The sequence below is a fragment of the Oncorhynchus mykiss genome, chromosome 16, assembly GCF_013265735.2.
Source record: "Oncorhynchus mykiss isolate Arlee chromosome 16, USDA_OmykA_1.1, whole genome shotgun sequence".
Lineage (NCBI taxonomy): Eukaryota > Metazoa > Chordata > Actinopteri > Salmoniformes > Salmonidae > Oncorhynchus > Oncorhynchus mykiss.
The window spans coordinates 42669500-42741588 of record NC_048580.1 but is presented as its reverse complement, the minus strand read 5'-3'; the positions used below and the strand labels follow the sequence as shown (position 1 = coordinate 42741588).

Sequence of the window (72089 nt, the reverse complement as noted above, 5' to 3'; positions counted from 1 at the left end):
AACGGATTTAAACATATCCGGATGTATTTTAGCACGTGACAGGTTTTGAGTGAATTCCAGGTCACTTGAATGCCCGTAAAACATGATATGGAAAGGCTATGATAACATGATATGATACAACATCCTTACCCAGTTACAGGGACTTTACAGTTGTCGACCTCTGAGGTAAAACCTCTAGAATATAATGAGAAGTTAACCCTTCACACTCTGCAGGCCTATTCTCTGAATGGAAGCGACCAGCTAACCAGGGGGTGGCTGCTAACACAATTGCTTAGCGCCATAAATGTTTTACACAGAGTCATTTGGAGTGAGGATCATTTCGGCCAAGGTGACATTAGCCATAATCTACTGCTGCATGTCTCATGGTTGCTAAGCTCTGGTGTCATCTATACACCTTATATGGTAAGGGATGATCTAGGTTGGGGAACCTTGTCTAGGGAATAACACCACCAAATATCAACACTAGGTAATTTGCCATGTATAATTTTCATTTTTGAGCAAAAATGATCAAAAATCTAACTGCTAACCTATTTGCACTTCTTCACACAGATGGTGACAGAATTCCTAATTTCATTCAAATTTCTTCAGCCTGTCAATTTTCAAAGGGGAAGCAGGATAGAAAAGAATCAGCAGAACATCCCATATCTTTGAATGGAGAGCAGCAGATGTGGCTGTGAATAACAAGAAAAGGACTATTAGACCTCCCCACGTCTGACCATTGTTCACCTCCGCCAAGGAGGCCGTTTATAGGGTTGCTATGACAACAATAAGACACTTTTATCCATTTCCCCATGCAGTGCGCATGTAAATTTCAGATCAGAACATAGCTGGTATTGTTGACAGAGGATGGAAACCAAACACAAACAATGCCAAAGTAAGCCTAGTAAAGACGTTTGCATATATCCTACTATGCAATGGCAGAATGGCTAGATATTTACACATATTAACAATTTATCATAACTATTCTAACATTTCAGAGAATGTAGCCTTTGCATAAAGATTCCATGAAATATTAAACCTCAAAGAAATATAAAATAATAAAATGGTTTACTAGTTTCGAAAGTGTGCTTTTATAAAATAACTCCATGATAAAACAAAGGTTAAATGAATATGCCACACAATACAAATGAAATGTATTGTGTGGCAGTTGCCCACATTTGATTTCTATTGAATCCTTTCACGAAGTTGAAGCCCTGGTTCGAATCCAGGCTGTATCACATCCGACTGTGATTGGGAGTCCCATAGAGCGGCGCACTACTGGCCCAGCGTCGTCCAGGTTTGATCGGGATAGGCGTTATTGTAAATAAGAATGCTGGAGGGTCATGTCAGGATGAGCCTGCAGGAACAGTACCACATGAGGGAGGAGGATGTCTTCCCTGTAACACACAGTGTTGAGAATGCCAGCAATGACAACAAGCTCAGTCTGATGATGCTGTGGCACACCGCACCAGACCATGACGGACCCTCCATCTCCAAATCGATCCCACTCCAGAGTACAGGCCTCGGTGTAACGCTCCTTCCTTCACCGATAAACGCGAATCAGACCATCACCCCTGGTGAGACAAAACCGCGACTCATCAGTGAAGAGCAGTGACGGTGGGTTTGTGCCCATAGGCGACGTTGTTGCCGGTGATGTCTGGTGAGGACCTGCCTTACAACAGGCTTACAAGCCCTCAGTCCAGCCTCTCTCAGCCTATTGCGGACAGTCTGAGCACTGATGGAGGGATTGTGCCTTCCTGCTGTAACTCGGGCAGCTGTTGTTGCCATCCTGTACCTGTCCCACAGGTGTGATGTTTGGATGTACCGAGCCTGTGCAGGTGTTGTTACACATGGTCTGCCACTGCGAGGACGATCAGCTGTCCGTCCTGTCTCCCTGTAGGGCTGTCTTAGGCATCTCACAGTATAGACATTGCAATTTATTGCCCTTACCATATCTGCAGTCCTCATTCCTCCTTCACGTTCCCGGTGCTCAACAGGGATCTTGGGCATCTTTCTTTTGGTGTTTTTCAGAGTCAGTAGAAAGGCCTCTTTAGTGTCCTAAGTTTTCATAACTGTTACCTTAATTGCCCAACATCTGTAAGCTGTTAGTGTCTTAACGACCGTTCCACAGGTGCATGTTCATTAATTGTTTATGGTTCATTGAACAAGCATGGGAAACAGGGTTTAAACCCTTTACAATTAAGATCTGTGAAGTTATTTGGATTTTTACGAGTTATCTTTGAAAGACAGGGTCCTGAAAAAGGGACGTTTGTGAAATAAATATTTTTCTCAGAAACGTGTGCCACAATTATTGGCACCCCTAGAAATGATGTAGTATATTCCCATTATATTTTACGTTAAGTTCACCTGAGTGATTAAGTGGTAAGCCATGACTTCTTGTTTGACTGGGGTATAAATAAGAGGTGACATACAGGCCAAGTTCCCATCATCATCCATCATCCAAGGTTGTTGAGATGCACAAATAAGGACATGTCTGTAAGGAAATAGCTCAATAGTTGAAAATGCCCATTTCCACTATCAGGGCAATAATTAAGAAGTTTAAAGCAACTGGAGATGTTAACAATCGGCCTAGAAGGGGACGTGTGTCTATATTGACCCTACGCACAGTGAGGAGGATGGTTTGTGTGGCCCAAAAAATCTCAACGTTTTACAGCTGAAGAATTACAGACGATAGTTGGATCTTGGGGTCAGAAAGTTCCCAGCTCTGACCAGACGCCACATACATAACCACAAGTTGTTTAGGGGGGTTGCATTAAAAAAGCCTTCGCTGTCATCAAACAACAAACTCAAGCGCCTACAGTTTGCCAAACATTAATGGAACAGGTTCTATGGTCAGATGAGAACAAAATAGAGCTTTTTGGAAACATACACCAGAGGTGGGTTTGGCGTAGACAGAACGATAGCCACGCAGAAAAGTACCTCATCCCCACTGTGAAGTATGGTGGTGAATCTTTGATGTTGTGGGGCTGTTTTTCTTCCAAAGTCCCTGGACAACTTGTTAAGGGACATGGTATCATGAACTCCATCAAGTACCAGCAGATATTAAATCAGAACCTGATTGCCTCTGCTAGAAAGCTTAAATTGGGCCGTGGTTGGATCATCCAGAAAGACAATGATCCAAAGCACACCTCAAAATCAACACAAAAATGGTTCACTAACCACAGTATCAAGGTTTTGCCATGGCCTTCCCAGTCCCGACCTAAACCCGTTAGAAAACCTATGGGATGAGCTGAAGAGCTGAAGGATCTGGAGATATTCTGTATGGAAGAATGGTCTCAGCTCCCTTGCTGTGTGTTCTCCAACCTCAGTACACATTATAGGAGAAGACTCCAAGCTGTTATCTTGGCAAGGGGAGGTTACACAATGTATTGAATGAAGGGGTGCCAATAATTGTTTTATGGTCAGAATTTGTTTTTACTTTCAATGATTTTACTTTATTTAAAAGGTTAGATTTTTGTGAATATTTTGAATGAAAAACCAAGAGGATAAATAATAAAGCATTTTTTTTCACAGCCGTTTCGCTCATATTTACCAAGGGTGTCAATATTAGTGGAGGGCATTATACATTCAGATGTGAAACGTTTTTCTTATTAGATGTGTACATTTGTCTCATACTTCTTTGTTACAACCAGGCGTTGGAACCGGAATTATTTTCCTATCGCTTCTTGCTGAACAGAACCATCATTTTTTTTGTTTCCGTTAACTGTTCCAACCAGCAAAATAAGGTTCTGAACCGGTTCAAACCCCCTCAAAAATAACAGTTTAAATCGTTCCTTCCTGTTCCTTTTTAAACCTCTGAAATCATTACATTTAGTTTGATATTAAATTACTTCACCAATCAGTGCGGATAGAGCAGCTTGCTATGGAGCAGGCAAGCTATAGTCGTTTACATGCATTGGACAGACAAGTGTAGGGCACGAAGCGCTGGACATCTTGTTATTGCATGTATTATCTGAATTAGGCACACAGAATTATACCTACAGAGGAGGGGCTTCCATGAAGGAACTTTGAATGACTTTGAACTTCCGAGACTTGGCTTAGCGTTTCACTAGCGCTAGCTAGCTAATGTTAGCTAGATAGCAAGTTTGTGTGTGAAGAGTGGCAACAGAATTAAAATAAAAACACGTCTTACCTTTTTGCAGTTAATACATCCAATGTGAAACGTGATAACTATAGTATCCTTAACTAGCTTGAAAAAGTTACTCTAATTTAAAAAAATCTCTCCCTAATTTCTGAATCACGCTTGTAATGTCAGTAGGCTGCAGGAGCATATGCTTCGGAGGGGCAGGTTCAGGTAGCCTACACATGTACAGACATTGGCAAATATTTTTTGCTGGAAGGCAGACACTGGAATAAGTTTCTGTGTGAAAGAGCGAGGGCTTTGCATGGGCGCTTTGTTTTTTTTTGTTTTTGTGGGACTGCAAAAAAAAATGCTTCGGAGGGGCAGGTTCAGGTAGCCTACACATGTACAGACATTGGCAAATATTTTTTGCTGGAAGGCAGACACTGGAATAAGTTTCTGTGTGAAAGAGCGAGGGCTTTGCATGGGCGCTTTGTTTTTTTTTGTTTTTGTGGGACTGCAAAAAAAAATGCCTGGAACGTAAAATAGCGCTATTAACCAGTTCCCATGCTTTTAAAATAACGACTCTGTTCCAGAACATTATAAGATCACTTTTGATCCAGGTTTTGATTCTGTTCCTCGAAAATGTTTGTTATTTTCTGGTTTACAAAAGCACAAAATCTGGTGTAGCAGGTATGAAATAGGGCATGTACCTTAAAGTGCTTTGTAGCTAAAAACGATTCTGTAAAGAGTCATACAGAAAGAAAACACTGACACAATTGTAACTATAGATACTATAGGTTCTATGAGAGAAGCACAGGTGGATTTGGGGTTAGTACAAATCAATTTGGGCAATGGACCATTCCTTTTCACAATATAATTTGGTGCCTTATGGTGCTGTAACATAATGCTGTCAGAATGATTGGTTAGGAATTATAAAGGCCTATCAGTCTGACTCTGAAATTTGCTGGGATACAGTGCTTTCGGGAAAAGTATTCAGACCCCTTGAATTTTTCAACATTTTGTTACGTTGCAGAATAATTCTAAAATTGATTAAAAAAATGTTTTACTCAGCAATCTACACACAATGTCCCATAATGACAAAGCGAAAACAGGTTTAGAAATTTGCTAATTTATAAAAAGAAAAAAAAGATACCTTATTTACATAAGTATTCAGACCCTTTGCTATGAGACTCGAAATTGAGCTCCGGTGCAGCCTGTTTCCATTGATCATCCTTGAGATGTTTCTACAACTTGATTGGAGTTCACCGGTGGTAAATTCAATTGATTGGACATGATTTGGAAAGGCACACACCTGTCTATATAAGGTCCCACAGTTGATAGTGCATGTCAGAGCAAAAACCAACCATGAGCTCGAAGGAATTGTCCGCAGAGCCCTTGAGACAGGCACAGATCTTGGAACGGGTACCAAAATAATTCTACAGCATTAAAGATTCCCAATAACCCAGTGGCCTCCATCATTCTTAAATGTAAAACGTTTGGAACCAACAAGACTCTTCCTAGAGCTGGCCGTCCAGCCAAACAGAGCAAATCAGGGGAGAAGGGCCATGGTCAGGGACGTGACCAAAAACCTGATGGTCACTGTGACAGAAACATTTAGGCTTTGTCATTATGAGGTATTGTGAGTTGATTGATACAATTACATTTAATACATTTTGGATTAAGGCTGTCAAGGGGTCTGAATACCTTCCAAAGGCACTATGTCTACTAACCTACTAAAATGGTAATTTCAAACCAAACAAGCATGATTTTCCCCTCTATCGGTAACCTTGCAACTGAAAGACACAAACAGAGTCACCGCATGTTGCGTGCTCAAAAGTGAAGTAAAATACATGGAGGCATAATTGAATAACCCTATTTATTTACATAACTCTATTTTTAAAATGAGACATTTACTGCATGGCTAGAAAACAGATGAAAGAGACGATAGTTTTGTAATTTGTAGCCTGTTTACCTCATAATAAATTTTAGCCACTAAAAAGGAATATTCCCAATTTGTTTGGAGGGACTACTGAACAATGTTGACAGGTTGATTGTATTTCTTGGGGGATTGTGCATGTAAATCAGTGAATCCTGCTATGAATGTGGTCCACAAGTAATCTAGTTCTTGTATGAACAGCTGACATTTAAATAACACTTTAAAATTCCTATTTTTTATTTGCCTGATGTAAGAAAACCACCAAAGTTGACAGACACCATGTAAATAAGTATGTAAATTTCAGGGGTTGGTTCTGTAGCAACAGATGAAGGAGAGGTTTGCCTGTGCTGTAAACAATATCTGTGGTACCAAACAGTGCATCCATATTTCATCACCACACTTTCCAAAACATTGTGTTGGCGTGCCTGTGTTCAATGTTTAGTCAGCATAACACTTTACCAGAAACTAGTCACTTTACCATCTGGCTGCAATTTCTACATGTTAGCTAATCAATCAATGTGAGTGCATATACCATGTGGGAGCACTTGTGCTCATATGATTCACCTCTTATGCACCAACCAGGAAAGGCATACAAATCCATCCTCGCTAAGAACTAACTAGGAGATGCTTGATATGCTACTTTACTGATGGTCATGATAGTCTATCAGACCTGGGTTCAAGTAGTATTTGTTTTCTCTCAAATGCATTGAGCGTTAGATTGAGCCTACCTGGGAGTTACATATGGATGAGGTTTGCTTTGCACGTTTGGGACTATTCCATTGTGCCAGGCAATCTCAATCTAGCACAGCTCAAGTATTTGAAAGAAAACCAATACTATTTGAACACCATAGGTTAACTAAAGAAGGGACTCATCTCCTGCAGCCCCTCTTCCTATCCAGCAGCACCTCCCACCCAGTAAACGTTTATAGCTCTCCGGCCCCAGATTACATCTCAGATTTGAAGGATTGGCCCCCTGTTGACTCACAGCTTGATGGTGACTGCCTGGCCCTGTGTGTTTGCCGTGTCTCAATTTCTCTAGCACTTTTTTTTCTCTCAGTATCCGACACCACATCAACCAATGCCATGATAGCTACTTAGTGACAGCAAAGGACACTGGCTGCATTTCAGTGATCACTATATCAGTGATACATTTCCAAGAGCAATTAACATGTACTCTATTCTGTTTTCAAGACGAATTAAATCAGTATGCCGTTTTCAATTTCTGAATGGAAAAATGGAAAATGGATCCCATGCAGCCAGTCCATTCATGTTTTACTATTGGCTTGTAAATATAGACTCATAAATAATCTCTGGTCAATGATCGACTGGTGGTGAGAAGTGGGCACAGCAGGGTCCCTCCATACATACAGTGACTCCTTGTTCCCTCAACACTTTATTGTTTGTTGATAGAAGCAGTTGTCATAGTCGTGCAATAACAAAAGCCTGACTATTAGTGTGTTTACCTCTGGACAGGAACCCGGTGGGCAATTCTCCATTAAATTACAGCCATGTGTGGGATCCTGAGCTGATCAACCACTAAGAGAATGAATATGTATTGGGTCGTTCCACTAAAAGAGTGCCTTTTGCCCTTTCACATTTTAAAAGCCTGTTTTATTAAATGAATTGCCTTTTAATATAGACCACACGGAGAATTAAATAAATCTGTTTTCTTTTAGGTAAATAAAGACATATAAATAAATAAATAAAATAATGTTCCTCAGTGCATTCCTGGTGGCTTCAAGGAAGATTTTACCCCATTTAACCCAAAATTAAGTTAAGTTTTCACCATCATTGTAAAGCCCTAGTTATTTTGTTGGTTTGACAAAAGTCATTTCTGAATTCATAGTGTTTATTTCATGTGATTAGTGAAACATTTTACGTCTGTCCCTCATTTTAAGGTCAAGTCTGTTACGTGAACTGAACTTTCGTTTTAATATGGTGAAACAAATTCCTTAAAAAAAAAAGAACAAATCTAAAAGAAACATTGAACATCTATTAGTGAAAACAGTGTAAAAGCAGGTGAGCTGGTTCTACTCTTTGGCCACTTCCTGGTGTTGTGTGGTGGAAAACTGAGCAGGTCAAGCCTAACACGTCAACCCTGTTACCCATAGATAGACAGGCTAGAAATATTTAAACAAAAGTTTTTGTGTAGCTGGCATTCAACTGCCACTCCCTATGGCACACAACAAGCTTCCATTCCCCATGTCACAAGGGGATTCATGGCTAATTTAAAATGAAATCGTCAACCCGGTTACGGTCAACCCTGTTACTTTATTTGGCACTTTATAGGTACTTACTATATTCGTCTTTTTATTTAACCTCTTGAGATGGGAAAACGTGTTTTTATGAAGTGGCAGGCCCTTTGAAGTTGAACATGTGCTCTTTATGAAAGAATGTAAATAAAATAGGTGAAATCGAAGTTACACTTCACAAAAGGCACTGAATTGGTGGAGTGACCCTACAGTCAATTATGTCATAAAATGTGTAGTTTTGCACTGTCCACACCTACTTACAATACTCAGACAGACAACTAAAAAAGACAGAAGCCCAAGAGGTTACTGCTGAGTTGTTTGTGGAATTCCGTGGCACATAATTTCCTCCTGCAGCCCAACCCCCACCTCCCATTCAGTGGTGTGAGACAAATAAGAAGTCATCTTGTTATCTTTGAAGACTCACATCTCTATCTGAAGGCTTGTGTAAATTCCACTTCCTGTGTGGGACTCAGTTCACGTCATGTTTCACCCAGGTGTTACAACCATTTCTGCATCTATTAAGCACTTAGCTCTCTGAAACTATCCTTCCTGAGCGATGGAATACACTTCGTGTAAATGTAGAACTTTAGTCTTCAATAGTTTGAAGAAAAATACTCTTCCACTGAGAAATAACGTGGTTCTATATAACAAATTCAGACTTGATACAATTTGGAAATAATTGATGGTCACCATTGTGACAAAGCACTGGTTGTTCAAACAATACATCAACTCTGAGCTTCAACTTGTGAAACCCTCTCAAACGCCTTTACGCCTCAATGCTCTCAATCTCTATTCTAGCCTTTTGCCCAACAAAATATGTTAATACATGTGTTCATGAAAAGGGAATTGTTTCAAAGGGTGTTTTCCGATGGATATTGAAAACCACCTAACACTATAGATCGGTCGATGAAAGCCTTTGGATTGGCTGGTTGTCACTGCGTGTATAGATGGTTGCACAGTCATAGAGAATAAAAGCAAATAACCAAACAGAAACTAAAGCTATGGTGCTTTAGAAAATAACAACGCTGATGTTATGGCCTCCACTACTCAAAGTTCCACACTTCCTGTCATGGTAAAACCTTCATCTGACCCCTGTATATAAAATAAAACATCATTTAGAAGACTATCATAAAAGAAGTGCCACCAAACTCTTTTCTTTTTCACTCTCATTCGTTCTTCAACATTGCTCATTTATTTTTATTTAACCTTTATTTAACTAGTCAGTTAAGAACAAGTCAGTTAAGAACAAATTCTTATTTAAAATGACGGCCTAGGAACAGTGGGTTAACTGCCTTGTTCGGGGGCAGAAAGAACGATTTTTACCATGTCAGCTCAGGGATTCGATCTAGCAACTTTTCGGTTACTGGCCCAACACTCTAACCACTAGGCTACCTCATCAGTTTTATTGGAAATCAATTATTGCATGTAAACTGTTGCTCTCTTTTGTGTGGACTTAATGGTGTTATTTATGGTTTCTAGTGAGGATGAAGCATTTCAGAGACAGCCAAAGAAAAGACAAAAAGAGAGGAGAAAATAATACAAATTAGATCTGGGGACACACAGAAAATCTGAAGTCGGTGATTGAGTACCTAAGTAACCGTTAAAAGCTCCCAAGGAAGACTGCCTGTGTAGTTTCCGGCTCAGCTCAAGGAAATAAATAATAACTCTTGTGAAATGGTCAGAGGACCCTGGTAACTATGGATGTCTTAGTATTTCATACAAGGTCAGTCCTCAAGAGGATGCCCTTTTCTTCATGTTTTTTGAACAATAATACATTGCCATTTGGCTGGTAACTTTCTGCAATCAATCACTCATCAAAGTATGTGATTGGAGTGCAGGAACTATGGACACAAAGAGACAACTCATTTAAAGCAACTCATAAAGAAGGCTCCTAGATGGACATTTTGATTATAAAATGGGATTTCTGAAATACCACAGATACCACCACCATTGTGACTCTTGTTAGAATTCTATGTCGTTTAAAAAGTATTGGGCAGAAGTATTGTGCTTCAAGTAAACACGTTTCATTGTAAAACAAAACGAAGATAAATTCCAAGCCATGCGTTGTTTCCTAACATTAGGGAACTTAAGAGGACACATTATGTGCTTGGTTCACCTCTTAATGAAACAGTTTACAGTAACACAAATATAATGTGGTCTTAGAATGATCGGTAAAGTCATTTCAGTAGATGTATTTATTTTTTACTCATTATTTTGTATATCCTAATCCAGTGTTTCCGAAATGGGGGAGACCCCTAAGGGCACGTTCTGGTTTAGCCCATTGCACTAAATAACTGATTCAAATAATGAACTCATCCTCAAGATTTGATTATTTGAATCAGCTGTGTAGTGCTTGGGCAAAAAACAAAACAAAAAAACACCCCATGGGGTCCCCATGACCAAATTTGGGAAATGCTCTCCTAATCAAATAAGTACATCAAATATTGAGCTAAAAGAGATCATTACTTTTCTCTCATGGTGTTGATTCTTCTGGGTCCTACAGTTGATTGCGAAACAATTCAAGACTATCATTAGAGAGAAATGTAAATGTCATTCCTCAGCGATGCATTGATATTGACAAGGTCATGCTGGCACTGATCAAATGTTAGATTTATTTGTTCCCTGCAGCGTATGTATTCTTTCTGCTTGGCACATTAACCAGGGTTCAACAAAGTTTTTTACACCTACAGTATGATTACCACTAGGCTTTGATTTTTTTTTAGAAATCCACCATAACAAAAATATATAAATTAAAATGTAAAGTTATACATCCTGTCTTTCCTTACTTTTCCTATAGGTCAACCCACCTGGGAAGCTTGTATTCAATTGCTAACCATCTACCATCTGTTTTAACCCGAACTGCTTTCATCTGTTTTCGGTCTTTTCCTCTTTATGTCTCTTCATCAGTCTATATGAGAGTTTAAGGTTGCCTTCATTCAAATGAAAGCCTACCCGCCATCCTGGTTGTGGGGAGTATCATGCTGATGTGAAATATCTCAACCTTTCCAGACTGCTCCACCGCCTTTCTTGTTTTACTAAGAGTCCTAAAAAAAAAAAGTAATGTTCAATTTACAATTCCTTTCCAAGTGTTAGACCGTTATCGTTTGTCCACTATGAGCCAGTGTAGCTGTTGGTTGCTTAGTTGCTGAATGCCTGGTTAAAAGTACAAGGATATTTTAGAATATCTCTCCATCGCTCACATGTAAGAAGAGTAGCATTCAAAGCTTTTGACTAATGTATGATTTAAAAAACAACAACATTTAGACAATTTATTTTACTAGGCAAGTCAGTTAAGAACAAATTCTTATTTTCAATGACGGCTTAGAGGCAGAACAACAGATTTGTACCTTATCAGCTTGGGGATTTGAACTTGCAACCTTTTGGTTACTAGTCCAACGCTCTAACCACTAGGCTACCCTGCCACCCCAACAATGCTACCTGAAGTCAATGTTGTATGTTTATATGACCCTTAACAACATGTTTAAATATGAAAATGATCAGGATTTAGAAATGTGATGGAATGGCTACTTTTGCCACTTCACAGATGTTATACAGTGCCAACTCTTGACACTGTCTTTCAGAGTTTCCCTATGTACAAACATGTACAATTGATAGATATTTGACCCGGTTAAGGTTTTCTATGCCACTGTCATCATGCTACCTTCTACACATTATTTTAAGAAATAACACTGCTGACATTGGCCAATTCAAATTTAGCAATACAACAGCAAGCAACAATCTTCTTCTCGCAAAATGCAGGAAACGGCCAAGGGCTAATTTGTTCATGCAATACTGCCTTTTTAACACATGCCAAACCTAGATGTGCTTTCTTTTCATAAACATATTGTGTGATAGCTCTTCATGTGGGATCATTTTTGCATTCAGTTAAAAGCTTGTGCGAATAGGCGTATATTGTAATATTCTAACGTAATTATTATATTCAGTTTCCTACTGTTCGGTCGTGTGGTCAGGTGCCACAAAGAGGGACTTGGGAAAATTGCAGTTGGCTCAAAACAGGGCAGCATGGCTGGCCCTTAAAAGTACATGGGGAGCTAACGTCAATGACATGCATGTCAATCTCTCATGGCTCAAAGTGGAAGAGAGATTTACAAAAACAAGTAATGAGGAAGTCAGAGGTGTTGATAAGCTGAAGGTACCGAGCTGTTTTGTTTAAAATACTAGCACACAGCTCAGACACCCATGTATACACCACAAGACGTGCCACCAGGGGTCTCTTCACAGTCCCCAAGTCCAGAACAGACTATTCCACATCAGGTAACTGATGCAAGCAGTAGAATCAGATTTAAAAAGCAGGTAAGAAAACACCTTATGGAACAGCGGGACTGTGAAGTAACACAAATGTAGACAAGTGCATACACACACACACACACACACACGATAACATTCACACTATACACACGTACACATGGATTTTGCGTTGTAGATATGTGGCAGGGGAGTAATGGGCCTGAGGGCACACAGTGTGTTGTGAATTCTGTAATTAACGTATTGTAATGCTTTTAAAAAGGTATAACTGCCTTAATTTTGCCAGACCCCAGGAAGAGTAGCCGCTGCCTTGGCAGCAGGTAATGGGGATCCATAATAAATACAACATTTAATGGTGGAAATTGATAATTACTCTTGAAACGTTTGCCCCAGTTTCATGTACTTTCTAGGGTGTACAGTAGACTATAAAGCGATTTCAATGCTACCATTTGAGTCACCTCATATAAGTCATGACATCTGTCCATTTTCCAAAAGAAGGGACATCCTTTTGGTTCCCACCATTTCAGATTTATGACACAACAGCCTGCAGTTTGAATTGTTAGTTTGAACACAGCAGAAACATTGTGTTCAATTATAGTTTCTTATTGGGGCTATAAAGCGTCTAGACAACCCTCCCCTCTTTTTCACCTTCAGTCAGTCTCTAAGTAAAAAGCATTTGCTTTTCTGGATATATGGACTTGTCTTTGTCTCACAGCTATCAACCTTTTTTTTTCAACTCCCCTTTATTCGACAGTTGCTGAAGCTTACCTTGGCTAAAATGTGTGTAGCCTTTTAGCTGCTTGATATGATTGTCATCTCTATACAGAATGGACTGAATTCCACATCCTCACTGCATGGAAAACTTGAACACCTTCCAGCACATGCACACAACAACAGAGAGGACAATGGGGTGGTCTGTAATCTGGAGTTAGCCATGTCCTTACTTAGTTTTCCATTTTTGCTTTGAATGCCTTTTTTTACAATCTGGATGTCCTCTCATTGTATAGTGGATCTGTGTGTTACACATAAAGTATATACAGCTTAAAGACATCCCCCACAAATACAGTATATTATAGCATTTAAATGATTATTACAGTATGGTTCACCACAAAGTTTCTACAGTTTCGGGCCAGTAGGGCTCTTGATTGGAGTGATTGGAAGTCTGGGCCAAAGTTGTCTCTCTTGAGGAAGAGTCTTGTCTGTCTGTACTTCTCTTGCATGTGATTTAAACCAACCTTGAAATATACATGTGATATGTCATTTTTTTTAAACTATTTTAATAGGAATAATTATATTTTCAGTTAACAGAAACACCTTCACATAAGTTATTGGTAACTACATCAATGACAAAACTGATCATGTACAGAGCCTTAAGAAAGTATTCATACCCCTTAACTTATTCCACATTTTGTTGTGTTACAGCTTGAATTCAAATGGATTAAGTAAAAAATAAATAAAATCTACACACAATACATGACAAAGTGGAAACATATCTAATTTACAAAAGTATTCACAACTGTAAGTCAATACATGTTAGAATCACCTTTGGTAGCGATTACAGCTGTGAGTCTGTAAGAGCTTTGCACACCTGGATTGTACAATATTTGCACATTATTCTTTTAATTCTTCATGCTCTGTCAAGTTGGTTGTTGATCCTTGCTAGATAGCTATTTTCAAGTTTTGCCATAGATGTTCAAGTCAATTTAAGTCAAAACTGTGACTAAGCAACATTCAATGTCGTCTTGGTAAGAAATTCCAGTGTATATTTGGCCTTGTGTTTTAGGTTATTGTCCTGCTGAAAGGTGAATTTGTCTCCCGTGTCTGTTTGAAAGGCGATTGAAACAGGTTTTCTTCTAGGATTTTGCCTGTGATTAGCTCCATTCATTTCTTTTTTATCCTGAAAAACTCCCCAGTCCTTAAGGATTACAAGCATAACCATAACATGATGCAGCCACCACTATGCTTGAAAAGCAGTATTACTGTACAGGCTTCCTTTTCTCTCTGTCAATATGTTAGTATTGTGAAGTAACTACAATGTTGTTGATCCATCCTCAGTTGTATCCTCATCACAGCCATTAAACTTACTGTTTTAAAGTTAGCATTGGTCTCATGGTGAAATCCCTGAGCGGTTTCCTTCCTCTCCGGCAACTTAGGAGTTAGGAAGGACGCCTGTATCTTTGTATTGACTGGGTGTATTGATGCAGCCTCCAAAGTGTAAATGATGTCACCATGCTCAAAGGGATATTCAACTTCTGCTTTTTACTCATATACCAATAGACAGGTTGGTTGTTTAGCAACTAAAACAGACAGGGTTGCATTAAATTGTTGACAACATGTTAACTATTTAGTCTCCAATGATTATAGAAAACATAAATACATTTGCACAATGAACTCGTCTCTCAAATACATTTTTTTGCCATATTAGCATTGGCATGAAATCAGTCAAAACACCTCAAAGCAAGACATGGTATCAAGAACAAGATTAAATTAGCTGAAGCGAGTCACATACGATTCCCCATATGGCAGTTTTTTGTCATTGTCGGTAGCTATCTGGCCATCCAGAATCACAACTTTTTTGTGACATTGTCATCTAACCCATCTATTGGTGCCCTTCTTTGCGAGGCATTGAAAATCCTCCCTGGTCTTTGTGGTTGAATCTGTGTTTGAAATGCACTGCTCGACTGAGGGATTTTACAGATAATTGTATGTGTGGGGTACAGAGACGGTAGTCATTCAAAAATCATGTTAAGCACTATTATTGCACACAGGCTTGCCATAACAAAGGGGTTGAATACTTATTGACTCGAGACATTTCAGCTTTTCATTTTTAATTCATTTGTAAAAATGTCTAAAAACATACTTCCACGTGATGTGGTATTTTGTGTAGGTCAGTTACTCAATTTAATACATTTTAAATTCAGCCTGTAACACAACAAAATGTGGAAAAAGTCAATGGGTGTGAATACTTTCTGAAGGCACTGTAAATCATTTTATGAATGATCTTAATGATTTTTTGTAACTTTTACAATTTCACAATACTTTTTCATTCAGCTCACCTAGATCACAATGCAAAGGATAGAGTGCAGGGTTTATGGATCATAAACAACATATTTGACTGGACATTGGAAGAAAATGACAGATTAATATGAACTAAAATCTCTGCAAGGGATTATTAATTTCTCAAAAAGGTTTTTCAAAATGTTCTACATGATGAAATACACTTTAATGTGTACCCTAAACAAACTAAATTGAATGAAATGATTATCGAAGTTACAATATTTCCATATATACAGTATAGCAGATTTTGTAGTTCTGTAACTCTTTTACCTCCCTCCCCATCGTTGCCCATCCACTAGTATCGCATCTCCCGCCCCCTTGGCATTCTGCTATTCTCATCAATGGGCCCTATTTGAATAAAGTGTAAGCACTTGGCGTGGAGCCAATCAGCTGTCAGAGGACCATGATACATCGCAATGCATTATTGATAATAATAATTCCTTTGACATGCGCATTTCTACTTCAGGGGCTAATTTTACAACCCGAAGAATTTGTAAAGAAGGGACGAAAATTGCGTTACTATTTGCTCCCGATGGTTGCACCATGTCGAGGCGCAAGCAAGCTAAGCCACAGCAAATCAATTCCGATGAGCCCGGTTCGTCAGAAAATGGTGAGTTTTTGGACTGTTAAACTACTTTTGGAAAGAGTCGCGCAGGGTTACATTTATCCAATGTTGCAAGGTAGCAACCTTTTTATTTGGAAAGTTATTCATTGTTTCTCCTCGCACTTTGACCTGGCTGGATCATGACCCTTGGAACTGACCATGCATTTAAAAAAAAAATGTATAAGCCTGCGAGTTTGAAGTTACCATTTTTGCCAATATACAGTTGACTTTTTGAAATTGTGTAAGCGGGTTTCTTGTTTGGAAACCTTTTGCGTTTATTCGTGAATATTCGTATGAATAAAATACGGTTTAATCTGTTTGAAGATCAATTGATCAATCGATTGCGTTTTGTTGAATAGAGTCAAAGCCCACTGTAAACGACATGATGCCTTAACTTTGAGTTAAGTTTCTCGAAAATGTTACCAATGGAATACGAAACTGGAATAGCTGGGTGACTACTAACGTTATTGCTGTAGGCTATTTAGAATGTTAATGTTTGGCTGTATTTTAGATGATTAAAAAGGTAATTGTAGAGAAATCCTTTGCACGTCTTTTGATATTTTTACATAGGCCTAATTGAAGAACTATCCATGTTCCGCACCAGAATTTGATTGCATGTGGTTTCTACTACTTTGGACTGTAGAAGTTTTTATTTGTGCTCAAATACATGGCATAACGTTGCACTTTTGTCAGTGTTTGATGCAATGTATTTTGGGGGCAAGTTTATAAAAGGTTCCAAACAGTGTGGTATGAAATGTGACTCAGAAGTAAGCTGATTTAAAGGGGGAAAGGGGGGGCAGTGGTAGGTTTGTAGGCAAGCTAGGGTTGGCGGTGCGGCTTGTGTTGCCATGTAGGCTTGCCATAGTAATTAACGTTATGAATGATTCTATTGATTCTACTTACATGTAGGGTACGCTGCTTGATTGGGAGTGTGCATATGTTCGATAACTTCTTGTTGGTGTTTCTTTGATCTGAGAATAGTTACGTTCCATTTAATACAGGTTAACAATGTACTCTCATTAAGTGGCATCCTTGTGTAGTTTCACCTCGTGCCATATTGCATTTTAGGTGATCTGATACAAATTATGCGCCACCAAGTGGTCATGTGATTTTTATTTTATTTTACTTGACACAAGTGGGAAAGTCAGTCTTGTTATTTAGAAATGATTAATTTGTTTTCTACTTGCTTTCCCTTAATTTTTCGGGTTCTTGATTAGTTTCGTCTCTGAAAATCGCCCACTTTTTTGCATAGTAAATCTTAAAGGTAACGTTCTCCTCCCTCTGCCTACTGCGTTATGCACTGCAACAGCATTGCAAATTTGTTTGACAATGAACGGATTCGGAATACAATGCCATTTGCCATTTTTTTCCACCCGATTCCAGTTGCCTGGTGAGCGATTAACAAGGGCAGCAACAGTTTCGTTGGAAGGATGCAGACAGATGGTCTACCCCACAGAGAGTACATTAGCTTTTGACAATGCGACTGGTTGTGAAATGGACTCAGTCGGCAGACATAAAAAATCATCACTTATTTATTCCAGTCCCATTTTGCTAGAATTTACTTTTCATGTAAATGAGAAGTTGATGTGCGAGACGATTGCCCCGGATCATTTCTGGGTTTTAAAGGCAAATCGGTGGATGCCTTTTTATATGAAGCCACTGTTCTGACTGATTATTGTGAGCATAGGTACAGTCGTTTTGTTTTATATTGACATGGGTTTTAAGTTCAATTCTAGTACAGGTCGTATAGATCTTTGTTTATAGTTGAATAGTCGCAGACTTGAATTATTGTGGCAAATTCAGGCATATTACACAATGAATATTGGTTTACATGTCCTTATAATAAAGTGTGCTTGTTATCGGGAGTCATTTACGTTTCTAAAATGAAATGAGTGTCAGGAAAGACAGGCTGGTCTTATTTTTTTTAATCCAGGGGCGGCAGGTAGCCAAGTGATTAGCGCGTTGGGCTAGTAACAGAAGTTGTTAGATCGAATCCCCGAGCTGACAATGTAAAAATAGGTCGTTCTGCCCCTGAACAAGGCAGTTAACCCACTGTTCCCAGGGCGTCATTGTAAATAAGAATTTGTTCTTAACTGACTTGCCTTTTTAAGTAAAGGTTAAATGACTAAAATAAATAAATAGACATTGGTTGCTTGCCCCTGGTGTTTTTGTCAGATGTTGCCCTCTGCTGGCAGTAGTGCACTGAGCCCAAATTGCACGAAATCAATGCATTGACTGGAAATGTGATTGAGAGAGGTTTTTCATGAATGTAAATGACTGATTCACGTTTTGCCCACCAAGCAATATTAATTTATAATATATATTAACCTCATTATTTATTGAAGTATTTGAATACCACCTTGAATGTGTGTGTATATAGTAGCAGTCAAAAGTTTGGACACACCACCTCAACATATGGAATCATGTGCTAACAAAAAGTGTTATTTTAGGTTCTTCAAAGAAGCCACACTTTGCCTTCTCTCAACCAGCTTCATGAGGTAGTCCCCTGGAATGCATTTCAAAAGGTGTGCCTTGTTAAATGTTGATTTGTGGCATTTATTTCCTTAATGCATTTGAGCCAATCTGTTGTGTTATGACAAGGTAGCGGTGGTATTTTAACAAAATAGCCCTATTTGGTAAAATAACAAGTCCATATTGTGGCAAGAACAGATCAAGTAAGCAAAGAGAAAGTACAGTCCATTATTACTTGAAGACATGAAGGTCAGTCAATCTGAAAAATTAAGAACTTTGAGAGGTTCTTCAAGTGCAGTTGCAAAAACCATCAAACACTAAGATGAAACTAGCTCTCATGAGGACCGCCGCAGGAAAGGAAGACCCAGAGTTACCTCTGCTGCGGAGGATAAGTTCATTAGTTTACCAGCCTCAGAAATTGCAGCCCAAATAAATGCTTCACAGAATTCAAGTAACACACATCTCAACATCAACTGTTCAGAGGAGACTGTGAATCAGGCATTCATGGTTGAATTGCTGTAAATAAACCACTTCTAAAGGACACCAATAAGAATACTTGCTTAGGCCAAGAACCACGAGCAATGGGCATTAGACTGGTGGAAATCTGTCCTTTGATCTGAGTCTAAATTTGAGATATTTGGTTCTAACTACCGTGTATTTGTGAGACGCAAAGTACGTGACTGGATGATCTCCGCATGTGTGGTTCCCACTGAAGCATGGAGATGTGGGGGTGCTTTGCTGGTGACACTGTCAGTGATTTTATTTAGAATTCAAGGCACACTTAACCAGCATTCTGCAGTGATACGCCATCCCATCTGGTTTGCGCTTAGTCCCAATATCATTTGTTTTTCAACAGGACAATGACCCAACACGCATCCAAGCTGTGTAAGGGCTATTTGACCAAGAAGGAGAGTGACGGAGTGCTGCATCAGAAGACCTGGCCTTCACAATCACCTTACCGCAACCCAATATAGATGGTTTGGGATGAGTTGGACTGCAAAGTGAAGGAAAAGCAGCCAACAAGTACTCAGCATAAATGGGAACTGCTTCAATACTGTTGGAGAAGCATTCCAGGTGAAGCTGGTTGAGAGAATGCCAAGTGTGTGCAAAGCTGTCAAGGCAAAGGGTGGAGAATTTGGAGAATCTCAAATATAAAATATATTTGGTTTTATTTAACTTCTACGGGATCGGTATCCCCCACGGGACGTTTAATGTAGGCTAATGTGATTAGCATGAGGTTGTAAGTAACAAGAGAATTTCCCAGGACATAGACATGTTTAATATGGGCAGAAAGCTTAAATTATTGTTAATCTAACTGCACTCTCCAATTTACAGTGAAAGAATACCATGCTATTATTTGAGTGTGCACAATTGTGAACTTGAAAGTTATTAAACCTATTAGGCACATTTGGGCAGTCTTAATACAACATTTTGAATAGATTTGCAATGATACGCATTGAATCAGTCTAAAACTTTGCACATACACTGCTGCCATTTAGTGGCCAAAATCTAAATTGTGCCTGGGCTGGAATAATACGTTATGGCCTTTCTCTTATATTTCAAAGATGATGGTACAAAAAAAACGCATGTTTTTTTCCCTTTGAATTATCTTTTACGAGATCTATGTTCTCCTAAATTCATTTTACATTTCCACAAACTTCAGCGTGTTTCCTTTCAAATGGTATCAAGAATATGCATATCCTTGCTTCAGGTCCTGAGCTACAGGCAGTTAGATTTGGCTATGTCATTTTAGGTGAAAATGGGGGGGGGGGGGGGGGGGGGGGTGAACAATCCTTTTAACACTTTTTTGGTTACTACATGATTCCATATGTGTTATTTCATAGTGTTTATGTCTTCACTATTATTCTACAATGTAGGAAATAGTAAAATAAAGAAAAACCCTTGTAGATGTTTCCAAACTTTTGTGTGTGTAAAAAATATATACACACATACACTACCACTATCTTGTTTGACTGAAATTGAAAAATAACTCTAAATGATAGAATTGAAATTCAACATAGTACTTAGTACTTAGTACATAGTACTTATACTGCCTATTTTAATTATATCCAGGCTGTAATTAATTTACATTCGTTGGTTTATTGTTTTTAACCTGACATTTCCCTATTATCATTACAGGCGTTCTACAAGGCGGTCAAACTGAAGAGAATGGGAATGAGGTGAAGAGGTTTAGAATGGACGAGATGAAGGTCTGCAACAAATGTTGTGCTGAATTCATCGATGAGGCTGAGTTTTTAAAACATCAGAATAATTGCACTAAAAGTCATGAGATGGTCATCATGAAAGATGGAGTGGGGAGAGAAGTACCAGATGACTTCTCACAGAGTGACTTTCAGAAAGACCATAGTGACTGCCAGTCCAGCAGTAATACTCTGTCAAAGTCCAATGCAGTGTCTATGGAAAGGATGGAGGAAGAACCAAAATCAAACAGTGAGGAACAACCATCCAAACAAGACCAGGTGGAGATGTCTGACAGTCCCAGGCCTGAGATGAGTTGCCATCAGCACCAAGCCTCATCCAAACCCCAAGATTCAAATGTCACCTTGGAGTCCATGCCTGGCACCAAAGTGGCTGTCACTCAGCACTCATCGAACAGTGGTTTGAACAACTGCAAGTCTCCACAGGCCTCCCAGGAGGCCTTGCAAGCCATCCCTGTGATCCTGGAACAGCTAGTGGCCCTCCAGCAGCAGCAGCTCCAGCAGATCCAACTGACTGAGCAGATCCGTATCCAAGTGTCAATGATGGCTCCACAGAGCCTCCACTCGGCCCTAGGGGCAGCAGTCGACCCCCTCAAAGCCTTAGGAGTTCATCTCTCCCAGCAGCTCTCTGCTGCAGCAGCCCTGATCGGCAAGAGGACTGGCAACCAGAGCCTCTCGCTAGAGTCCCTCAAACAGGGTAAACTACCTCTGTCCAATGGCATTCCCACCTCACTGGCTCAAGGCATGGGGCCGATGCCCTTCAAAGCCGATATGTTGAAGGGGCTCCCAGACATGGCCAACCACCTACCAGCGATACTGCCTCATTCAACAGGGTCCGTGGTCTACCAAAGTCCCCTCACTAGCCTCTCATCAGGGATGGATCCCTCTAAGAAAGTAAAGAGCAAGATCCCAAATATGCCTGAGTCTAAAAATGGGTCTGGTGGCGACAGCATGTACAAGCACAAATGTAAATACTGTGGGAAAACGTTTGGGAATGACAGCGCACTCCAGATCCATTTGCGCTCGCACACTGGAGAAAGACCATTTAAATGTAACATATGTGGAAACCGTTTCACAACCAAAGGAAACCTCAAAGTGCATTTCCAAAGACACAAGGAAAAGTACCCTTACATCAGGATGAACCCACATCCTGTGCCGGAACACCTTGACAACATTCCCACCAGCAGCGGCATCCCCTACGGCATGTCAATGCCCATTGAAGAATCCAACATGGTGGACATGAAGCCAATGCTCGGCCTCCCATCTCCAGGTTTCCACCCATCAGCACTGCAGGGGTTCAAGCCTTCATTTGATTGTTTCAGGAGTGACCCGTTCTCCCAAAGAGCGTCATCGGGAGGTGACTGCGTGTCAATTTCCTCAAACATGTTCAATCACGAAATGGGCTCTGATCAGGACCACCAGGTATCTAAAGAGCTAATGGGAGCGCTGCATCACATGAATGGCAAAGGCCTTCCTGGCGACCACAACAGCTCTGAAACTGCCAAGCTACAGCAAATGGTGGATGGACTGGAAAAGAGGACCAATGACCCAAACGAGTGCTACATCTGCCACCGGGTGCTCAGCTGCCAGAGCTCCTTGAAGATGCATTACCGTACACATACGGGCGAGCGGCCCTACAAGTGTAAGATCTGTGGACGTGCCTTCTCCACCAATGGCAACCTCAAAGCTCATTACGGTGTTCATCGGGCCAACACGCCCCTCAAGATGCAGCACTCTTGCCCCATTTGCCAGAAGAAGTTCACCAATGCGGTGGTTCTTCAGCAGCACATCCGCATGCACATGGGAGGCCAGATCCCTAACACCCCCATGCCAGAGACCCAGCTCGATGCCTTGGAAGAAATTGACTCCTCTCTGCCGGACGAGAAGTCCATGGACACCAACGGCTTTGAGTGCATGGTAGACCAAGACGCAGAGCTTGACTCTCAAGAAAAGCCAAGTGACACCTCAGATTCTCTCGCACCATCTTTCTCTGAGGAACCACACCAACCTAATCAGGACCCTCAATTCTCAATGTTCTCCAGCATAGCTGCTCAGGAGAACCACATGAAGAACCTCACCTTGGCTCTCAACCTGCAACGCCAAAGCGGCACTGCCTCGGAGTGTGATGGAGTGCCCCCCAATGAGTCCCCATCAGCCGCCGAGTGCATCCGGGAGCATGAGTACCGGAATGGCCGCAGCCCTGACATCTCAGACTCTGTCTCCTTCCACTCGTCATCACCAGTCAACGGACTGGCTGCTGCCTACATGGCTAAGTCCCCCGAGTCAGCCGTCCCTGAGGATTACACCCGGAATGAGCATAGAACGGACTCTGACAGCAGCTCTCAGGATGCCAATGGAGCTCTGGACCTAACGGCACCCATCTTTACCCAAAAAAACATCAAAAAAGAGCCTGGCCTACCCTTCACTAATAGAGAGTATGGTAAGTGTATAAGCCCCTTTGATTAGAATGTGCTTTATTGTAAATCAATCACATTCCCTGTAGGGTTTTAAAAATAGGTTGACTGGGAGTAATCTTGATTATTGTTTATTAACTGGATTTATTTTTCTTCTCTTAACAGCTCCCAGCCATTTGCCTCCTTTTATGAGGGTGCCTCCCAGTCTGGTCAAACTGGAGAGGCAGATTCCCCCAGAGAGCTCCATGGGCATGGGCCCTCTATTTGTCTCCCAGATGCCTCAGGGAGTGGGAGGGCAGCCACGTGATGGCTCCAGTGCTCACCGTAGATCCAGCAAGCAGCATCTGTGTAACTCCTGTGGCAAAAACTTCTCCTCTGCCAGTGCCCTTCAGATCCATGAAAGGACCCACACTGGCGAGAAGCCCTTTGGCTGCACCATTTGTGGCAGGGCCTTCACCACTAAAGGCAACCTCAAGGTAAGGCTTTTTTTATAGAAATGAAATGCTATTAAAGCCTTTGTCTTTCATGGACTCTGTGGCCTGGTATGAAACAGCTAACTTCCTGCAATTCTAAACATTTTGCCATGGGGCAAAGAGTAAAATGTGCCGTTTTTTATATATATAGCTAATCTAATGCTATTTTGCCATGAGGCTGAGAATGTTTTGCTGTGTTGACTGTAATAAATGTACTGAATTATGAGCTTGAGGCCTGATGAGCTGTCTTTGCTAAATGAACAAATTAAGTAGGCGTTGGCATGGTGCATATAGCCATAGAAGCACAGTGACATGCCTCAATGCAGTCATAGTCATGGATTATTGGGGGTGTGGCTTTTAGTTATTTTTGTCCACCATCCCATCAGAGTGAATGTCATTCCAGTGCACTGCTTGGTATGAATTCTATCTGATAGTGTTTGTATGTTTAGGTAAATAGACAAATGTCCTATTTGGAACATGAGTAGAAATCATCATTTTTGTTGTTGCTTTATCTGATTGGGTTGGCCTGGCTCGCCAGTGGCTGGGTCTGGGCCCACACGTGCCTACGTGGCTGGATTGTCCCAAGTGGATGTTAAGTAATTGTCAACATTTTGATTAACTAGCCCTAACCTTAACCCTTATCCTAACCCTAAACTTAACCCTTACCTCAATCCTGGCCCTAACCTAAAACATTACCCTAACCTTAGCAAGCATTTGCTTATCAACAGGTGGTTTAATAGTCTGACCACCTAAATGGAACTATACAAATAAGTGTGACCTCATTTTCTGTAGTAATATCTATTCCATGCTTGTTTTAGGTGCACGTTGGAACTCACATGTGGAACAGCTCTGCGAGGCGCGGCCAGCGCCTCTCTCTGGACAACCCCATGGCCCTGATGGCGATGAGCTCAGAGTCTGGCAACATGATGCCAGAGATGATGCCATCTCCCAGGGAACTGGGTCCTCCTCCGCCGATGAACTTCGACCAGTCTCTGTGGAACCAGTACACTGCAGCTTTCACCAATGGCCTGTCCATGAAGACTAACGAGATCTCTGTGATCCAAAATGGCGGAATGCCTGGTAGCCTAGCCGGTGGTCCTACGGTCTGCTCTACTGGAGGCCTGATGGAAATGGATGGGTCCCACTCTGGCCTGCCTGCCACCATGGCAGAGATGGAAAGGAATGGCTCAGAGTGTGTGGCTAGATCTCAGTTCCAACATTTCATGGAGGAAGGGAAAATTGCAGTGAACTAGTTGTAAAATGGAAGAACAAAACAGTTTTATCTGTTTTTGTTTTGCTTATAGTTTCTTTGTCGATTGTGTACGGATTTTGAATATTCATAGTAGCAATGTTAGCTAACATTGCCACTTGGTCCTTGACTGGTACAATCAACACGTGCTATTCCAACACTTTCAAGAGATAGTCCATAACCCTTGCTGAACATATTGCTGTTTTTTTGCAAAGCCTAGTTGGAACTCTCAGTAACTTAAATGATGCAGCTCTTCCCTTTTTCATTTGAACAATTCACCCCTTAAGTGTTATTTTTAGTTGAAGTTGCTCAAACTACTGTAGGTGTATTTACGGTTATATTTTTCTCCATAATATATGCGGGTATTTCTGTGACACTTTTTAGTCTTGTATCCTGAAGTTGAATGTATGGCTTACTTGAAACCGCTTTGATTCAGAATGTCTCTCTCCTTGACGGAAGAACCTGTAGGATTTTGTCTAGCATTATGAAAGCTTCAGTGTATGACCGATTGTGGACACCATTGTTTTAGTGCAGATAAACAAGTGGTTGTCCTGATTCCTCTACAGTACATAACTACTTGGCTCTCGACCTATTGTGTGCCATACATTTTATGAAATGTGTGTAGTTTCAAAATGGCCAACTGTCTTGCAACGATATTTCATAGGAAAGTGTTTGATATTTCAAGTTGTCTGCAGCTGCTCGGAGGTGGTCTGCTGAGAGTTATCCGTCAGGTGTCATATACTTTTGTTTGATCCAGACAGACTGATTTGCTCAGTCATCTGTTTTGGATGTTGATTATGTTTCCAGGTAGTTTACAGATGCTGAGACAATAGTTTCTTTGCCTTTCTCTCTAAAACTGAAAAACCTCATGCCAAGTGCCTAGCTTGAATTTGAATTGTTTCTATATTGTCTATTTTTTTCTTTTTTTAAAGCACCACAAGATTGTAATGACGGTTATATTTGTCTGTGTGTTTTGACTGGTACTATATTTTTCCATATTGCATTGTTCCCGGAAATGTTTTCTTTTCACTAATTTACAAGATGACCTTTTCCATATTTTTGCTCCCAATATTCCTTTTTGTAGAGCTTCTGCGTCTTTTGGTGGGTTGTGTTCTGAAGGCTATGGTTTGCGTCCCAAATGGTACCATATTCTCTACATACACAGGCCCTGGTCAAAAGTAGTGCAGCGTACAGGGAATAGGAATACCATTTGGGACACAACCCATAAAATGCTGAATGCTCTCAATCATGCCTGCACTTTATATTTCTTCAAACTTTTGGTAAAGCTTGTCATTTTAATGGTTACGTGTCAAAACCCTCATTTACATTTACCTTGATCTTCATATAGGAGTGCACATCAGCGATTGTCATCTTTTCTTAGTTTGAGGACTTGGAAACATTGACTTCAGAATTTTACTCTATTTAACTCAATTCCCAGCCCTATTAAGTTTGACATACTTCAATAATTCTCTCCATTGACTGGGACTCTACATTATTTTTATCCATTGTGGAATCTTAAACTTTTTGTTTTGTTATTTATATTGTGTATGATGCCAGAGCTTTGGGGGCTACACTCTACCTCATTTAGATATTAGTTTGTCCTCCACCTACCCTCAAAGTTAACACAATGGGTACATTCACTCTCTGATACATTTTGAGTAAGCAATGATATGCTTTCATTCTTCGCACAACCTACTGAGTTATGTAAGTAATGAATGTATCACTGGACTCTTTGCACAACTCAGAATGCACAGATTAACTCTATAATCCTGTTGTACATCCCCCATTGAAATGCATTTACCAAATTGTGCCTTGTTTTAAAAGTAAAACCATGCATCAGAACTGCTTTGAGGTTGTCTATACAATTCAAGAAATTGAGCCTGTGTAGGCTTGTTTACAATGTAAATGTCCTTTTCCTTATCACGTAAAATGTTACTTTCTGGTCTTTCTGAAAATAGAAATCAGGGTGACCTTTCCAACTTTGGTTTGCATTCCTTTGTCAGTTCCCAGCATGCCATGAATTACTCTAAAAATCGTGTGTTTTATTTAATTGTTTGTATGAATTTGATTTATTTAGTTCAGTCTATGGAAGAGTTAGCGTTTCAGTTACAGGATTAACTTTGCTCTGTCTCCTCAGAGCATGGATTTTGGATTAATTACCTCATGGGTTTGTTCTTGCTACTTTTCTTTAATTTGCATTGTGCACATCCCTGATTTCCATCTTGTCTCCTTCAGATGACTTTCTTGGAGTTGTTGGTTTGGTTGTTGATCTCACATGTGTCCCAGAAATAAATGTTTGGTCCCAGATTTTGCATCAACTAAATTAATTTGCATCTCCAACTAGCCGTATGTTGTCTGTTCTCATTTTCTTCCCACAATCAAAGCTAACTATCTGTTTTGTGACCTCTGATCAAGGCCTAGAGTGGTCTTCAAATGTATAAGTAGCCTAATTAGTTTATCCAACCATTAAAAAAAAAAAAAAAAAAAGTTTTTAAAGATAAAAGCCCCATGGCCATCTGTAGGTGTAGACCTATTCCAATTTGAATCTCTTGACATGTGCAGGGTTAAGATACACTATCTTGAAATGGTCAAGACTCAAGCATTGGCTACTGGGTTCAAGTTATCTGATTCAGTGCAGTCTCTCAACAAGCCTAGGCCAATATTTGTGGACCTTGGAATGACAGTCACTTCCGTCCATAGCTGTACTCCATCTAGTCACAACCCGCAGAGACTGCTAAGGGGAGTTTGCCTGGCGTCACCGTCAACTGGGGCTGCAGGAATGACGGACAATATTCCTTTACAACCAGTAAGACACAAAAAAAGACACGACAATAAAAACAGGAATGGGTAAGAACAAAAAAATAAATTTACACTAAGTAGAAATGAGAACATCGATATTAGGAGGATGTTAGGCTGTTATTTAGCTCGTTGGCTAATAACATAATGAATTGTTTACCAAACCGCGGACGAATATATTCGCTACATTGTAACCGTTCTAAACGTTCAAGATAAATGCTATTTTTCATTAAAAAAATAACACAATGACGGGATTTGCCTTGGTTGGGGAAATGTGTAATCGAAATGAGTATTTCATTCTAGCGAAAGGGATGACACAACCTTGTTCCGGTTGCTGAATGCCCTGGCGGTGCTAGTGGGCCTACACTATTCATCGTCTATTGTTTGTTTATCTTGACTAGATAGGCCTATAGAACGGAAAAACAACACTATCATTATGCCTAAAACACAAGGTGGGGTAAAGTAGCGTGGCTGACTGGCATTCTTTGTGTCATTGCGTTGAACCAGCCCCAGACAGGGCAGGCCTTATGAGAATTGGGAGACAGCCAGTGATTGACTTGGGCAGGAGCTCACCGGAGTGGATTACCTGCACCTCAGAATATTAGTTAAGTATTGTGGAGCTCCACCTAAATATAAACAGTGTACCTGCACATATTTCAGTCAAAGTAAGGCACTGGGCGCAGCAAACCACCATGATTGACTATGGACACAATACGGATGATGATGCGATTTCTATGAAGTTTATGATATTTCCTGATATATGCAATGATAATATTGCGTCATAGAGTTGCACCAATTGTAAAGTAAAGCCTAACGTCTCATGTCCTCCAGTTGCATCAAACTCTTTGTGTTCCGGCGGAAGTTATTCATTGTCAATGGAGCAGTCTGCAATGCTAAGTTGGGGGTGCCGCACTAGGCTGTGGTGCGTTCAATGTACCGCGTGCGTTCAATATTTTCAACTCGTGCGTTGTTTTACCGTGCGATGGTACAAACGGAAGTACACACAGAATCCAACTAGGTTGCTTCTAGCTACTTGAAAAGCGAAGCACATGTGATGCAAGTACTGAAAATGCGGTGTAGACACCCGGCAAAACAAAACGCGTATTCATCTGGTGGACATCTGGCAAAATACAGGCCACACAAGACTAGCCTGCACACCTGTCCGGGCATCCCCTTTGCACCTCATGTCCCCATCATCCGATCAGACAGGAAAGGGCAATCTCAGAGATGGCGCTTGTCAGAGCATTTCAATTTTAGATTTGAAATAAATTACAAATTAGTAGGTTTAAGATGTACAATAAAATATATACAGTCAGGTCCCAAATTGTTGGCACCCTTAAAGATGAGCAAAAAATACTGTATAAAATAATTCAAATACTGAGCTATATTGTATGTTCCAAAAGATTGGACAATTATATTTCATACTAATTGAATTGCTAAGAGAAAGATATTTTGTTAAACATTTTTATTTCAAGATAGGGGTCAAAATGATTGGCGCCCCTGTTTTCAAAACCTTTCAATACCTCACCTTGCGAGGATAACGGCACTGAGCCTTTTTCTGAAATGTTTTATGAGATTGGAGAACACATTGGGAGGGATCTTAGACCGTTCCTCCGTACAAATGCTTGATATCCTTCTTCTGCGCTTATAGACTGGCCTCTTCAATTCAAACCAAAGTTTTTCAACTGGGTTCAAGTCCGGAGATTGAGATGGCCATTGCAAAATTAGATTTTGTGGTCAATTAACCATTTCTTTGTGGATTTTGATGTGTGCTTGGGGTTATTGTCTCGCTGGTAGAAGCATCAGCATCCTAGCAGAGGCATCCAGGTTTTTGGCGAAAATGTCTTTCTACTGGTAAAGTTCATGGTGCCGTTGACCTTAACAATGGCCCCAGGACCAGTGGAAGCAAAATAGCCCCATATCTTCAAAGCGCCATATTTTACAGTAGGTATGGGGTTATTTTCTGCTCATGCATCCTTATACTGAAAAACCGGAATAATACAAATATATTCATATTTTATTTTTTTGCAAAACATTTGTAGTGCACTGGGCCTTTACTAGTCCTTTATTAGTGGACCGATATAGCCATCCGTAGCGCAGATAAATAAAAAAAAATCAGCATTACCCAAATTACCCAAATACTTCCCGCAGCTATGTCCACAGTCAATGATTCATTATCCAGGTATTCAGTCCCTAGATATGTGTAGAATATGTGATCTGTAAAAATCATAGAACATTATGACACATGGCAGCCATAAGATTAGGTCACGTGCTGCCCTGCTTGCCTAGATGAAGTGGAATGCTTTGTTTGAGAAAGGTGTATGGAACTAAGACCTTGCTGCCTAACACATGAAGCCAATATTTACTGAGTTGGGGCCCACCTCTGTGGTCCTATTGACTGACTGAAGCCTTGCTCACCACCATAGGAAAGAAACATATTATTTGCATGTTTTTGTAGTGGCATTTCAGTGAGAGGGAAACACTAAAAGGGCCAGTTTCCCAGACACAGATTAGGCCTAGTTCTGGACTGAATAAATACTTTTATGGCATTTCTTCATTGAGCATGCTTTTTAGTCCAGGGTCTGTGTTCAAAAGCGTCTATGAGTAGGATGTTGATTCAGGATCAGATCCCTCCCAAGTCCATATAATCATTATGATTTTAAATGCAAAACTGATCCTATATCAGGGCTGTTCTGAGACTTTTTGTGAATAGAGGTCCTGGAGCAGCCTTAAAGCTGATATAGGGGGCTGGAATAGGGTGCCATTAGACACACCAGCTATTTAAATTTTCATGTTGAAAGACAATATCCCAATTACGGCCCCAAAAAAGTGCATGTGCATTTAACTTTTTGGGCAACCTGACCAAATTCACATTGACGTATCTATAACTGACATTTCTTTCTCATTGAAAGCCAGTCTAAGAAGCGGTAGATGTGTTCTATGTGCACTATTTCTATGCTTTCCATTCATACGTTTCGTTTTTGCATTTTTTACTTTTGGTTTTGTACACCATCTGAAAAGAAATATACATATATATTTCACAGCGGTTTAAATTGTACAATGATTCTCTACACTGTACTTGCTTGTTTTGTCAAATAAACAGAAATTAGGGGACTATTAGAATTTGAGCAACCAGGAAATGGTGGAGCGATTTCTGCAAAGTGTATCTTTAAAGGGAAACTTCGGGATTTTGACAATGAAGCCCTTCATCTGCTTCGCAAGAGTCAGATGAACTCATGGAAACAATTTGTATATCTCTGCATCCTGTATGAAGGAAGTTAGAGGTACTTTTGTGAGCCGATGCTAACTATCGGTAGTGCAATTAGCGGAAGTCTATGGTATCTACCAGCATGTTAGGAGTTACCAAAGACTTCCAATCATTGTGCTAACGCTAGTTAGCAATTGAGCTAACACTAGTTAACTTCTTTCTAACTGCCTGCAGACTCTCTGACTCTGGGGAAGTAGATAAAGGGTTTTATTGGCAAAATCCTGATGTATCCATTTAACCTGGGTCAAGGAAACCATCCCTAATGATGTACTACACTGGTGTTCCTCAGGTGCTGCCCGTGGTCGAGGTGCTGCGGCATGGGGGACTTCCGGCCGCGGACAGTGTGGCTGGGCCACCCAGAGAAGAGGGAGCAGAGGTACCCCCGGAATGTCATTAACAACCAGAAGTACAACTTCTTCACCTTCCTCCCAGGGGTGAGTGTCAGGGACTTGGGGTCAACCAAGCAACTGTAATTTGCTCCTCATTCACAACACAACAAGCCTGAAAGAGTTTAGTGGCAAAGTGGGGTAAGTATTGAGTGAGTAGTAGGGCTGACCCCGTAGATTCAGATATAACAAATATTTTAATCAAATGAGCAGTCTTGTTAGCCTGTGTTGTTTAGCCTATGTGCCTCTAGTTCACAGGGGGTTGGTGGTACCTTAATTGGGGAGGACGGGCTCGTGGTAATGGCTGGAGCGGAATAAATGTAATGGTATCGAGCACTTGGTTTCTATGTGTTTGATGCCTTTCCATTCACTTAGTTCCAGCCATTATTATGAGCCGTCCTCCCCTCAGCAGCCTCCACTGCTCTAGTTGCTTAGTCTCTTTATTGTTTTGTCATGACAAGTGAAGCGAAACCACGGCAAAAATACTAAGGAGTGTTTTTGTTTCCCTTTCAGATTTTTCAAGCCTAATTTTACTATGAATTAGGTTTTCAGACATTTGCTAGTCTTAAAACATAGCCTTTTTTTGGATATGAGGTCGGACATTAAAAGTAGTCCAGATTTGTTTGGAAAAACAAAAGCAAAGAGCAGTCCTTTTTTGCATTGCAAATTATGATGATTTTTATTTACTTTAGATAATGTCAAGGAATTATTTTCGGGTCAAAGTCTCAAACACATTATTGTTGTTGTATGCTGTCACAGTAGCAATGAGAGAACACAAGATTTCCCTTTGTACTAATCTTGCACATTGGTGGTAATAAAATTCAGCCAAAGTGTAGTGTGACTGTTAAATCTATACTTGACTGTGGGTGGCACTGGAATGTTGTTGAGACATACACTGTATATACAAAAGTACATGGACACCCCTTCAAATTAGTGAATTTGGCTATTTCAGCCACACCCGTTGCTGACAGGTGTATAAAATCGAGCACACAGCCATGCAATCTCCATAGACAAACATTGGTAGTAGAATGGCCCGTACTGAAGAGCTCAGTGACTTTCAACGTGGCACCGTCATAGGCCACCTTTCCAACAAGTCATTTTGTCAAATTTCTGCCCTGCTAGAGCTTCCCCAGTCAACTGTAAGTGCTGTTATTGTGAAATGGAAACATCTAGGAGCAACAACGGCTCAGCCACGAAGTGGTAGGCCACACAAGCTCACAGAATGGGACCACCGAGTGCTGAAGCATGAAGCGCAGGAAAATTGTCTGTCCTCGGTTGCAACAGTCACTACTGAGTTCCAAACTGCCTCTGGAAGCAACATCAGCACAGTAACTGTTTGTCGGGAGCTTCATGAAATGGATTTCCATGACCAAGCAGCCGTGCACAAGCCTAAGATCACCATGCTCAATGCCAAGTGACGGCTGGAGTGGTGTAAAGCTCGCCACCATTGACCCAATCAGTGGAAACACGTTCTCTGGAGTGCTGAATCACGCTTCACCATCTGGCAGTCTGACGGACCAATCAGAGTTTGGCGGTGCCAGGAAAACGCTACCTGCCTTAATGTAAAGTTTGGTCTAGGGCTGTTTTCTATGGTTCGGCTAGGCTCCTTAGTTCCAGTGAAGGGAAATCTTAACGCTACAGCATATAATGACATTCTAGCCGATTCTGTGCTTCCAACATTGTGGCAACAGTTTGGGGAAGGCACTTCCCTGTTTGAGTATGACAATGCCCTGTGCACAAAGCGAGGTCCATTCAGAAATGGTTTGTCGCCTCCCGGGTGGCGCAGCTGTGCCATCAGAGTCCCTGGGTTCGCGCCCAGGCTCTGTCGTAACCGGCCGCGACCGGGAGGTCCGTGGGGCGACGCACAATTGGCCTAGCGTCGTCCGGGTTAGGGAGGGATTGGTCGGTAGGGATCTCCTTGTCTCATCGCGCACCAGCGACTCCTGTGGCGGGCCGGGCGCAGTGCGCGCTAGCCAAGGTTGGCAGGGGCACGGTGTAGCCTCCGACACATTGGTGCGGCTGGCTTCCAGGTTGGATGCGCACTGTGTTAAGAAGCAGTACGTACGGCTGGTTGGGTTGTGTATCGGAGGACGCATGACGCCTTCGTCTCTCCCGAGCCCGTACGGGAGTTGTAGCAATGAGACAAGATAGTAGCTACTACAACAATTGGATACCACGAAATTGGAGAAAAAAAGGGGTAAAAATCAACAAAAAATAAAAAAATAAAAATAAATGGTTTGTCGAGATCAGTGTGGAAGAACTTGACTGGCCTGCACAGAGCCCTGACTTCAACCCCATCAAACATCATTTGGATGAATTGGAACTACGAGCCAGGCCTAATCACCCAACATCAGTACCCGACCTCACTAATGCTCTTGTGGCTGAATGGAAGCAACAGCAATGTTCAAACATCTAGTGGAAAGCCTTCACAGAAGAGTGGAGGCTGTTATAGCAGCAAAGGGGGGGACCCTGATATTAATGTCCATTATTTTGGAATGAGATGTTCGACAAGCATGTGTCCACATACTTGTGGTCATGTAGAATATAGAATGTATTTGTGTGTGGATGTTGCTTGCCATATGGTTCAACAGACAAAATAACAATAACAGCTTATTTTCGTCTTCGGTTTCAAGATGTTTTCTGTTTTTGTGCCTACTGAACATGACCCTGATTTAACATCACAGGCATATATTACTGTACTCCTATAGTGTAAAGACACATCGATGATTGGTTCTTGTGTTCATGTGAAATCATATTGTTCTGTTGTGTGTTTTCAGGTGCTGTTTAATCAGTTCAAGTACTTCTTCAACTTGTACTTTCTGCTCCTGGCGTGCTCTCAGTTTGTCAATGAGCTCAGGCTAGGTGCTCTGTACACCTACTGGGTTCCTTTGGTAAGCAGCATTTTTTTTTCAAGTAATGTAGCATTAAGTATATACGTGATCCACTACTCACTTGCTAATAATACAATAATGTCTAACTGGGTTTGTCTTATTTTTGATTTTCAGGGATTTGTTTTGATCATAACCATCGCGAGAGAAGCAGTTGAGGAGATCCGATGTTATTGTCGAGACAAAGAAGTGAATTCACAGATCTACAGCAAGCTCTCAACAAGAGGTAAGGATTTATTTTCAGTCATTGCACACAATCTGCCGACTGAACAATAACATAAATACCATCAACAAAACGTAACCACTCCTACAAATCAAAATCCACCAAATTTCCTGACGCAACCATTGAGATGAATATAAATGCCTAGTTGAATTTGAATAGTGGGTGTCTCCAGTTAACTGTATGAAGGTTGGTCGTGTCCTGTTTAAACTGGGAGGGGAGTGATGCCTTAATTCAAAGCAGAGATGTAAAAGTGTACACATAAGAGGGCTTGGAATAAAATGCTACCAGCAATAAAATCCCAGAGACCTCTTGTGGTTTCCATCACTTTTCCCCTTTGATCTGGCAGCTTGTTTTACTCATAAACAAAATGAATGGTTGCTTCCATGATAGTGCCCCCAGTGACTTGCTGCATGGGGTCTGGGTTATGAGAGCCAATTGCATGAGATCCCTGTAGATTGTTGTTCTACTCTAACTGAGCAAGTACTTTGTCAAAGGCAAAAACAAACAGTTGTTTACCCAGGATGTTTGTCTAATCCTGTATACTTGCAGGATTCATCATTTTAAAGTAGACCATTCTTAATTTATGTTTATTTCCTTGAAGGAATTTGATTTCAGATGGATTATTACTGAAATGTATTAGGACGTTTTTGTTTATTGATAAGCTGCCCTCCATCAGATGTTGTAAAAAGCAAGCTCGACTACATTTGAATTATCTTTGTGAAACAGAACAGTTTTTAGACTCCCATACACCTAAATGCATAGCAATATTAATGTCCTTTAATGTCTTACATATGCAAAAGCCTGAGGTCACAGCAAAGGTCATGGGTCAGTGACCCCCTCTAACAATTTTTGCCTGTTCATTCCAAATGGAATGGAAGAAAAGGCTCAACTTCCCCCGCCCTTCTAACATTCTTTCAGGTCTAGGCCTACATGGAAAATTACTTTCCCCAAATTTAGTGAAAGGAAATCTATAACAACAGTTGTCCACATTTGCTAGGCAATCGGGAGGTGACAGTTGGACATAAACAGTCATATTTAAAAGTGTTTCTGTATAGGGCCATGGGAAGAGAAGAATGAAGAGCAGGGTTTTAACTGTGTCTTTGAATGACGTTAATGACACCAGGATGTCTCACTACCATAAATCCTGTTTAGCTATGTGAACGTTTACATGGTCGTTTTAGATTTTTACTTGTTTGGGTCATTTTTCTCTAGTCTTCCCCTCGGAAGAGGAATGGAATGTCCATAAAACAACATACGCTCATATCTGTTCATCCTTTGTTTGGTCTAACCACAATACAATTATGATTATCAAAAAGAATTTGGTCACCTCAACTCAACGTTCTGCAATCTAAAAATGCTTATTGAATATTCATTTTACGTTTGTTTTTATTTCAGGCACTGTGAAGGTGAAAAGTAGTGGCATTCAAGTTGGAGACCTTATAATCGTGGAAAAGGTTTGTATCACTTCATAGATTTCGCCCTCAACTGCACCAAAACAATCGTAGGCTAAACTTGTAGGATATAGTTTTACCAGATAGTTGCACTTAAAAATACTTTAAGTTAATTTGTCATATCCATGTAGGGAAGTTAAAACAAGGCAATCAATTGGGGTTACTATTGTTGTCATTTGTGAGGCTAATTTGAATGTCACAACACTGGTAGCATGCTGTCGCTGTTAAAAGTATCTTAAGTAATTCTAACAGATTTTCCAATCTGTTTGGCCAGTTGCCTCTTGTCATCTTTTTTTGCTGGCTATTGTAGAAAGAGTAGATTCTGGGAGTCTTTGTATGTGAAATATGAGAAGGGAGTCCTCAGTTACCAAATGGCCACTTCTTTCAGAAAGGTTCAGTTAAACACTGCTGAAGGATAGGTCACACATGTTGCTCTCTATACATTTGATCTATTTTATCCATGACTGAGAGACATTCAAAGTAAATCGAACTCTGAATTGTTACGATCTTCAGATATGAAATTTGTTAAAATATCTAAATATACAACTTTGTACTGCCACATGGATCTGAAGTGCCACAGTAAATCTTAATTTAAACCATCGACCACTTAAAATACACCATGCCCCAGCTCAATGTTTTGAAGTCTGTCAACTTAAATAGCGTTGAAAATGAATCTTCCAATAACTCTGACCAGGACTCAGTCACAGTGAAGTCTGGGTCAAACAGAGTGTAAAGCCCGGTCAGGCTCCCAGTTTGGGTAAGTAAGGCTGGATGATTTGCTGCAGGGCTTATTATTATGACTAGCTGAATGAAGGTAATGTACATTAAAGGCAAAATGTCTGAATGTCTACAGTCAGAGGAGGGGGGTTGTAACAGGATGCAAGTTGAAGTCATGTTTTTCTTCTCTGTCTTTGTAGAACCAGCGAGTTCCCGCTGACATGATCTTCTTAAGGACCTCTGAAAGAAACGGTAAACATCTGCTGGTCATTCATCCAAATCTCCAAAACAAGATAGTTGGGGAAATGGCATGTTTTAAAAGGGTGGTGAGGTGAAGGGATTACTCTAGATCCAGGACAGGAAGTGTAACAATGTCTAAAATTGTAATGAGGTCCATTTAAGTTGAATGTTGATGATGGGTTGTGGTAGAAGAAGCATGGGACATTTATTTTCCCTAAGATCTCGATTGACCATTTTTGTCTTTCAAATTACAAGTTGCATCCTAAGGAAAATCACCAAGATATGCAAAGTGTAGAATAGAAAGAACATATCAAATGCAAAGAGAAGATGGGGGAACCAAGGTACAAAGATGGAGCCTAATCTGAATAAACAAATGTGGAATTGGATGAGATTTGGAAGAGTGATGACAGAAACACAATGAATTACTCACATGCAAAACAATGCTGTCTCCGACAGGCTTATTGTCTCATACACAACAAAAACACCACTGCCCCCTCGATAACTTGCAACGGTTGGGATCCATTGAAAATGTGCAATAAAACACCATAACCTTACACTTTTATCATCTTGATTTGGGGTAACACAAACTATATGATGCATGCTTGGTTGCGGTTGTGCTTTTCTATAGGGGGATGAAAAAAACATATGTTTATTTTACTGGAAAGAGTGTTTGGTTGGTTATCTCTATAACACATGGAGGCCATTAACTCAATAATGAAGAGCCTAACTATGATCTGTGTTCTCCGCTACAGGCAGGCAGGATGATGCGGGCTAGGGTTTGGGGGCTGGGTTACTGGGGGCTGTGGGGGGATGAGGGCTGGGTTGGCATGGATGCCTCTCCACTTGTTGATCCCCAGATTAATGTGCAGTTGGGCACCATTCATATTTGAACACTATTTTGTAATAAGATGACCTTTGTCATTCGGGAAGATATGTTTATGTTGAAAGATAGAGGGAACAAAGGATGCACCAAATAAAATAACGGCAGAAGTTGAAGCTAGTGACAAAACTGATAGGGTAAGACATATTTTTTTTTTCTTTTGATATACAGAAATAAGTTATTGGTACCACAGAGACCCTAAACCCTTATACCGTAGAGCCCCCTAGAGGTGTTTGTTACTCCATTCTAAATCATCCGTTCTCCTCCCTTATCCCAGGCTCCTGCTTCTTGCGTACTGACCAGCTGGATGGAGAGACAGACTGGAAACTACGCCTCCCGGTGGCCTGTACTCAGAGACTGCCCACTGCTGCTGTGAGTCACCACACCAAATGGCTGCTCCGCTATGTCTATAGTAGAGTGCAATGTTGGCACTTCACTGACTGCAGACATCTTTAGTAAAGTAATGCCACATCTCATGTTTTTTGGGGATGTTCTTAGAAGTGTTGTCGGTTATCAAGTGACCATGTTGTGATTGCTCCTCCAGGACCTTCTCCAGATCAGATCCTATGTGTATGCGGAGGAACCAAACATTGACATCCACAACTTTATTGGCACTTTCACCAGGGTGAGTGTTTTACCTGGACAAATCTATTTGACTTTTCTTGAATAAGACCTGCTAAAGACTCACATCAAGATAATTGCCACCATATCTAGTCAACTTGGAAGAAAGGCTGTTTTCGAGGGTAATGCCACTCACTCTGTGTTTTGTGTCCTATGTGCTGTGCTTTAGGAGGATGGAGACCCTCCAGTCAACGAGAGTCTCAGTATTGAGAATACTCTGTGGGCCAGCACTGTCATCGCCTCTGGTAAATACTAATTCCTCCAGTGGTGTAACTAGTACCAGCCCGCCCGCCCCCCATCTCTCTCCCTCCATCTCTAGAGCCGTGATGAGGCGTTACTTCCTCCACGATTGATGTGCTGATGATTTGTCCTCCTACACACACACACACACACACACCGGCGCAATCAGACATTTGGTCACTTAGAAACAGTTCAGGGGTAGTTAACTATTAGACAACATTTTCCTATAAGGGAAAAAACCCAACATAAAGATTCCAGAGTCTAACCTATATAACATATGGTAGTAATTTGGCAAATTGGCAGTCTGTCTCACGTATTCCTACTGTCGTTATACATTTCAAAACACCCTTTCACAACCAGGGAAGTCGCTGAAATTGCTGCTATATGCTGTATTACATGTTATGGTTCATGATTCCAGACTTAAAGTCTCAGCCAATTACTATAATGTTCTTTCTCTGTAGGCACTGTGGTGGGAGTTGTTATCTACACAGGCAAGGAGCTCCGGAGTGTGATGAACACCTCAAACCCAAGGCACAAGGTATATTCATGTTAGTCACAGTAAAACACCCTGCACATGACGCTTTCCTTTAGTAGACAAAGACATGTATATTATCTGTAGGTTTATTAGGTTATCATTTTATCATGACATTTCTTAGAAAATACCCTAGTAAACGCTGTACCATAAAATAAAGTGCTACTAGTATTAGTATAATTTCTGCCAATTGTATTTTCTATAATATTGTATTGAGACTGTTCTGAGAGTGTTTCAAAAATATTTGTACTGCCTGATGATATTCTCCTTGTGGTTCTTCTAGGTTGGCCTCTTTGACCTGGAAGTGAACTGTTTGACCAAGATTCTGTTTGGGGCTCTGGTGGTGGTGTCTCTGGTCATGGTGGCCCTCCAACACTTTGCCGGCCGTTGGTATCTGCAGATCTTCCGCTTCCTGCTGCTTTTCTCCAACATCGTCCCAATCAGGTTTTAACACACTTTCTGTCTCCATTTCAATGAGATAATTTTAAAGCATTCAAAAGTAATCTGTAACAATGTAGTTACACTTGTAATAACTGGGTTATTACACAGGTTTGAGAGCAAAGTAAGTGTTACCAAAAGGTGTTATTTTCAATTGGAGCTTCATGTACATCAACATCTATCCTTGCTTATTTGTTTCTACATATGCTTATGAACATGTTTGATGGAGAACCTAAAAACCATTGATATCCAAAATGTGTATCTGGGAGTCTTGTTTTTAAATGAATAAAATGTGAACCTTTGTGTCCAGCTTGCGTGTGAACCTGGACATGGGCAAGATGGTGTTCAGCTGGATGATCAGAAGAGACTCTAAGATCCCAGGTACGGTGGTCCGGGCCAGCACTATACCTGAACAACTGGGACGCATCTCCTATCTGCTCACTGACAAAACAGGTGAGTCTGCTACTTTTGTGGTTTATAGACATAAATGTGTCATTGCGGGCCGCCGGACTATCACGGCTATGTGTCTGTGTACTCTGTGTATTGATCTGAAGCGAGAGTGCTTCCATTAACTTCCATCCGCTTAGTCAATGTGTACGATTACACGCACACTAATAGTTTGATATTAAACTGATTATGGCAGAAGGGGGAGTATGGCATTAGTCATGTAAACATCTTACCCTGATTTATCTTAATAAGATCATAATCAAAGTAAGCATATTCAGGTTAAAACAACAGTTTTTCTGAGAAATGTTTCAAATTATTAGGACGTGTAAACGGCTTAATCGGCTTTCCAGCGGTGTATTTGATCTACCGTATGCCACCGCTGATGGCGCAAGCCTGCCACTTGTGCGTGAGTGAAGTGAGTTTGGAAAAAACGAAAGTATGCATCTTAGAAATCGTTTTCACATACAAACTTTATATGTTCCAACTCAGAATTAAATAGTCTTCGCCAGGGTTGGGGAGTAACGGATGACATAAACCTGTAACTGTTTTCTCAATGATGTTCAAATAAGCATAAAAAAAAGGGCCCAATTTTAAGTTTGTTGTGCCTGAGCGAGTCTGACCACAAGTCAGAGAACACTATGCAGGCACACCAAATGTGTTTGATGGATCGTGGAAAAAGAGCAGGAATAGGCTTTTGTAGGCTACCGTCCAATCTATGTCTTCCAATGGTGCGACTGCTGTCGGCATCCAAAGATTATCTAACTTGTGTTACGAACTAGCTCGAAGCCCATAACAAAGAGGAAGGCACCGCGGAGATGAAGAAATAACAAACATATTTATTAAATAAAGTAAACTATTATACATGTAACAATGGTGTGTGTAGTCAGTAGCGTAAGTGAGTGGATGAGGTCATAGATGGTGATAATGATGGGTGTTGAGAGGTGCCAAAACAAATGAACACAAAGAAGCCCCAAATTGCCACAACCAAAAACAACACTGTGTCTGCGTTGAGAGAGTCTCCTCGATGTATGGGGGAAAGGTATATTTATCCCCGGGACACACCCGACCGCAGGTGTGTCCCATTTAGCTAACGACCTTCCCGGCTCCTCCCGCCGACATCCTATTAAGGAAAACAAGAGCAAAGAGAAAGAATTCGGCAGACAGAGTGGGAGGGTCGTCACACTTGATTAAATGCTTGGAGGTAAGGATGACAGCAGTGGTGTAGCCTACCGGCAACACGGATATCACTTAGGCCTATTATAGGCTACATAGCGCATTGACGTAAATCACACTGCTGCACTCTCATTTAGCTATTTGTGCCTTATGGTTTGTGGTTGTTGTGGATGGCTGTTCACAAATGTGTATGTGTATTTTAACCCAATAATGGTTGAATTTAAGAAGTTTAAGGTGCCTATCAATCATTGTTTTTGAGACCAGAAGTGTATTCATTACAGAAACCGTTTAAGAACCAAATGGAAGCAAACAGCAAAACAAGAGTTTCTATTTGACAAATTCTGGTAGGTCCCTCCCTGTTTTGTTCCATTTGCTACCGTTTAAGAAACGTTTTGCAACAGAATCGGTGTAGTGAATAGAATTTATCCAATAGAAACTCTGATAATAATTATTTTACCGTAGGCCTAACGGACACATGCACTTTGCAGATATGCAGATATCAAAGTGTCACCAACAAAAACTTTGACAATAGGCCTATAACAAATGCAGCATATGAAAAACATATTTCATATGCAAATAGTACTTTTTCGGTAGTGTTCAAAGCATGCCATTCCGAGAGCAGCATTTATTTTTCAACTCAAAGCAAGATTGATGTTTATTGGTCCTTGAGGCAGAACTGAGGGATTTCCTCTAGATGGGCCAGCTTCAAAGTCAAAATGCGCTATATTGTAAAAATGTATGAAAACAAAAATGTCTTAATTTAATGTTAGGCATTAGGGCTAGCAGTGTAGTTAAGGTTAGGTTTAAAATCTGATTTTATGACTTTGTGTATGTGCCAGCTACCAACCTAAAGGTAACTGAAAGTAATCAGATTACATTACTGAGTGTGGGGAAATGCAAATGTTATGTTACTGATAACAATTTTGGACTTGCAACTAGTAACTGTAAGGAATTACATTTAGAATCTAAACTTACCCAACCCTGGTCTTCGCAAAAATAACATGGTCACTGTGGTAGAACATGTATTTTGATTGCCAATTTTCTGCATTTAACAAAAGGCCCATCAGTTGCCTAATTTCAGATGTGTCCATGAAAACAGGCTTATTAAATAATTTAAAACTATCATATTAATCTGACTATCCACATTAATCATTGTTGTGTGCATGTAACTGTGCTCAATATCGCATCGGACGTAACTGTGGTATAAAACGTGTAGTATTTAATGTTGGCATAAAACAGCTTAACGTTGTAGTGCACAGGAAGAGTCGAGTGGCTACGTAATAAGAATGCATGTATCTTTGCTTCAGTGGTCAGGAGAGGAAATTGACACAACGGACTGACATGTTGGATGTGAGATGATAGTGTTGAAGATGTGCTAAGGTTGTGTCCAGTATGACATTGCTAGGGCTGACCCATCCCTAGGGCTTTGGGCTGTGTGCGACTCTCAGAGACATGCTACTTATTGGAGCTTTAAATCAAAACAGGCCTGAAGTCTCCGGTCTCTGCACACACACACACCCTCAGGAACTGGCCTGTACCCCTCTTAAATTTACGACCCTAACGGCCAATAAAAGTATACTGGATTTTCCCACATAGTGATAAGGTCGATAGGGGTCAAAGGTCAGTCTAATGTATGTGCTGTAGGGGGCTCTCAGGTCATCCTGAAATACTACATACAGAGAGAGAGGCTTTTAAAGTGAGTGTGAGGACAACCAGGACACTGGCATCATGGAAATGGTTTCAGGAACAGCTACTTGATCATAGTGTGAGTTCTGTAGACTGTTTAAAAATCACTTTTTAAATGATGATCATAATTGTAACACCAACATTACCGTGTGTTCCCACTTTCAGTAGAAATGTTTCAAATAATATATAATAAGATACAAATAATATACATTGTGCTTGTGTGTTTGATGCAGGAACTCTCACCCAGAATGAGATGGTGTTCCGTCGCCTCCATCTTGGAACGGTGGCCTATGGAATGGACTCCATGGATGAGGTGCAGAGCCACGTGTTCAGTGCCTACACACAGGTAAAACAATAACCATCATCACCAACCGTATAGAGTAGGGCTATCCCTGACAACAACAAAAACTTGGGCGACCGAAAGTCATCTGTTCTTTCAATCAATCGATTTGTGGATTTCTTTTTACGTGTATTTTTCAATATATAGACACAGCCTATGTGTTTTAATAAAAACAAGTATATGCATTGAGCTTGTCTGATGCTTTAAGCTCATTGTTTGATGAAATAGCACACAAATGACTCAAGAGGGAGCCAGAGATCTAGAGGAAGAAAAAAAACTTGACCGACCATCCTCCTTCTACTGGCTTTCACAGATTCTGCCATTACTCTTGCCAGTAATAGGCTACACGAGGAGTCGACAACCTTTCTCATTTATAATGCCAATTTATCTTAGCGTTTCTACAGATCTGATTTCCAGTTATGGTTTTCATATATTTTTGTGGAACTGTTTCAATTAATTGTTTCATATCTGAAAATCATTGTCATGTGGTTAATCAAAAATTATATTCAAATCTAAATGAAAATGATACAAAACTAAAAAAGGAATTTCTATTGCCGTTGCCAACTATGTAAAAATAGCCTAAATAAAGCCAACAAATAAAAACATTGCAGCATGCAGGTGGAAAATATCCTCATTTAAAACAACTATAAATCACATTGCTATGCATGGCCTGTCTGCAACAAACTTGAAACACAGTATCAGCTATTAACTTGGGTCCAGCCAAAATCTTGCCCTAGCGACATTGTATAAAGTATTCTGGGCCAGTGAGCAAGGTACACAGCTGTAGGCTATTTGCGCAAGGGATAAGACGCAGTGCTTGACTTGAGCAGGAGCTCATTGGAGCTGAGTACCGGCACCTGTTTCTTTTAAAGAATGTTAACCTATTTCAGTCCAAGTCCAGCACTGATAGGAAGCAATAAGGCAGCCCTATTTCAGGACATTTCCACTAGATCCGAGTATGACATTTTTCCCTTTCATGCTGAGTGGTTATCGATAAGGCAGACAGCTGGAAAGATTTTTCAAATAGCCTACATTGAGGAACTGTTGTCATTCTCAATGGATGTAAAAACAGACTTAATTTGCTTGCTGTTTGAGGTGGGGAAAAAAACACTACTTTGAGAAGCTCCACAGATCATTAGTGGTGACAGAAGTCAGGGCATTCATACTTGTTGTGCTTTGCGGAGCAGTGCAGAGCTTTTGTGAAGAAAGTTGTCAAGGAAGTGAGTATGTGTTTATACAGGATGTACCGCCCCCACCTACCATCAACCAATCGTGTCAATGTGGAGCCTTACAGAGCCCTCCGAATTGTTACAACATTTTGGAGACGCATGGTGATTTGGTACAGAGCTTGATATGGCCTCTGCATGCCTCCGGAGGCTCCGGAAAAGCATGGGCTTTTAGTCTAGGCCTCCCCAATGGATTAGTTCACTGAGATGGGCGCAAATATATACACTACCGTTCAAAAGTTTGGGGTCACTTAGAACTTTCTTCTGAAACTCGTCAGTTTATTCTTGTTCTGAGAAATGAAGGCAATTCCATGCAAGACATTTCCAAGAAACTGAAGATCTCGTACAAAGCTGTGTACTACTCCCTTCACAGAACAGCGCAAACTGACTCTAACCAGAATAGAAAGTGAAGTGGGAGGCCCCGGTGCACAACTGAGCAAGAGAACAAGTATATTAGAGTGTCTAGTTTGAGAAACAGACGCCTCACAATTCCTCACTTGCAGCTTCATTAAATAGTACCAGCAAAACACCAGTCTCAACGTCAACAGTGAAGAAGCTACTCCGGGATGCTGGCCTTCTAGACAGAGTTGCAAAGAAAAAGCCATATCTCAGACTGGCCGATAAAAATAAAAGATTAAGATGGGGAAAAGAACACAGGCCGGCTGCATCAGATGAGCTGGCCTCTACAATCACCTGACCTCAACCCAATTGAGATGGTTTGGGATAAGTTGGACCGCAGAGTGAAGAAAAAGCAGCCAACAAGTGCTCAGCACCTGTGGGAACTCTTTCAAGACTGTTGGAAAAGCATTCCAGGTGAAGCTGGTTGAGAGAATGCGAAGAGTGTGCAAAGCTGTCATCAAGGCAAAGGGTGGCTATTTTGAAGAATCTCAAATAAAATATATTTTGTTTTGTTTAGCTCTTTTTTTTGGTTACTACATGATTCCATGTGTTATTTCACAGTTTTGATGTCTTTACTATTATTCTACAATGTAGAAAATAGTAAAAGTAAAGAAACTCTTGAATGAATAGGTGTGTCCAACCATTTGACTGGTACTGTATATATATATTTATATTTGCTACTGCTCGACTAAAAAAATTTTGGTCGACCAACAGCCTATCGACCAAACAATCAACCAGTCGAATAATTGGGGTCAGCCCTAATATAGAGATCAATGTGGCGCACATAGACCGTCATTGACAGAAACGTAGATGTAGAACTATGGCTCTGCATCAGTCCATATGGGCTGTGTTCAACAAATGTATCACTAATCGGTGAGACAGCCGATGTTTGAAATTCTGTGTTAAAACAAGTAACAAAAACCTTGTCTTTGTAACTTATTGTTTTATCACATATCAGCTGTGTGATTATTGTTTGACCCATAATGACTTTTTGTCCCTTTGACACCAGAGGTTAGTGGAGCAGGAAACCGGATTAGCCACTAGCCCCAGAGCCCACGAACACTGGCCGGCCCTAGTTTAATGGCACCATCATTGACCCCTGTGGAAACACAACGCCTGGCCTAAAAATAGATAGTAAAGCTGATTGTTCATTTTTTTTCTTTCTTCACACATCTGGTTGTGTTTACTTGCCGTGGGTCTCTGTGGATGGTTAGGCCTCCCGAGTGGCGCAGCGGTCTAGAGGCGTCACTACACAACCGGCCGTGATCGGGAATCCCATAGGGCGGTGCACAATTGGGCCAGCGCCGTCCCGGGTTAGGCCGTCATTGTAAATAAGAATTTGTTCTTAACTTTTATTTTACCTTTAAAAGCTGACGGCCTAGGAACAGTGGGTTAACTGCCTTGATCAGGGGCAGAACGACAGATTTGTACCTTGTCAGCTCATGGATTAGAACTTGCAACCTTTCGATTACTAGTTCAACGCTCTAACCACTAGGCTACCCTGCCGCCTCTGACTTGCCCAGTTAAATGAAGGTTAAATAGTCAAATGGCTTTGTGTGTTAGTCATTTTAGAACTGAGTCAGTTCAGAGAAGTGTTCTTTTTTTAGCACTACAAAACACATATTTCTTATACTTTGACATAGTGATAAGGAGGCTCACAGGTACAAGTAGATCCATGTTTTTCCCACAAATAATGTATTTATCTGATGACTGTATGCAGTGGTGTAAATTAGGTTAAGTATATTTAGAACCAAATACTTTGAGACTTTTACTCAAGTTGTATTTTACTGGGTGACTTTTACTTGAGTCATTTTCTTTTAAGGTACCTTTTACTCAATTGGGTACTGTTTGTCAATCAATGAATAGCTGAGAAAAAAGTTAGGTGTAAAAAAACGCTCTACCAATCATTGAAAACCTTGCAGGTAGACCGATGCTTATAATCCAACTCAGTGGGCTAACTTTTCTTTTGTACACCTTCCTCCCCACAGCCCTCTCACGACGTCCCAGCATCCAGAGCTCCGGCGGCTACTAAGGTTCGTAAGACCATCAGCAGCCGTGTGCATGAGGCGGTGAAGGCCATCGCCCTGGTGCACTGTGTGACGCCCGTGTACGAGGCCAACGGCGTGACGGACCAGGCCGAGGCAGAGCAGCACTATGAGGACACCTGTAGGGTTTACCAGGCCGCCAGCCCAGACGAGGTACATAATGGCTCACCCTCAATACTAGACATCGCTGTCCATAAACACAGCAACCGGAGGATGTTAGTATTTGCCTCGGCGCAGTTATAATATACTCCTTCGTTAACGATAGACCAACATATACCAAAATAGCCTGTGAGAAATGTGTTGTCTACTCAACAGCCTCAAAGGTTAAAGGGAATTGTCACTACGCCAATTACAGTAGGTACGGTGACAGTAGAAGAATGGAATCCAGATTAAAATATGGAGAGAGTCACTTCAAATGGTTTTGCAGCTTGAACCCTTATCAGTCCCTGCAGTTGACTACCTGCTGCCCTTGAAGGAAACCTTGAGGAGACAAATTACATTCCACATGTACCTAGCTGTGACCTGGATCACTGTGAATCGTTTGAACTTCAGGAAGAAGGCTGAGGGGGAATTCAGCTTGATCCTTTTCCTGCGGTGTAAATACGGATTTCCTTAATGTGCTCCCCAGTCCATTGGGCTTAGCCTATCCACCCTTTGAGTCTCCTACCTTCATAGTAGATACTTTGATATGGCCCACAGAAGTTGTTTTGTGGTGAGTTGTGGCCTAGTGTATGCTGAACTTCATGCAATACAAGCATTGTTTTCCAGAAAATGAATTGTGGGATAACAACATTTCTCACAGATGACAAAATCAGTCAATGTGTAGATATTTCCTTTCTTGATTGAACTTTTTTTTGCTGTTGTTACTATAGGTATATTTGATTCGCTTGATATGATCTGGGCTCAAATTCAGTTTGCTTTTCAATGGCTTCTCAGGAAGTCCATAGATATATATAGTTTTGGCTGCCGGTTGTCGTGGTCACAATGCCAGTGACAGTTGGATGTGTGGTTTTTGGTAGGAATCCATTCACAAGCCATTTATCTAACTTGTTTTGTTCTGTTGGATGTGATACCTGTTTGGCAGACGTAACTCATTTTTGTTGTTAATCAAATCTAAATGAAGGGTCCTGGTTGTAGTGTGGAGTAATTTTTCCACAGCTTATGCTTTTACATCTGCTTATTTAGTACATCTTATATATTATGTCTAAAATATTGTGGTATCTACTCAAGAGAAGTGTGTTCCTATAACAAAACGCCGGAAGAGTATCAAGTATTTCTTGACGGTTCCATTTCCAAGCAGGACCAATAAGAACTTTCGCTTATGCCAAGCTGTGGTTTTGACTCCAGCCATTTGCCAGTAGCAGACCCAGCTCAATTAAACTCTAGACATTCCCATTACCAAGTGCTGCTGTTGTGGTGGAGGCCGATTCACTGCATGCCTTCACAGTGAATGTAGCCTTACTAATGTTACCATGACTAAGTCAAGTTCCTCATTCTCCCCAACTTGTATGACCAACACACAAGCCAAGCATAGCCTCAGACCAAATATTATCATGGAATAAGTATTATTTGTTAGAAGGAGGAGAGGAGCCATGGTTTAGGACTGGACTTTAGGTGTTTAGGGTCCAACCAATGCCTCGTTCTATCCATTCGAGATCTACACTGAGTCTACCAAACATTAGGAACACCTTCCTAATATTGAGTTGAACCCCCCCCTTTCCCCCCCTTCCCCCCCCCTTCAGCCCTACAAGGTGGTGAAAGCGTTCCACAGCGATGCTGGCCCATGTTGACTCCGATGCTTGGCTAGGTGTCTTCCAGGTGGTAGACAATTCTTGATACACACAGGAAACTGTTGAGCGTGAAAAACCCAGCAGCATTGCAGTTCTTGACATAAACCGGTGTGCCCGGCATCTACTACCATACCCTGTTCAAATGCACTTAAATATTTTGTCTTACCCATTCGCCCTTTGAACGGCACACACACACACAATCCGTCTCAATTGTCTCGATGCTTAAAAAATCCTCCCCTTCATCTACACTGATTGGAAGTGGATTTAACAAGTGACATCAATAAGGGATCATAGCTTTCACCTGGATTTACCTGGTCAGTCTTTGTCATTAGAAGGAGCAGGTGTTCTTAATGTTTTGTACACTCTGTGTATATTAGAGAGCGGCCAGTGTTGGCATGAAGGATGAATTGTTTTTGATCTTGTGCTAATATCTGGAAGTTTTGAGAAATGAATAACTTCTGACCCCCCCAGAAATGATTCCTTCAATGATTCCAAATGTCATTTGTACCATGTTTTTGTGCTGCTCCCATGTTGTTGTCATGTTGTGTTGCTACCATGCTGTGTTGTCATGTGTTGCTGCCTTGTTATGTTGTTGTCTTAGGTCTCTCTTTATGTAGTGTTGTGGCTCACCTGTTGTGATGTGTGTTTTGTCCTATATTTATATTGTTTTTCACATTTTTATCCCAGGCCCCTGTCCCCGCAGGAGGCCTTTTTCCTTATGGTAGGCCGTCATTGTAAATAAGAATTTGTACTTAACTGACTAGTTAAATCCAAAATAAAAATCAGGCTTTATCCTCATGTGCCATTCAAAAGAAACCAGAAAAAACATGCAGCATGCGTCTTTTAAAAGGATTTTCTTCCTAGTTTGTTCAATCAATTTGTCAATCAATTTTCTTTGAGTGCAGAAATGCTTTTATTATTGATTTGCGCTGAAGTAGAACTGTGTTCTTTGCTCACTTTGATATTTCCTGCTTATTGCTATTTCCTGTGAAACGGTACATCATGTTAAAATGGTCCATTTACCTCACCAAACTGATCTATTTTGATAACCACCATTCACCAAACTGTCTCCTCTGCCTTGCCTTGCTAGGTGTCGCTGGTGCAGTGGACTGAGAGTGTTGGACTGACCCTGGTCGGGCGGGACCACAACTCCATGCAGCTGAGGACTCCTAGTGGACAGATCCTGAACTTCACCATCCTGCAGATATTCCCCTTCACCTATGAGAGCAAGCGGATGGGAATCATAGTTCGAGTAAGTGTAGCTGACTGGGATATGAATCGGGGTTGAAAATGCAAATTCCAGTCATCCATTTACAATTGCCAGCGGTGTTTGCCTTCCGGAGCTGAACTAATGTATTGTGGAAGATGATTTGTATTTTGCTTGATTGCCCGCCAACTGTCAGTGTTCGGATGTAACTGCTCTTTTGAAAGATACATTCTATAGCTGACACCAGTGGGGCCAACTGCTCTTTTGAATTATACGTTTTCTGGCTTTTGAACCTGGGCATTGGTCCAGTGATCCATCAAGACGGAGACTGATCTGAAAAAGACTTTACCCGGCTATGAACCCTATGACTAAGTCTCTGTGCTGTCTGCATGACTAACTATTGTTGTTGGCTTGGATAGACCTGGTATAACTCTACTTCAGGAAGCCTGGGGTTGAACTTGGGTTCCTCAAGAAAATATTTTGAAGCATGTTTGAGAACAAACTTAAGTTTCCCTTTCTACGCAACCAACTGACAATAATAAACTCTTATTTTTATGTGCATCCCTACACATGCGCATCTTTATGTGCATCCCTGCTGAGAGTCAGGGGGAAACCCCAGAATATACCTTATTGATTGATGTGAATGTTTTTCTTCTATTTTGTTTGTCAAGCATGGAGTTTAGGTAGTGACAGTGGTCTGTTTTGCAGGATGAGTCTACAGGAGAGATTAGCTTCTACATGAAGGGTGCAGATGTGGTGATGGCTGGCATCGTCCAGTATAACGACTGGCTGGAAGAAGAGGTAGATTTTCCTTCCTCGAGTCGAGAACAAGTCATTTTTAGTTTGAATAGAAGACCACCCTGATTTGAATATATCATGTTTAGATCACCTTTAGAGGTTGCTGTCAATTTAACCTTTTTGGGGGGGGGGGGGTCAGAGTCATTGTGAATGTTTGAACATTCTGTTCTGATATTAATATTTTAGTGTTACTTTTGCTCTTTCTTCCAGTGTGGGAATATGGCCAGGGAAGGTCTGAGGGTCTTGGTCGTTTCCAAGAAGTCTCTAACAGAGGAACAGTACCAAGACTTTGAGGTTAGTAGCATTCCCTCTCTGTCTTTGAATGAGCTTAAATGTTTCTGTCATCACATTGATACTTAGCGGTCGGGACTGTACCATAACCAAAGCCAACAGGAGGAGGATGTTGTTTAATGGAGAATGAATTGACTGTCCTGAGCAACCAAGCCCGCTGTCGGTGACCTTGACATTTCAGTGTTTCATATCCATTTGGCAAACTCATTAGTGAGACTGAAGCCCAGGGTATCCATCTTGGTTTGAGTTGGCTTCTGCAAGCACATCCACATAGCAGGTCATAAAGACTCAGTCGGTTCAAACCAACACCACGCAGGAAGTGTTATGACGGCGTCGTAAAGAGAATGCCAATTCATTTTGATGTCTGAGAATGAAAGATGATACCGAGTGTGTTATAGCAGTTATAACAACATTAGTTATTCATTTCTACTAGTTGACGCACCTCCCTCTTCTTGTGTTGCTGTGCCCCAGTTAATCATTGTGTTGGTTACCACTCCTCACAATCCCAAGGAGATTTCAGTGAAATATTGTTTGTTGTTGTAGGATGATAATATACACTGAGTATACGGAACATTAGACTGGCCAGGTGAATCCAGATGAAACTATGACCCCTTATTGATGTCACTTGTTAAATCCACTTCAATCAGTGTAGATGAAGGGGAGGATTTTTAAGCCTTGAGACAGTTGAGACATGCCTTGTGTATATCTGCCATTCAGAGGGTGAATGGGCAAGACAAAATATTTAAGTGCCTTTGAACGGGGTATGGCAGTAGGTGCCAGGTGCACGCACTGGTTTGAGTGTGCAAAGAACTGCAACGCTGTTGGGTTTTTCATGCTAAACAGTTTCCCGTGTGTGTCAAGAATGGTCCACCACCCAAAGGACATCCAGCCAACTTGACACAACTGTGGGAAGCATTGGAGTCTACATGGGCCAGCATCCCTGTTCTGAGGGCAAAAGGGGGTGCAACTCTATATTATGAAGGTGTTCCTAATGTTTTGTACACTATATGTGTAACTAATTTGTTTATATTCCTCAACATTAGCACGCACTGTACAGGTTTTGGTATGTCCTGTATATCAACCTAGTACCTGCCAACAACAACAAATACAAAAACTAAATAGTTTCCACAGATACTTTCACCATTGTTCTTTAAATGTCAAAGCCTGTTGTTTGATGCTCAGATCACACACACACCCATTCTCAGGGCGAGCGAGGCAGGCAGTGTCTCCCCTGCAGCCCCAGTCCCATTGCTGGAGTGTATAATTTTGTGAGCTGGCTGGTGGGCGGCGGTGACTCACTCGCTTAGTGACTCACTCACTCACAGAGTTTGTGTTCCTGAGTGAGTCACTCAGTTTTTGCTTTATCTCACACTGAAAATTGCCCTCTGAGCTGGAAACTACTGGGTGTTTACTTGCTGATCGATGTTGTTATTCCTTTGACCATCCAGAACGTGTTACATTTGATGAATTTGTACGTCTGACAGTTGATAAATCAATCTAGTTCAACTCCAACATGCTATATTCCAATATTGTAGGCATCCAATCGAAATCTTTTCTTCATATTTTCTCCTCTGCTACTTTCTCCACCCACAGGCCCGATACATCCAGGCCAAGCTGAGTGTGCACGATCGGTCTCTGAAGGTTGCCACGGTGATCGAGAGCCTGGAGATGGAGATGGAGCTGCTGTGTCTGACGGGGGTAGAAGACCAGCTTCAGGCTGATGTACGGCCCACCCTGGAGATCCTACGCAATGCAGGCATCAAGGTCAGGGGAGGTCACCGGGGCAGAGGGAGACTGCCGCATAGCAACAACACTTAGCAGTTCACTTCAATACACTTTGTTTATCCCTGGGCTTTGTGCCCTCTGTAACTGTTGTTATGTCATTGTTTGAATGTGGATAAGAAAAGTACAAAAAAAAGTTAATCACCCAGAAATTGTATTTTAAAACTGTTATTACATGTGTAGGTGTGGATGTTAACTGGAGATAAGCTGGAAACAGCCACGTGCACAGCTAAGAACGCCCATCTGGTGACCCGCAACCAGGACATCCACATCTTTAGATCGGTGAGTGGAGAAGCAGTAGAGGGCATTTTTCTGTTTTACCACTGCTATTTCAATATCATATTTATTGTGGATTAGAATAAATAAGGAGTCATTCTTAGTTCACAGGGGCATCCACAGTTTCCTGTCTGCCCTGACCTTATTGGGACATCCACCCTCTGTGTGGTGAAGGCCCATAGCGATGGTTATGTAGTCCCCCAGCCTAGCCAAGATCCGCTGGATAGCTAGCAACCCCATCAATAAATATCTCACACAGGAATGAGCATCCAAGCCAGTGTAAAACAGACCTGAGCTCTCAAAATCTGGTTTCAAATACTATTTGAAATCATTTCAAATACTTTAGATGTGTTTGAATGATCTTCCCTGTTGCAATATAACCAATGGATAAGTCCCAAAAGTACAAACCCCGCCAACCCGACACTCCAGGCAGGCTAAAGAAAACGCTCAAAGTATTTGAAAGATTTCAAATAGCTTTTGAACCCAGGTCTGGAAACAGGCTGGTAAGGACCAGCTGAACCACTCCCTTGGGTAACACAGTGACAGAGAACCTAACTTCCTAATTTGTTTTGCAGGTTTAGCTCTCAAACTGCACTGCTGCTTTGATAGTCCTTTGAGTTCCCTTTTGGCTGATCTCCAGTTGCAGAAAGGGAGAGCTTGCCTGCCATAGGAATGTTAGGAGTTGTGTACAACAATTGTTACTGGAAGAGGATAACAATGGCTGGCACAGCATGAAAACAGTCCCCTTGCTTCTCCCAGCGGAGCAGGGCAGGGGCTGTGACTTTTGATTGGACCAATAGCCAGGGCATCTGCTATTGGCTTCCTGGTTCGACACAAATGGCACCTGGGTTGACGACTTGACGTATGAACAGGCAATAGGAGAGGAATATAGCCATACCAGTGCAGAACATTGGTTGACAGATTGATGTCTTGCGGTCATTTCCAGTTCCACATTTTCAAAAATGTTGAGTCCACATGAGTTTGATAGAGTTGCAGAAACTATGGGATGTTTACAATCAACCTCCATATTTGATAATAAATAGTAGTCTATAGAAACCAACAAAATGATCCATGGTTGAGCTGGTCCTCCTTTTATAACTTACTTTGGCATTTCAAATCACATGTTCTGGTTCTGGTTTGCATGCTCAGTTGACAGTTGATCAGTTCACCCTGATGCTAATCTAGCGTGTGGATGACAGTTGCAGTAAGGAGAGCAGCTACTCCTGTGGGTTAGATAGCTATCTGTGTGTCTGTATGTCTGTGACCATGATGGTAAGCCCTATACTGTCTGTGGTCCTAGGTGACGACGCGAGGAGAGGCCCACCTGGAGCTCAACGCTTTCCGGAGGAAACACGACTGTGCCCTGGTCATATCAGGGGACTCACTGGAGGTAAGCTGAGCACCGTCCTCACTCTGAACAATTGACCTTTTCTGTGTAAGACGTACCAAAGCAATGTTACTGAAGAGGCCTTTAGTGGTGGCTGTGGCATTGGTAAGAGTCAGTCTAACATGGGAAAAAGTCTGAGACACCTTGAGAACCCTCAGCTTGTTTTGAGTTTTATCCTATCACACTGCTGCATTGTATTGGGTCTCAATTGACAACTTCCTAGATAAATGTAACAGACGTTGAGGAAGGAGTCTACATCATTGATAGAAATACAGACGTAAACCACAGTCGGTTGTTGGCCCCTGGCTTGTTGTTCAAGCCTCGTCTGTCATACTGTCATACAGGTGTGTCTGAAGTTCTATGAGTACGAGTTTATGGAGCTGGCGTGTCAGTGTCCTGCCGTGGTGTGTTGCCGCTGCGCTCCAACCCAGAAGGCCCAGATAGTCCGCCTGCTGCAGGAGCGCACAGGCAAACTCACCTGTGCTGTAGGTGAGTCTCCCCAGTGTCAGCCCCCAAGCTATTCTCTATTGGGACATTACAGTGTTAACAATTCAGCTCACTTAAACTCTCCAATGGCATGGCATTTCACTGCAGGGTTACTGATCTGTATGTTAAAGATGTTGAAGGGTATTGTTTTCATGATGTGATAAAGAGTTTGCAGAGGTCAGATCACGCACACACACGCACGCACGCACGCACACACAAACACACACACACAGCCGTCTCTCTTGTGAGTCACATTAACAGACGTATTTCTCCTGACACTTCCACTGATATCTGTTTGTTTTCTCTTAGGGGACGGAGGAAACGATGTCAGCATGATCCAGGAAGCCGACTGTGGCGTGGGAGTGGAGGGCAAAGTAAGAATCTCTCTGTCCCTGTCGCCTTGACGCTCTGCTTTCACACAAACACACACACTCTCTGCCATCGGTATGTGTTGTGTGTTTCCTGAGAGTCGGCTTCCATCTGGCCAGAGCGTCTTTTTAACATACATTTGTCACTTGTTTATGTCATATCATGCACAGATGATTCCTTTTTGACTGTGTGAAAGCATGTCATGGGTGTAGAGGAAATGAATGTGACAGAGTGGTATTGTCTTTCTGTTCTGATTGTGACTGCTTGAACTGTAGTGCTGACGGGTCAACCATGCAGAGTTCCTACCTCATTGACAGATTGCTCTTTCTGACCCATTCAGCAAATATGGACAAGAGCTCCACATAAACTCAATAGTTGGTAATTATTGGCAGAAATGGGGAACTATACAGTATTTACTCAGTGGCAGTTTGGCCTTTCCAATTTTCAGTTGATCACTTAGTTTCAACTTTTCCTCAACTTTTGGACCTACTATTCTTTATATACACTCGTAAAAAGTGTTTTTCTGGTTAAAGAAGACCTTTGCTAACCTTTTTGTAAATGTCTCTTATTTTCCACCACCACGTTGTTTGTTAACAGGAAGGGAAGCAGGCATCGCTGGCTGCCGACTTCTCTGTGACTCAGTTCAAGCACTTGGGCCGACTCCTCATGGTCCACGGGCGGAACAGCTACAAAAGGTCTGCCGGCCTCTCCCAGTTCGTCATCCACCGGAGCCTGTGCATCAGCACCATGCAGGTAGGCAGGACCAGGGTACCAAAGGGTGGAGCGGGGTGTGGAGTGAGTCAGGACAGGCAGTGCCAGAAGCTTCTTTGGGAGCCTGCAGAACCAGCCCCAGAGCCCCAATTTCAGTGGGTAGTGAGGGTACCTAGGGACAGGCATAGTGAGTTGGAGCAGGGTGGGGAGTGAGTCAGAGCAAGGGACCCCAGGAGCTCTTCTAGGAGGCCACAGTTTTCAGTGTCAAAACCAAGCCTCAGCCCTTGTGAGTACCACAGCCCATGCATCCAGCTCTTCAGCCTGCTAGTCTCCCAGACCAAGGAAAAAGGGAAAGCCATGTGAGTCACCAGGCCATAGACTCATTCGATAGGGAGGCCCCCATGTGTCTCAAATTAACGCTGCCCACAGCCACAGCTGTTAAGTGTTTGATATAGGGCCTGAGCTGGCCCAGCTCTGTCTGGCTGCTGCTCAAACCATGTAGCATCATACTAGTAGTCAGTGTTAGTCAGTTTTCTAAACTACGTAGGTGAAGTAGTACCTCGCCATAGTGATAATAATAGGTTTATAATCTATTCTTAGAGCTATTACTTCAATCAGTTGACTCATTTTTAGATGAAAGTAACGTGTAGATAGTTTTGGCAAATTGTGTCAATGGTGTTTTGTCGTTGTGTATTACAGTTGTCAATGCGACGTTAAGCACACGAGTTCTACATCCGGCAATGATGACTCATCCGTGATCTCTTCTTCCTCCCCCAGGCTGTGTTCTCCTCTGTCTTCTACTTTGCCTCTGTCCCCCTCTACCAAGGATTCCTCATTATTGGGTGAGATGATCTTTTCTGTATAGCGGTGGCTTATCACAATGGCATTTCAGCTATGTGTTAGCTCCATGTTTTGTTGATATTTAGATTGTGTTGACGCAGTGTTGCTAAGACACTACTATGAGATGACTTGAACCCTTACTGACTCGTCAAAACCCCCTCTATCCAGCCTTCGAATGGAGGTCAGAGAACTGTACCGAAATCTGCGAGAATTAATATTAGTAGCCACATAACCATACGTGACTACATGTTCTCTGGCAGTTAATGTCTGGTAATGACGTGCCTGAGAAATGACGTGGGTTTTTTTTGTAACTAAAATGATAGTATTCTCTTACTATCGTCTGCAATCTGCTAATTATATTTGTGAATGTTCTTTGTTTTAGCTACTCCACCATCTACACCATGTTCCCTGTGTTCTCCCTCGTGTTGGATAAAGATGTGAAGTCAGAAGTAGCCATGCTCTATCCCGAGTTATATAAGGATCTCCTGAAGGTAATACATGTCTTTATTGGCCGGTATGATTTGCATGGTGTTATCAACAGGTAAACATTGTTTTAATACATACTGCATAGACTTCTCTCCGCCCTCGAGAACACTTTACACGCAGATATTTGCACATATCTGTTTCCCATTAAACGTTTAGTACTTATTGTGCGTGGATTCATTGTTCAAATCCTTCTGAATATTCCTCTTTTTTTCAGGGTCGACCTCTGTCCTTTAAGACATTTCTGATATGGGTCCTAATAAGTATTTATCAAGGTAAGTCGGTTGTGGAAACAATGATACATTCGGTAGCTTGAGTATCTATTGATATGCATTCCTATAGATAGGAATGTTATGTTTTGTTGTTGGAAAACAACTAATCCCTTAGGCCTTTCACACACAGTTACTACTTTAGAAACTGCCCTGCCCTATGGTGTAGGATCCATGATGCTCCCCACCAACCCACACACTTTCTTTTTAATTGCTAGTAGTAGAGTTTATTTATGTCTGTGCTTTTTGTAAATGTTAAATAACCTAAGGGGGTTTTGCCACGGCCCATTTGTGTTGCAAAGGCGTTGCCAGAAGCATCCAAACTACACCCCTAAACCTTTTGTCTATCGCTCAGTGCTCAATCCTTACCTCCCACCTTTCCCTCTCCAAATAGTTTGTTTAGTAGAGTATCCCAGTTGATGGAAGATCCTTAGCCATGATCCTTTTTTTCCTTCTTCTTTGCTATTGAGTGGGCCTGGTTTCTGTGTTTAAGGCCGTTGGTGGGTTGTTTGGTTTTTATTCCGTTACAGTTTTCCACAGAGGCAATGTTTTGTATGCTTTTAAAAATAATAATAATAAAAATAATAAGAAGAAGGTTACTTTATTGTCAAATGTATACGAATGTCTAACAGGAAAATGACTTCTGTCTGACCCTGACCCTTCCACAATTTTTACTCAATGTGATGAGAATGTCGTTGTATTCGATACAGAACTAGGATACATCCCATGTTAGATCTGTTGGTATTAATTACATTTTCAATCGCAGGAAGTGTGTTTTTACGTCCCTTTTTAGAGGTCACATTAACAATCAGAGAGGTTATGGAAGCGTTTAAAAAAATAAATTAAAAAAAGATGGAAAAGTGAAAAAGTTCCTTTTCCTCTTCCTGACATGGGAAACTGTGAGAAATCTTGACATCGATTCCCTTTTTTTTTAATGCAAAATATATAGATCTGGTTGTACTGTGTTGAAAACTTTCTTAGTTGTATTTCAATTGTCCATTTTTCTTCATGATAGCGAAGTGTTGTATAACAGAATAAGCAGAGCCACGGTTCAGGTTGAGCATTACAGTTACAGGTGTTGTGTCTTAATTTTGTCACTCTATTGTCGCAGAGAGTTTCCCTGTGCCACATGAATTGAAATGACCCTTGTGATTTACAGTACCAGTCAAAAGTTTGGACACACTTGCTCATTCCAGGGTTTTTCTTTATTTTTACGTTTTTCTATGTTGTAGAATAATAGTAAAGACATCAAAACTATGAAATAACACACATGGCTTCATGTAGTAACCAGAAAAGTGTTAAACAAATTATAAATATTTTAGATTCTTCAAAGTAGCCACCCTTTGCCTTGATGACAGCTTTGCACACTCTTGGCATTGTCTCAACCAGCTTCATGAGGCACACTTTTCCAACCGTCTTGAAGGAGTTCCCACGTATGCTGAGCACTTGGATGCTTCTCCTTCACTCGACGGTCCAACTCATCCCAAACGGATGATTGTGGAGGCCAGGTCATCTGATGCAGCACCCATCACTCTCCTTGGTCATATAACCCTTACACAGCCTGGAGGTGTGTTTTGGGTCATTGTCTTGTTGAAAAACAAATTATAGTCCCATTAAGCGTAAGCCAGATGGGATATTGCTGCAAAATGCTGTGGTAGCATACAGTTTTATTTTTATATATATATATATATTTTTTTACCTTTTATATAACTAGGCAAGTCAGTTAAGAACAAATTCTTATTTACAATGACGGCCTACGCCGGCCAAACCCTAACCCAGACGATGCTGGGCCAATTGTACGCTGCCCTATGGGATTCCCAATCACTGCCGGTTGTGATACAGCCTGGAATCGAACCAGGGTCTCTAGTGATGCCTCTAGCACTCCGCTACAGTGCCTTAGATCGCTACGCCACTCGGGAGCCCAAAGTGTGCCTTGAATTCTAAATAAATCACAGACAGTGTCACCAGCAAAGCACCCCCACTCCATCACACCTCCATGCTTCACGGTGGGAACCACACATGCGGAGATCGTCCGCTCACCTACTCTACGTCTCACAAAGACACAGCGGTTGGAACCAAAAATCGCAAAGTACAGCTGTCTATTGCTCGTGTTTCTTGGCCCAAGCAAGTCTCTTCTTATTGGTGGCCTTTAGTAGTGGTTTCTTTTCAGCAATGAAGGCCTGATTCACGCAGTCTCCTCTGAACAGTTGATGTTGAGATGTCTGTTACTTGAACTCTGAAGCTTTTATTTGGGCTTCAGTCTGAGGTGCAGTTAACTCTAATGAACGTATCCTCTGCAGCAGAGGTAACTCTGGGTCTTCCTTTCCTGTGGCGGTCCTCTTGAGAGCCAGTTTCATCATAGCGCTTGATGGTTTTTGCGACTGCACTTGAAGAAACTTTCAAACTTTCAACTTTTCCGAAATGACTGACCTTCATATCTTCAAGTAAGGATGGACTGTCGTTTCTCTTTGCTTATTTGAGCTGTTCTTGCCATAATATGGACTTTTACCAAATAGGGCTATCTTCTGTATACAACCCCTACGCAACTGATTGGCTCAAACGAAGGAAATTAACTTTTACCAAGGCACACACCTAATTGAAATGCATTCCAAGTGACTACCTCATGAAACTGGTTAAGAGAATGCCAAGCGTGTGCAAAGCTGTCAAGGCGAAGTGTGGTTATTTTGGAGAATCTCAAATATATATTTTGACTTTTTTTTTTGTTTACTACATGATTCCATATGTGTTCTTTCATAGTTTTGATGTCTTCACTATTATTCTACAACATAGAAAATAGTACAAAATAAAGAAAAACCCTGGAATAAGTAGGTGTGTCCAAACGTTTGACTGGTTCTGTACATAGTTCATTCGGGAAGTATTCAGACCCCTTGACTTTTTCCACATTTTGTTACGTTAATGTCTTATTCTAAAATGTATTCAATAGTTTTCCCCCCTCAATCTACACACAATATCCCATAATGACGACAAAGCAAAATGTATAAAAAATAAAAAAAATGGTAATATCACATTTGCATAACTATTCAGACCATTTACTCAGTACTTTGTTTAAGCACCTTTGGCAGTGATTACAGCCTTGAGTCTTCTTGGGTATGACGCTACAAGCTTGGCACACCTATATGTGGGGAGCTTCTTCCATTCTTCTCTGCAGATCCTCACAAGCTCTGTCAGGTTGGATGGGGAGTGTCGCTGCACAGCTCTAGTCTCTAGTCTGGGCTCTGGCTGGGCCCCTCAAGGACATTCAAAGACTTGTCACGAAGCCACTCCTGCGTTGTTTTGCTGTGTGCTTAGGGTCATTGTCCTGTTGGAAGGTGAACCTTCTCCCCAGTCTGAGGTCCTGAGTGCTCTGGAGCAGGTTTTCATCAAGGATCTCTCTGTACTTTGCACCGTTCATCTTTCTCTCGATCCTGACTCGTCTCCCAGTCCCTGCCGCTGAAAAACATCCCCACGGCATGATGCTGCCGCCACCATGCTTCACAGTAGGGATGGTGCCAGGTTTCCTCCAGATGTGACGCTTGGCATTCAGGCCAAAGAGTTCAATCTTGGTTTCATCAGACCAGAGAATCTTGTTTCTCATGGTCTGAGTCCTTTAGGTGCCTTTTGGCAAACTTCAAGCGGGCTGTCATGGCTTTTACAGAGGAGTGGCTATCGTCTGGCCACTACCATAAACGCCTGATTGGTGGTTCCAAATTTCTAACATTTAAGAAAAATCCTATTTCACTTTGTCGTTATGGGGTATTGTGTGTAGATTGGTGAGGATTTATTTTATTTAATCCATTTTAGAATAAGGTTGTAACGTAAGAAAATTTGGAAACATTTGGAATAATTTCCGAAGGCACTGTATATAGCCACTCAATCATGCTTTTTAATGGCACCAAAGTGTCTACCAGGTTGGTTTAATTCATTTAGTGATTAATTGAATAATTACATTTTTTTTCAACAATAAACAACAACAAAAACATACACAGCTACACACCAATGCAATGGCAGTGCTCTTGATGTTGTGCTGCCTGTTCTCTGTGCTCCTAAGGCAGTATCATTATGTATGGGGCGTTGCTGCTGTTTGAGTCAGAGTTTGTCCACATCGTGGCCATCTCCTTCACCTCACTGATCCTCACGGAGCTGCTGATGGTGGCGCTCACCATCCAGACATGGCACTGGCTCATGATCGTAGCCGAGCTGCTCAGTCTGGCCTGCTACATCGCCTCGCTCGTCTTCCTGCACGAGTTCATAGGTGCGTAAACATGCATACTGTACTCAAACACGCATACAGACACGCCATTACACACAAATTTCTCAGCCTAGTCAGTAACATTGCCTCGCTCGTCTTCCTGCACAAGTTCATAGGTGGGTAAACACACATACGTATAATGGCCAAATAATTCCTATGTCAGGAGTTTTGATACTGATTGAAGCAAAAATAATGCAGCTACAATTTGATTTACAAGTACACAGTGATAGATTTGATAGTGATGGACTTTCCCATTTTTACTGCCGCTGCATTTGTACGTCAGTGTTCAGTGATGACAGGCTCTTCTCCATTCATATAGCCTCTGGTGTCCAGTTAGCCCTGGGCTGGCTGAGACCTGGAATGTACTGCCTGTAGGAAGTCCTGCTAAAGGTGAATAAAGTAACAAATAGTACCAGAGGAGTGCAGCCAGCTAGCCTCCATGTTAGTTTCCTGCTCCAGCTACCACACACACACTGGCCAAGGTCTTTGTGTTTATGACCAAACAGAGGCTGTATCTCAGAAACTACTGTACCACATGTCGAACATCACATTTTACATTTTTTTTTTTATAGAAACTGGTTTGTCACTTAAAAAGCGTAAGGCTTCGTTTACACAGGTAGCTTAATTCATTATTATTAGTTGATACCTTTCTGATTATTTCCCTAATGTGTGAACAGCGAAAAACCACATGGAATCTGATATTTTGACTTCCTATTTACACCACCTCCATATGTGGATCTGAATCCTGATACAAAGTCGATCCTCCATATGTGACCTCTGACGGAACCCTCAGATAAGATATTTTTGCTCAAATGTTGTTTTTTGGACATGACCTTTACCATGACAACCGCCCCAAAATGTAAAGGAACAGTGACAGGAAATGAGCATTGCATTTGTGTGCTACTTCAGAGGCTACATCTGTGTGAATGAGCAAATCTTATATGGGTCACATATAAAACTGTGGACAGTCAGAAAAAAGTATTTGTATATACAGTTGAAGTCGGATGTTTAAATACACCTTAGCCAAATACATTTAAACTCAGTTTTTCACAATTCCTGACATTTAATCCTAGTAAAAATGCCCTGTCTTAGGTCAGTTAGGGTCACCACTTTATTTTAAGAATGTGAAATGTCAGAATAATAGTATAGAGAATGATTTATTTCAGCTTTTAATTCTTTCATCACATACCCAGTGGGTCAGAAGTTTACATACACTCAATTAGTATTTGGTAGCATTGCCTTTAAATTGTTTAACTTAGGTCAAATGTTTCGGGTAGCCTTCCACAAGCTTCCCACAATAAGTTGGGTGAGTTTTGGCCCATTCCCCCTGACAGAGCAGGTGTAACTGAGTCAGGTTTGTAGACCTCCTTGCTTGCACACACTTTTTCAGTTCTGCCCACAAATTTTCTATAGGATTGAGGTCAGGGCTTTGATGCCCACTCCAATACCTTGACTTTGTTTTCCTTAAGCCATTTTGCCACAACTTTGGAAGTATGCTGGGGTCAATGTCCATTTGGAAGACCCATTTGCGAACAAGCTTTAACTTTCTGACTGATGTCTTGAGATGTTGCTTCAATATATCCTCCTAATTGTCCTACCTCATGATGCCATCTACTTGGTGAAGTGCACCAGTCCCTCCTGCAGCAAAGCACCCCCACAACATGATGCTGCCACCCCTGTGCTTCACGGTTGGGATGGTGTTCTTTGGCTTGCAAGCCTCCCCCTTTTTCCTCCAAACATAACGATTGTCATTATGGCCAAACAGTTCTATTTTTGTTTCATGAGACCGACCAGAGGACATTTCTCCAAAAAGTACAATCTTTGTCCCCGTGTGCAGTTGCAAACCGTATTCTGGCTTTTTTATGGCGGTTTTGGAGCAGTGGCTTCTTCCTTGCTGAGCGGCCTTTCAGGTTATGTTGATATAGTACTCGTTTTACTGTGGATATAGATACTTTTGTACCTGTTTCCTCCATCTTCGCAAGGTCCTTTGCTATTGTTCTGGGATTGATTTGCACTTTTCACACCAAAGTACGTTCATCTTTAGGAGACAGAACGCGTCTCCTTCCTGAGCGGTATGATGGCTGCGTAGTCCCATGGTGATTATACTTCGCACTATTGTTTGTACAGATGAACATGGTACCTTCAGGCGTTTGGAAATTGCTCCCAAGGATGAACCAGACTTGTGGAGGTCTACAATTTTTTTTCTGAGGTCTTGGATTTTCTTCTTTGGATTTTTTTTTTTTTTTTTTCTTTGGATTTTCCCATGATGTCAAGCAAAGTTTGAAGGTAGGCCTTGAAATGCATCCACAGGTACACCTCCAATTGACTCAAATGATGTCAATTAGCCTATCAGATGCTTCCATGACATCATTTTCTGGAATTTTCCAAGCTGTTTAAAGGCACAGTCAATTTAGTATATGTAAAGTTCTGACCCATTGGAATTGTGATGCAGTGAATTATAAGTGAAATAAATCTTTCTGTAAACAATTATTGGAAAGATTACTTGTCATGCACAAAGTAGATGTCCTAACCGACTTGCCAAAATGATATTTTGTTAACAAGAAATTTGTGGAGTGGTTGAAAAACGATTTTTAATGACTCCAACCTAAGCGTATGTAAACATCCGAATTCAACTGTAGAAAGAAAATCAGATTTGGTTTCTTAGGCTGGCTGTGTACAAATGCAGTAGTTGTGTAGATTCTGATCATTTACTCGCTTTTTCCAAATGCTATTTTAAGCCTTTATGTGGGGTGTGAAGGTCAGTTTCAGACCACTGAGCATTATGACTTGAACATGGTCAAAAGTGCCCTTCTCGTCTTCCTCTTTCGTAAAAGAGAGGCCATTTTAACTTTTTAAAGTCACAAGTGACACCAAAGGTACATAATTTCCCTGAATGGAACAGCTTGAATATAAGTCAATTACATGGCAAGCCATTTCCCCCATCTGCCATATATTTAGATGCTAGGTCTCCCCCTAGTCACTAAATGAACTGAGTAGTGGCAACTGAATCAAAAACAGTAGTCATACTAACCTGATTACATTAAGACATACTTACTCAATTCCTCATATACAAAACATATTTGTTTAAATGACCCACCATCCTGCCCTCTGTTTCCTTGGCTGTATCTAGATGTATATTTCATCGCCACGCTGTCGTTCCTGTGGAAGGTGACGGTCATCACCCTGGTGAGCTGTCTGCCCCTCTACATCCTCAAGTATCTGCGCAGACGCTTCTCACCGCCCAACTACTCAAAGCTCACCTCCTAGAGAGCCCTGCTTCTGTGCATAGGGAGGAGAGAGATCTCTGCTCGCACACCTCCCTACATCTCATCTAACAGAGCCGGCGCTTTATAAGAACCTAAAGGGTTCCCTTCCCCTTTAATTTATTCTTAAATGTTCATGTGCAATTGGAAGAGATGGTGTGGGAAGAAAAAACAAGTTTGATTTGAGAAGAGAGAAAGTTGTTGTGTAAGTTTCCCCTGTTTAGATGTAAAGACTGACAAGTATGACTGGGTATGTTTCCAGACTGATTGGCTTGGTGGTTACCGTAACTGAAGTTCTGTGTTTTATCATGGTCACTGGTCTAAAATGTGTGAATACCATCAGGATATATGTGCCATAATGAACTAACAGAGGGCTGTGTACTTCTTAATCATGGACTCATTAACAATATAGATCAGGTTTGGTATCTAAACATCGGGCCTAGAGAACTAACAAGGAACACTTGATTGGATTTGACTAACATACAGTACATAAAAGAACAACACAAGCGTGTCAGTCTGAAATGCATTGAATTGGTATTTATGTTTAAATTGTACATCATAAGAGTAATCATTGTAGTTCTATTGGAAATATAGTGTGAAATACACTGGAATCAAACTTTTTTAATATCCCCTTTTTCTTTTCTTTTATCTTTTTTTTTTTTACACATCAACATAATAGTTGTATTACAAATTCAAATGTTTTTTTATGGCACATTCTGTTAATGGAGAACACTGGTATTTAAGTAGCGTTTCTCAAGGACTTGTTGCAATTTTATGTTAACAGTTCTGGGGCTTAGAGATGAACCAGTGCACTGATCAAATTCTGTTTGTGTATGTGTTTGTGCGTCACCCAACGACTATAACCCAGCCAAGTGGAGGTGGCTTGGTTCTTTTAGTATAGCATGCTGACCCACTGTCTCAGATGTCAAAAGCTGTGTCTTTGTCATTTTGTACGTTTGGTAAAAGAGATTGTGTCTAAACTGAAGAGCATGGTCAATATTCAGCCACTAACTGGATGCTATTTGTAGCCAAGCCGTATGTTCCACTTTGGCCGTCAGACTAGCTGTGTGTCCGCTAGGCTAGGGAGTCTGTAGGCTACCCTGTCACGTGGTCACTGCCCACTCCTGACGCCAGTTCTTGCCACCCTGTATCATTGCATGATTCACTTTAGTTGTGACATGAAGCCAATTCAAGCCATAGCTGAAAATACTCTGACCACTGTCCGTCTGCCCTCTCCCCTCACCCAGAGCTGAGCCCCCACAATTCCCAGTTCTTCTCTTCTCACAGACATGTCTGGAATAGAAGATAACCATTTTCACCTGCACAGAGTGAATGGCCCAGTAGAATGTGTTGATTTTCAATAGGTATTAGTGCACATTTTAAATAAAAATATGTAATGAATTCCTCACATACTATTCCTCGGGAAGAGGAGGAGAAAGGGAAGAGAGACGACTGGTACAAAAAAGTGTAAATAATTACATTGTGTCGTAGGCTAATGTCCCCATTTTATATTATTTTCGCTAATGTATTATAAAGATGTAAACTAATACCATTGACGGGTTACTGTTAGAATTAGTGAATCATTTGTGTCAGAGTACATACAGGGTGTCATAACTACTAATTCATTGTTTTTCTTGTTCAGTTGGAATTACAGGCATTTTGTATTTTGTGACCTACTCTTCGTCTTTCCTTATTTTAGTTGACGTTTCAAACATTATTCAAAGCCTTTGAATTTGACATGCTTTTTTTGTTGTTGCAAGGAATTTTGTTAAAACTGACAGCTGTACTCTTTTCTTATGTGGACTTTGAAGGTTTCATACCATCAATTGTGGTAGAATGACACTACATTCTTTGACTGTTTTGTTTTTTTAAGTATTGTGTCTTGCATAATTGTAAATAACCTGTTTAATTTATTAACCTTGATCATTTTGTGTTGGTATAATTGCACTCTAGTTAGCAGAACAAAAAGGGAGGATCGTGTTGAATTGTGAATATTGGTGGTGATAAAATAAATCTCGTGTTTTCCTTTCTAGTTACCGAACCCGTGTCATTTCTCTAAAATCCTTTTTGTAGTCATTTTTTCTGATATGTTTAGCTTTGTGTGAGTTAATTTAAGTGCTTGGTTTTGGTACAGAAGGACAACATTTCCTCCAGTAAAACTAGGCCTATAGTATACTCAGACTGGACTGAGGCTGTACTATGTTAGAGCGTTGAGCCATTAACTCTGATTCAGAGGGGTTGTGGGTTAAATGCAGAAGACACATTTCAGTTGAAGGCATTCAGCTGTACAACTGACTAGGTAACCCCCTTTCCCTTTGCTTTCCTTTATTGTAGAGGAAATCTTCCTTACTGTAAATCAGCGTTTGTCTCATTTTCACCAGAGGAGGGAGTCCCTGACACTCAATAAAAGCTGCTCTCCTCATACAGTCAGCCACACTTTCTGACAATCACATCCTGTAACCTTCAGTGTGGAAGGGTGAGTCTATGCCCTGTCTTTTTGACCATCTAATGTCCAAAAGGGATTGTATCATGATAGGGAGTTATATGGGATTTATTAAATATGATAAAGTATAAAATATGTTTTTCAGTTTCTTTTTTTACGAAAAATCTGTCTTAGAAAATATTACTTGAATCTCACACCAAATTAGAACATGCACAAGCTAAAATGTATTGAATCTCTCAAGATTTCAAGAAATTGTTTGTTGGAACCAAGCCTCAGTCCAACCAGTAAAACGTGGATTCAAGCCCCACACTACTGTATGTTCATAATAAAATCCTACTCCTCCGTCCAACTTTTTCTTGTTCCATGGCCCACATGCGCAGGTTATACCATTTAAAATAAACAATTTAAGTTAATCAGCCACATGAAAACTGAAATTTCACCCCAGAATCAATAGCAATGCCCTCTAGAACTGTTTCATCTGAGCTTCAAGCAATCAACAGAGCCACTCGTTGGAGCATTGCCAAACCTACAATTCAATCAACAGAGGAGAGATAGCGAGTCCCCAATATGACTCCTGGTATCAGGGAGTCATCTACAGAGAAAGACAGTTTGTTATGGTCAGTTGTATTTCAATGTATTTTTAATTACTATATTAAGCTAAGGAACTCCTTTGGCTTAAGTCAACGCATGTAAACAATGATGTGAAGCTAGTTGCATAATGAGAATTTTAATAAATAAACATTTTTTATTAGAAGGACGACCAAGCTCGTTTGAAATATGTCAAACCCTGTTTGCTGTACTGTGGGGATAAATCAAAAGTGGCAGATTCTGACAAACCAGTCAATGCACTTCAATCTACTACATGTTCTATTTCGCCTAGTGTAAACAAAGGATTTTGGTGATGACACACCATAGGAAAGTGTGCTGAGCATTCACACACCATTTTCAACAGCTATTTATAGCCTGGGAGGACTGGAATGCTTTGATTGGTCTAAGCACCTACTACTACTGCGAAGGATGGGCTGTTGTATTTTCCCTCCTATTGCAATCTTCTATAACACCTGTTTCAATGGAAGTCAATTAATTTAGCAGACTGCTACCGCATTGGTGTCTATGGAAGAGCCTGAGGGAACTATCTTTATTTATCCACCATCTTTGGTAGAAGTAGTACTGTACTACAAGTAGGAGATGCAGCTATTCATATAAGGGTCGGAGGTTATTGTTATTGAGGTGCTGGGTGAATAGACAGTTCCAGGTCCTAGGTGTCTCCCGTGGGCCTGAGTGGCACAGGGCACAGCACAGAGGTGACTGAATGGTTGGTTTCTGGCTGCTTATTCTCGATCATGTACCACTGAATAAAGAAGTCTCACCATTGATCCAAAGAACTCAACACCTGGCTACCGTGGAAACAAACAGAGAAACATGTCATCCCTCTGCATTTCTAATGAATGGGTGATAGAAGGATGTCAGAGTTACAGTATGAGTTAGGATTGGAAAATTGGTACTACGGCAGTGAATAGTGTCTTCCGGGGGGATATTGTTTCATGGGATTTCATAACGCTGCCTGTGCTCAGGAGGGGAAAAAGCTATGTAACTTTATTTTCCAGTGCACTAAAGCAGAGAAATGTGTTAAACAAACAGAGTATCGATCAAACTCCTATTACACAAGTGGATTGTTTCATCTGATGTGGACATGTAGTTTCCATACTGATACGGAATGTATTAGTTCATTGAGTTGGAAAAATAAAAAAGGAAATGTTTTCCAGAGTTGACATGCTGTGGCAGAACAGAAACAGGATTACTTATTACACATGACATAATATACTGCCCGGTTCTACTATCCAAGCATTTTAATTCAGTTCCATTACCTAGTGTTCTGTCAAAGCAGCAACATGAATAACTTGGAATGTTTTTTTATTTTTATAGAACTTTAGAATGTTTAAGGAATGAAGTTCTAAACACTGGCTGAAACAGGGAACAGGAAGTCCAAACAGAAATCTAAATGAATTAGGAATGTGGATTTTTGCCAAGAGCCTTCTCTACTGGTTAGTACAACATCTATATAATGTAAATTGTAATGTGCTACACACTACAACTATGTAAATAATGAAGCTCAAGACAAGACAGCAGTACCACCATAGAGATATTATTAAATGACTAGTAATTATTAGTATTCTAATTCCTAATTCTATTGAGTAACACATTAAAGGTAGACTCAGCAATATGACATCATCATATTTGGGGCGACTCGCTGCTTACAGAAATCAATAACACAATTCTAATCTGCCAATATTGGAGGGGAAGGGGTGCTGGCAGTCTTGGAAGATTGGAATTTTGTTGTTGTTGATGTTCGTAAGCAAGAAGTCTTGTCGATGACAAAGTCATATTGGCGAGTCTACCTTTAATGAGACAATTTCATTATGGATTTCTTAGGGAGAAACTAAAATGGAGTCAAATGTCTACACATCCCTTTAGCCGTCTGAAAGCTTTCCATGAGACATGATTATAATGTGCCATCCATTTCCATATCAAAGTTCCACTGCTCCACTAGTTTAAAAACTGAAACACACATGTTGCACTAGGAAAACTAAATGGGGTAATGCTATAACCCAGACAACGCTCCCTAAATGAGCTGGTTTACAGTGATGGAAAATCCTGCATGAACTTGGAAAAAGTGGGTTCTAATGGCAAAAAACGGAAGTGCAAAATCGTCCGTCTGGACAGGCTTAGTCAGTTTTCCCTTCTCAAACATATGCCTTATTAATTTACTCATTCATAACTTGAGTTACATAAGAGTCACGTAACAGTGGAGGAATTTACATCTGGTAGACAAGGGATTTAACTCGGACGGTCGAAGAGTTAGGCTACCCCCAAAATGTATGCTCTGAATTGTGTGGTTTACAGCACAGTCACTGACTGCAGGCACTTAGTTCACCCGATAGTCTGGGTCTACCACCCAAATCCTTTCAGTTACCCCTCTAAACCCATGTCAGAACTGGAACCAGATCCCTGATTATGCCCTTTATAGTACACAGATTTTCCTATGGATAGCTCTGCTGCTCACGTCACTAATGTCAACACTGAATCAGTAGCTTCTCGACAACGCGTACCACCATTGGGTATAAAGATACTTGGAAGTCCCACTTTAAATGAACAAGAACTTTAAAAGCTTTCGGAATGCCTACATAGGTCCTCACAAAGTCTTTATAGAGTGTGGAAAATGAGTTACATTTGGCAATTGAAAGTGTGCCCAAGAGACCATAAATGTACAGGAACATGGTGGCAAGTGAGTCCTCCCAGAGCTATACACTACTACATTAGCCTATATATGAACCATATGAGTGAATGGTAATCCATCCACGAGTTCCATATACTCTGGGTGCATCCTGTTACAAGGCACTATTACATCTAGTCAGCTATCTTTGTATCATGTAGCCTAGGAATCAAGCTACAGGCGTGTGCAAGAGAGTAAGGGCTGATACAGACCTGCATGTTTGTGGTAACTTATGTCCACTAAGCTTACCTTGGCCTCTCTGTATGTCCCATTCCTCAGCTTCCTCCACTGGGCACCACAGTGAACTCGTTAATGCGCTGAATTAGGTTGAAACATTTATTGGTTTGAGTTACCTGGTCTCCATGACTTATACAGACCTTTCCAAGATAAATGCATCAGTTAGACCTTTATTATGTGATTCATTGGCAGTGTGTGTAACTGTGTATTGAGTGTGAATAGACTTACAGTAGCAAATGTACAGAATAAAAGTCCATAAAAGGACAATGCCCCTGGAACTGACTGTGTTGCCAAAATCCCATCCAATCCAAACAATGACATGCCATTGTTGACCATTGGCATAGAAGCCAGTATAGGGCCTTGTTCTTAAATGAAATATGCTATCATAGGGGAAATGTATGTAATAAATCTGTCAAGTGCTTGTGAATTGTATATGTTTTGTAAAAGTTCAATCTTTCTTTTTATATAGCTGTTATGAATAATATTCCGTTTTTTTGTAAGATGCTTTCCATTGGGAATTTATGCCACATTTTTTTCAAATAGAAATTTTGCTGGAGTCAATTTAGCGGTCTAGGATTTCATACCTTTTCCTGCCGTATATTGCCTCATTTGTAATGTCAAGATGCAAGACTACAACTTATACAACTTATTAACAGCAAGTTTCCAATAGAAAACATTGCATGTTCAGCAGGGCAAGCAGGCCATTCAACCAGACTGAATTGAAGGGATAACCCACTGGGCACAGACATCAGTTTAATGTGTTGTTTGGATTTACATTTGGTTGAGTTGTCAACTAATGTGAAATGAACAAAACATTTCACCATGTCATTGGATTTAAGTTGGGTGAAAAGAAATACAAAATACCCTGACGTTGATTACGTTTTTTCAAATCCAATCAGTTTTCCACGTTGATTCAACGTCATCACATTGATT

General features: G+C 41.1%; 2 protein-coding genes across 4 annotated transcripts; both read left to right on the top strand.

The window, feature by feature from the left end:
* The first annotated feature begins 15971 nt into the window (after nucleotides 1–15971).
* On the top strand, nucleotides 15972–27348 carry LOC110492058 (sal-like protein 4). Of its 2 annotated transcripts, none has more exons than XM_021566038.2 (4): nucleotides 15972–16184; nucleotides 20790–23309; nucleotides 23449–23759; nucleotides 24575–27348. In XM_021566038.2, the coding sequence occupies exons 1-4, from the start codon at nucleotides 16022–16024 to the stop codon at nucleotides 25007–25009; spliced, it is 3429 nt and encodes a 1142-aa protein (XP_021421713.1). In that variant the 5' UTR covers nucleotides 15972–16021; the 3' UTR covers nucleotides 25010–27348. The 2 variants fall into 2 exon arrangements, with proteins under 2 accessions (XP_021421713.1, XP_021421714.2); XM_021566039.2 differs by lacking the exon at nucleotides 15972–16184 and adding an exon at nucleotides 19573–19724.
* Nucleotides 27349–27692: 344 nt separating this feature from the next.
* LOC110492057 (probable phospholipid-transporting ATPase IIA) lies at nucleotides 27693–67234 on the top strand. Of its 2 annotated transcripts, XM_021566036.2 has the most exons (28): nucleotides 27695–27852; nucleotides 31359–31503; nucleotides 34233–34346; nucleotides 34461–34569; nucleotides 35962–36020; nucleotides 36935–36986; nucleotides 38132–38226; nucleotides 38399–38479; nucleotides 38645–38720; nucleotides 39177–39253; nucleotides 39531–39691; nucleotides 39996–40138; nucleotides 43225–43337; nucleotides 46945–47154; nucleotides 49882–50043; nucleotides 50707–50799; nucleotides 51007–51090; nucleotides 52681–52851; nucleotides 53053–53151; nucleotides 54446–54535; nucleotides 54877–55021; nucleotides 55328–55392; nucleotides 55985–56140; nucleotides 56876–56940; nucleotides 57321–57429; nucleotides 57639–57696; nucleotides 61739–61942; nucleotides 65070–67234. In XM_021566036.2, the coding sequence occupies exons 1-28, from the start codon at nucleotides 27785–27787 to the stop codon at nucleotides 65204–65206; spliced, it is 3141 nt and encodes a 1046-aa protein (XP_021421711.1). In that variant the 5' UTR covers nucleotides 27695–27784; the 3' UTR covers nucleotides 65207–67234. The 2 variants fall into 2 exon arrangements, with proteins under 2 accessions (XP_036802843.1, XP_021421711.1); XM_036946948.1 differs by lacking the exons at nucleotides 61739–61942; nucleotides 65070–67234 and adding an exon at nucleotides 57824–58615 and having other exon boundaries at nucleotides 27693–27852.
* Nucleotides 67235–72089: the final 4855 nt, after the last annotated feature.

Excerpts from the sequence above, each read along its gene's own strand:
- LOC110492057 (XM_021566036.2), top strand. The coding sequence starts at position 27,785 with ATGACGGACAATATTCCTTTACAACCAGTAAGACACAAAAAAAGACAC. Across the intron at positions 39,692-39,995 it reads TCCAACATCGTCCCAATCAG|CTTGCGTGTGAACCTGGACA; the intron begins GTTTTAACACAC and ends CTTTGTGTCCAG. Across the intron at positions 50,044-50,706 it reads GGATGGGAATCATAGTTCGA|GATGAGTCTACAGGAGAGAT; the intron begins GTAAGTGTAGCT and ends TCTGTTTTGCAG.
- LOC110492058 (XM_021566038.2), top strand. The coding sequence starts at position 16,022 with ATGCGCATTTCTACTTCAGGGGCTAATTTTACAACCCGAAGAATTTGT. Across the intron at positions 16,185-20,789 it reads GCCCGGTTCGTCAGAAAATG|GCGTTCTACAAGGCGGTCAA; the intron begins GTGAGTTTTTGG and ends TTATCATTACAG. Across the intron at positions 23,760-24,574 it reads CCACTAAAGGCAACCTCAAG|GTGCACGTTGGAACTCACAT; the intron begins GTAAGGCTTTTT and ends TGCTTGTTTTAG.